The sequence below is a fragment of the Nicotiana sylvestris genome, chromosome 4 (genome assembly GCF_000393655.2).
Source record: "Nicotiana sylvestris chromosome 4, ASM39365v2, whole genome shotgun sequence".
Lineage (NCBI taxonomy): Eukaryota > Viridiplantae > Streptophyta > Magnoliopsida > Solanales > Solanaceae > Nicotiana > Nicotiana sylvestris.
In genome coordinates, this window is record NC_091060.1 from 125606668 (window position 1) to 125678756 (window position 72089).

The 72089-nt window shown below is 35.9% G+C and overlaps 4 protein-coding genes across 4 annotated transcripts; all 4 read right to left on the bottom strand.

The window, feature by feature from the left end:
* Window positions 1–7370: 7370 nt before the first annotated feature.
* Window positions 7371–13828, bottom strand: LOC104231301 (probable beta-D-xylosidase 7). Its single transcript, XM_009784272.2, has 6 exons — window positions 13401–13828; window positions 12580–12882; window positions 10364–10533; window positions 10178–10275; window positions 8512–9276; window positions 7371–8415 (listed from the first exon to the last, which is right to left on the bottom strand). Exons 1-6 carry the CDS (start codon window positions 13788–13790, stop codon window positions 7823–7825), a joined length of 2319 nt encoding a protein of 772 aa, XP_009782574.1. The 5' UTR covers window positions 13791–13828; the 3' UTR covers window positions 7371–7822.
* Window positions 13829–17640: 3812 nt separating this feature from the next.
* On the bottom strand, window positions 17641–25188 carry LOC104231302 (probable beta-D-xylosidase 7). The gene is made up of 6 exons (XM_009784273.2): window positions 24721–25188; window positions 20763–21065; window positions 20122–20291; window positions 19919–20016; window positions 18403–19167; window positions 17641–18318 (listed from the first exon to the last, which is right to left on the bottom strand). The coding sequence occupies exons 1-6, from the start codon at window positions 25129–25131 to the stop codon at window positions 17732–17734; spliced, it is 2334 nt and encodes a 777-aa protein (XP_009782575.1). The 5' UTR covers window positions 25132–25188; the 3' UTR covers window positions 17641–17731.
* Window positions 21969–24184, bottom strand: LOC138889052 (uncharacterized). The gene is made up of 3 exons (XM_070171620.1): window positions 23736–24184; window positions 23560–23655; window positions 21969–23487 (listed from the first exon to the last, which is right to left on the bottom strand). The coding sequence occupies exons 1-3, from the start codon at window positions 24116–24118 to the stop codon at window positions 22782–22784; spliced, it is 1185 nt and encodes a 394-aa protein (XP_070027721.1). The 5' UTR covers window positions 24119–24184; the 3' UTR covers window positions 21969–22781.
* An 8279-nt stretch (window positions 25189–33467) lies between the features above and the next one.
* Window positions 33468–37469, bottom strand: LOC104231303 (probable beta-D-xylosidase 7). The gene is made up of 6 exons (XM_070173483.1): window positions 37077–37469; window positions 36168–36466; window positions 35575–35748; window positions 35354–35445; window positions 34166–34930; window positions 33468–34070 (listed from the first exon to the last, which is right to left on the bottom strand). The coding sequence occupies exons 1-6, from the start codon at window positions 37467–37469 to the stop codon at window positions 33484–33486; spliced, it is 2310 nt and encodes a 769-aa protein (XP_070029584.1). The 3' UTR covers window positions 33468–33483.
* Window positions 37470–72089: the final 34620 nt, after the last annotated feature.

The window sequence follows — 72089 nt, forward strand, 5'->3', positions numbered from 1 at the left end:
AAAAACTTTTCGAAACTCACCCGGGCCCTCGGGTGCTAATGGAAATTGAAGAAAATGAGTCTAAGATTGCATACCTATGAATTGGTGGTGAAATCCCCTTTTGAAAATCGCCCAATTTAGAGTTTGGAAGAAGAAGTTATGAAATTTTGGTTAAGTCCCGTTTTTTGCTTCTGTTTTAAAATCACTGGACAGGCCTTCATCGCGTTAGGTCTGTCGCGTTCACGATAGGCCTGTCGCGTTCGCGATAGGCCTGTCGCGTTCGTGATAGGCCTGTCGCGTTCGCGATAGGCGTTCGCGATAGGCCTGTCGCATTCGCAATAGGCCTGTCGCATTCGTGATGAGTTAGGCCTTAGTGACCTACGCATTCACGGAGATTTGTCCCTCGAGCCTTCGCGTTCGCGGGGCAGTGGCCGCATTCGCGTAGAACAAGTGAGAACCCCCTCCACCAAGCTAATTGCCTTACACGTTCGTGAGTACCTGGACGCGTTCGCGAAGGGTACTCCCCCCCAGCCTCGTGTTCGCGTCTCAGGCTTCGTGTTCACGAAAGAAACAGGCACCTTGGATATTTGCCTTACGCGTTCGCAAGTGGGACCACACGAACGCGAAGAACAAAATCCCTGTGCACTGAATAGCAAAAACCTGCAAATTTCTATAGTTCAAAACTTTTCGAAACTCACTCGAGCCCTCGGGGCTCCAAATCAAACATACATTCTAACTCAAAAACATCATATGAACTTATCCATGAGTCATGCACTGCCAACTTTTCCTGCATCTTACCATTTGTTCCAATGAGTTATTACAGCATACCCCTGATATATACCATGTTGCCAACCTGTTGTGGATGAGGTGGCTGATATGTCAACTGTTGCTGGTGCTGCTTGTCTCTGATATGGCATCATTTGGCCTTGGGGATGCATACCTTCAGGTTGTGGCATGTTCGGTCTGTACTGCTGGTTGGGTGCTGGTCTCCATTGTTGTCCTTCTTGCCTCTGACCCCCAAAATTATTGACATAATTCATATCTTCTCTTAATCCTTGGTTGTCACCTTCTCCACTCCATGAACACACATAAGACTGATTAATGCAAGGTGTACACAGTCCTCCATTTATTGTGTCCACGATATGCACTTACTTTGTACCCATCTCGTCAATCTTCTTCATCAGTATACTCATATGAGTCATGAGTGTGGCTATGTTCTATGCATGTGAATTATTTGGGTCAAGAGGAACTAAATGCACTATTGGTGTCAGGGTCGTATCTCTCGTCATCCACCCCGAATTCTGGGACATCTTGTCAAGAAGGATTTTACACTCTGTGAATGTCTTGCTCAGAAATGCACCCCTAGATGAAGCATCTACATTGGCTATTAAATTGTCTGCTAACCCCATGTAGAATTTCTGGCCTAGCATCTGTTCTAGAATCCATGGTGGGGACACTTCACTAGCATCCCTTTGAATCTTTCCCAAGTTTCCTGCAAGGTCTCAGTGGGTTGCTGCTTGTATTACAATATCTCATCAATCTGTCTTGCAGTCTTGTTGGGCAGGTAAAACGTGTTCAGGAACTACTTTACTAATTCCTCTCAAGTGGCAATGGAATTTATTGGGAGCGAATTCAGCCAAGTCTGAGCTTCCCCAGTCACAGAGAATGGGAACAGTAACAACTTGATGGCTTCTGGGGTCACATTTGGCTGCCTTTGGGTCACACAAATCGACAGAAAATTTTTCAGGTGTTGTTGAGGGTCTTCAATGTGTGACCCGGAGAACAATCCCTTATTCTGCAGAAGATGCAACATATTATTGGTGATCTGGAATGTCTCCGCTTGTATTTGGGGCACATCAATAGCGGTGGCCAGGTTGTCAGCTGTTGGTTGTGCCCAATCATAAAGTGCAGCTTCTGGCACAAAAGGTGCCACCACTCTGACGTTTGGGTCATCTTGATCATTCCTGATGTTCCTATTGATGTTATCTACGTCACCCATTTCGATTTCAATATGTTCGTTTTGTTGCAGCTGTTTGCTCTTCCTGTTAGCTCGGTTCAATGTCCGAAATGCTTTCTCGGGATCTGAGAGTCCTTCAAAAAGTTCACCAGTTCTCAAAGAGCTTTTAGGCATGCACCTGAGTTACTGAAGAGTTCAACCATGAGAATTTGAATGGAAATTTGATCTAAACTAATAATCCTAGCAATTCTTCAAAGTTACAATAAATAACATCGTTAGTTCCCCGGCAACGGCGCCAAAATTTTATCACGCCCAACTATGCCTTAAAAGAAAAAGCGGTCGTTGTAAATATAATCCGGTTTACAAGTACGGAGTTTAATTCTCAGGGAACTAACCTGTCTATCACAACTCTTAGCGATGCTAGTACAAGCTCAAACAATTTCCGGATGCAAGATTTTTATCAATAAATATTGGGATTTGCTTAGCTAAAGTAAAATAATATTAAAACTAACAATATTCTAAATTAAAGATAATTCAATGGTAAAAAGATCTAGGGTATTGATTTCCCCAGTTACTAGTTTAATTCTTAACTTTTTTGTTGTAATCTCGCCGTAATACTCTATGAGGATTATGAGCTATGGGTTACCGCAATTATCTCTCGATCAACTATGATAGTTTACTAGAGCATTCTCTCGAACTACTCTAGCTGATAATTTATGCAGCTCTGAATTATCTCACCAAAGTTTCGTTATCTCTAACCCCACTTTTAAATTCAAGTAATGAATCTCTTCAATTACTCAAAAGTGTTGTTGTTCAACAACAATCTGACCTAGTATTCTTTCTCAAGAAACACAAGGCAGCTAGACACGATTAATCAAGGGCATATTCAATTAATTACCATACAAAACATAGTTGAACAATCATATAATAAACTCGGCTCGATTATCACAAAACTGAGTCAAAACTTTATCTAACAATTGGTTCCTTCAACCCTAGATTAAATGTTAAGCTATTTATGGTAAAACAAGATAAAACCATAAAATCATTCATAATTCACAAAATAATGATAACAAGAAAAAGAATGAAAAACTCTAACGGTGTCTTGATCTTCTCACACTTGTTCTTTCCTCCAATTGATTCTAAAAACAAGCTTCCTCTTGACTTGGGAGAGTTTGTTGAGTTTATATAGGGATAGGATAAGTTTCCCTCGCGTTACACTTTAGCACTTAAACTTTTTGGCCTTTTCCAGATCAATGGCGGTCGCGGTGGACAACCGCAACACGACCGCGATCATTTTAAACCTTTCTATTTTTTGCCTTCTTTCACCGCGTTCCAGCCGCGGCCCTACCGCGGTCGTGGTGGATTGTTGCCCAGTTTTTCTTCACATTTTCTTGCTCGTTTTCATCAGGGCTCTTCTCGATTGACCTTGTATCTACATTTTTTACTCCAAAATACTCTATATCCTCCTCCAAACTCGGAGTAGTTCGTGCAAAGCATAAAAACCTCAATTAGAGCATTTTATTATTATTTAGCGCTTAAAACATCAATAACGTATGGTTAACTTATATCATCAATAGCATCTACATCGTATAATATAGGCTACTATCACAAGTGAATTCCAGTCCATTATCAGATCTTATAAATTGAATGGACTTCTAAAATTGAGTTTTAATTAGAGATACAAAGGCTTGGATGATTTGGAGTGCATTTCTCTTGCAACTTAGTAGGTGAGTCCATGTGGCTCTACTATAGTCATCCACCATAGTGAGTAAGTATTTCTGATTTCTATTGGTTGGAACATGATAAGGAACCCACAGATCCAGGTGTAAAAGCTCAAATGGATTGGTGGAAATGCTGGATCTTTGGGGAAAGGGCAATCTGGACTGCCTGGCCATGGGCTAAATGGGGTAAAGGAAAGATTGCTTAGAAGAAAGGATGACTGGTATAGTAGAAATTGTTCTCATTTTAACAAAAAAGATATGCCCAAGTTTGTTATGCCAACACATCTACATTATTATCATGAGGTATGGAGAGCATTGAGAAAAATTAAAAGAATGTAAAGTAGTGGATTGTCTCTTATTATTAGTGGAACTATTTACATGTGAAAGAGATTGACGCTGTGGAGTATTTACATCACAATGAGGAAGTAGATTAAAGGTAACGGAAACATTAGAAATTGAGCTACCATTATCCAAGCAATGAGAACATAAGAGATACAGACCACCTTTGATCTTACCAATCACCAGAGGCCTCTTTATTGAAGGGGTCTGCAGCAGACATGAGAAGCAGTAAAGGCAATCAGAGAGTTTAGATGTGCAGTCATAGAGGAGACATAAATGAGGTTGAATTTGAAAGCAAGGATAAAGAGAACTTTATGCAAGGTGATTTGAGATGTAAGTGCAACACTACCAACTTCTGTCACCTTGACCTTATAACTATCTGGAAGTGCAACTAACAGGGGATAACACAAAGGTTTAGTTTTAAGGAAAAGAGATTTATTGTATGTCATGTGGTGTGAGGCACCAGAACCCACTATTCATGTGTCAAACATAGTTCTGAAACATTTACAATGAGAATTGCCATTACTAACAGAAGAGGAGAAATCCATAATACCTGCGAAATTGACTGCTTCACTGCTCAGGTGAGTGTCAGCAAAGTCCTCTACATTGATACTTTGAAGTTGCTGAAGCAGGTTTACTAACTGACCATACTGCTCCTTTGTGATTCCAATAGTTACCACATTGTGTTGCTTGTCCTATGACCTTGAACCATCTTCCTAAACAAACAACTCCTCAGTAGGTGGGGCATGTGCATTAGCCATGATACGCTTCCCTTTGGTATTAATTTTAGGACTTGGAGTGTAGTTCTGGGGATATCCGTGTAGTTTGTAACATCTATCTCTAGTGTGTCCTACAGTTTTGCAATATTGTAAAAAGGAAGTGAAATTCTGGCTCTAATGGACTAATTATTTGCACGATAGTTTGTTCTGAAGTTAGCATTCCCTTGAGTATTAGAATTGGCATATCCCTGTGCATTCACGTGAAGAGAAGTTGACTCTAAAACTAGTTGATTAGAGGGTCGCATCTCCCTTTGTTTCTCATCTTGAATGAGTAAGAAAAAGGCTTGTGCTAATTAAGTAAGAGGATTCATCATTAAAATGCTTCCACGCACTACTATGTACATCTCGTTCAGTCCCATAAGGAATTGGATCAAGCGCCTATCCTGCTCTCCCTTGTATAATTTTTCCTTGGAACCACAATTACACTAGAAATTGCACTATGCTTTCATACTCAGGTTACTCAATTCTTCTCAAAGTTTCTTCATTTTGGTGTAATAGTTCGTGATATTGAGAGCTCCCTAAGTCAAATCATTTATCTCTTTCTGGATTTGATATAGTCTAGCACCATTAGTTTTCTCGTAACGATCTTCCAATTTTATCCATAATTCAACAGCGTTATTTGCATACTCAATACTATCTGCGATGTCCTTTAAAAGGGAATTAAAGATCCATGAAGTGACCATATTGTCACATCGCATCCACTGGCGATAATCGGCAGACTGAGAATTCGGTCGTTTGCACTCCCCACTAATAAAACCAAGCTTGTTCTTAACGGATAAGGCCCGCATAACACTACGCCGCCATGAGGCGATATATAATTCCATTAAAAGGTGCAGAAACCAGCATAGCCCCAGGGTTGTCAGAAGGATGAAGGTAAAGGGGGTTGTTAATGTCAACTCCAGCATTAGCAACTCCACCGTCCGCCGCAGCTGCACTTGCATGTGTGTTTACATCAGTTAGGTCACTTTGATCGAGAATTGCCATCTAAAAATACGGAGATGAAATTGAACGAGAGAAAGTAGAACAGAGGTGAAATCGAACGAGAGAATGTGAACAATTGAGGGCAAATCGCTGATTTGCGCGATTTTTGTTCGAAATTAGGGCAAATCAAAATTATCAAAGAAATTAGGGCAAAGACAAAAATGTAGATATACAAATCGGGAATTTCGGGGATTACGAGCTCCCGTGCTCTGATACCATATCAAGATGATGAGAGCTCAAGGTGAGTGACAATGGAGTTCTATGATGAGCTCCATGAAAACAAATGAGAGACAGAGAGAGCTACAAAAAATGTATTGTATATTCACATTATGCGTAGAAGGTTCCAGATATGTACATGTATATATAGACACATGTGTGTCTCACCTCATGCCACAACTACTTCTAACTAACCAATGTATTAGTTACAACTAATCACTACTAATACATAAATACATAAAGCTCAATAAAATAAAAGTATCGGAAAATCTTTCAATTACTTTTGTAGAAATTCTTAGAGTGAATAGAAAAGAAACTTTTGAAGATACAAGGACAAGATAAAGTTATGGAAATCAATATTTCAAGCGTTTATTTACTGCAATGGAAGAAGTATCTATAGAGTTGCCAAATAACTAACATTTCCTTTGATGGTTTTGCCATATAGAATTCAATACATGTGTGGAAGTGGAAGTGAAACGTTTAAGGCATGCATGCATGTGATTGTTAATGCCTTCAATAGATTTTAATGGTTCTTGTCTTGTTTCTTGTCCTCCTCTTTGTTCATGTTTGGACTATGCTTTCTGTCTTGTTTTTGAACTTTGTGTTAGTAGTAGTCTCATCATCTATGCTGTAACATGTAAAGCAAGAGGCAAAAACTTCAAACAAGGGAATAGGTCCAAATTTGCCTTTGTATTATCTGAAATTAAGCAACTTCCCCCTCAGCTAAACTTTTGGTTCATTCATATCATTGCCGTTAGGAAAAAGTATTGTATTTGCCCTTACTATTGACGAGCTTTAATGTGAAACGAGTGAACTCCCCGTGTCAAATTCATTAAGAAAAAAGGTTCACTTTTACCACTCAATTTTTTTTATTATGGTTTAAAATTATCCTCGGGCTGAAGCTCCATCAGGGGTCAAGGTAAAAAAGGAGACATTTTCATAATGACGGGAGTGAGACTAGAGCAAAAGTGTAATAAAGGTCAAAGTTGGTCAATTTTGGATTATAAGGGCGCAAATTTGGCCTTTTTCTCTTCAAACAATCTACTCTGAACTTGATCCTTTTTCTTAGAACACAAAACTACCTTAATTCTGATATATTATTACTTTAAAGGGAACAGTGACATGGATTTTGTCGATGCTCAATCCTTTTCATACATATAACACCTAAAATACATGCCACCAGTAATCATGGTTTTGTCATTGCTGCTTTCACATCCGACATGAGTGCTGTAACTGTAGTTCCTTTGAGGAAAATTTGTGTTTGATTGTTTTGTCATCTATTATTGCTTTCTACATTGTTGGCATATAATTTATTAAGGATACACCAAATTGTCATTTTCAACTCAACAAGAAACTGCTGTGTAAATGTGTAAAACTAAAATCAGGTAATCCTTGTGGTTGGTACTTGAACTTTTCTAAAACTTTCTGATTCTTCAAAAAGGTAGAGAATAAAATACATATCTTGCAATATATCAAAGAGGGAATAATAGCTCAAATTTATAAAGGGCAGCCTGGTGCACTAAGCTCCCGCTATGCGCGGAGTTCGGGGAAAGGCCGGACCACAAGAGTCTATTATATACAGCCATTTCTCCAGGAGACTATTTTCCAGCTCGAACCTATGACCTCCTGGTCACATGGCAGCAACTTTACCAGTTACGCCAAGGCTCCCCTTCTAATAGCTCAAATTTATCTTGATAATAATTGATATCTCTATTTTTAGCTGTTGCTGCAACATGTCCACTCCTCCAAGTCTATTAGAGAGGATTCTTGAATTCAACTTTTTATTTGTTCAGCTAAAGAAAAGACAGGTAAAGAAAAGAATTAACTCTTGCAACCAAGAAAATCTGGTTTCAGATCATGATGTTAATGGGGTGTTCTGCATCGCCAACGACAAGGTAACGAGACCCTTCTTCTATCATCATTAATCCATCCTCATTAGCACTGCTAAGATGTTCACAAGGACTGATCTCAAACACAATTTCAGAATTTTCTCCTGCCTTTAAGCTCACACTCTGGAATCCAACTAGCTGTTTTACAGGACTTCCATTTTGAACTTTGTCGTCCTGCTTCACAAAAAGTAGTACGGGGTGCTTACCATCCATTTCCCCTGAGTTTTTGACACTAACATGAGCTGAGAATTTTGCCTTCTCACAGTTGTCTATTCCCATTTCTTCCACAGACACGTAACGGATTGAATCCGAATCTTGAACTGTCTTTGTGGTTGATAATTGATTTAGCTGAACTGTTTTAGGAGTGGCAGAGTTGAACTCATAGGAATAGGTTGTGTAACTAAGACCATAGCCAAACTCGAAAACTTTGGGACCCTTGTAGAATCGATATGTTCTACCAGGGTAGCCTGTTGCTGGATTAGGTCTCATCCTCATGTCTGTCATTGGTATTTTGACAAAGTCTTGAGGATACCAAGTAATAGGTAATTTACCTCCTATACATTGACATATAAGAAAAGCCTTTGTTATTAACATCAAGCATGTTTTATAGAGAGAAAGAAAAGAAGAAGTGATCACTGATCAACTCTTACCAGGATTATGTTCACCGAATATAATTTCAGATAAAGCAAGTCCACCAGCTTCACCAGGATAGCCAGCCCACAAAATACTTCCTATTTTGGGGTTGATTTTCGCGAAAGAAACATCGACTGGACCTCCAGAGAGTAGTACCAATATAACAGGCTTCTTTGCAGCTTTAGCAACACTAGTAATGAGTTTTTCTTGCTGCCCCGGGAGCACCAAGTCATCGCGATCAAATTGTTCCCTCTCTTGACCTTGATCCAACCCCATGACCAAAACGACGTAATCCACATTCTTTGCAGCGTTGACAGCTTGATCAATGGCAACAGACGTGCAGTTAACTGCATAGCAGCCCGGGTGGTATTGCACTGTCTTCACATAACCCGACAATGCCTTAAGAATCTCGATAGATTTGCAAGGAGGACCGTCATAGTTTCCACGAAGAACATAAGCACTGTTGGCATTAGGACCAATGACAGCAAGGGAATTGGTTTTAGCCTTGGAAAGAGGAAGGAGTTTGCCAGTGTTCTTGAGCAAGACAATGCCACTTCTTGCAGCTTCAAGGGCTAGTTCTTGATGTTGTTGAGCACAAACCAGGTTAGGACTAATGTTTCCAAAGAGCTGTTTTGTTGGGTTGCCATTGAATAGTCCTAACCTCATTCTAATAGAGAAAAGATTGTGAAGAGCCCTGTCTACATGAGCTTCTGAAACCTTTTTCTGCATTATTGCTGATTTTGTGTATTTCCTTAAGTAATCCCCACAATTTACATCCATGCCTGTGAAATTTCAATTCCCATCACATTGTAAACAAGATGGTTAGTCCATTCCATTAGCTTGATATTAGTATTTTTTACTAGGTTAATTTATATTGCATAACAAATAAATATTGTCTTTTTAGCTGAAAAAATGACGCCATATAGCCGTTCTTTAAAATAATAGTCAAAAAATGTATTTTTTTTATTATATATACACATTTCGATATGCTATATACAAAAATACATATAAATTTTATAGACTTTTGCGGCTACCAGATGTAAATAGTTTCAGGCAGCGCTAAAAGTGATATCTGCCCTTTTTAGTTTTATATTATTTACAGAGAAATTTATCCTACTTATCCTTGGCTAAATTGATTGGGCCTGTTCTAATAAATACTTTGGGCCTAGTGCCTCTTCATGTCTTACTACATGATTCTCTATTATTTTTCTTTTTTTCTTTATCATATAAATACTTTTTTATATTATTCAAGAGAGAATTATTTTGTAGAAATGTATTACGATTTGGATATTGTCCCTTTCATTGATAAGGATAAGACAAAATCAGTAGGACTCACTATTGGATAGTCAAAGAAAAGAAGTCTCCTTCTGCTATAAATTTGGACTTTATTTTGCCTTCCTTTCAGCCCACAAGGCCATTACTCTGGGCCCAAATATATAGCTAGTCCACATCTCCAATAATTTCCAACGTAGGCCCAATACAGACCAGAGAGCACGTGGATTGTTTTCAAATTTTCTTTTGTAAAATATCGATTTGTCCCAAAGACTAATTTAATCAGTTTATTCAATAAATAATTAAAAGGTACATGAGACGATTGAGCTTCAATTTTAGTTTTTTTTATCTATCTTATGAAGAAAGTTGACAACATACGAAGCAAAACAGTTTTCCAGGGTACAACCATACCAGCTTTAAGTGCAAATGCAGCTGCATCTTCTGGTGTCTTGGCATACTTGTGATTGTCATGCATAACTTGCACTGCATCACAGTCGGATGTGATGTACCTATCATATTCAAACGAGTTAAAAAATGGACACGTAGGTAAAATTACAAAAGTAAGTAAACGTTTACTAATTTAATTTTCAGAATTACCCATGAAAACCCCATTGTTGACGAGCCGTTTTTGTCAAAAGATTGTAATTAGCACAACTTGGAATGCCATTAACACTGTTGTAAGAGCACATTATTCCACTAGCTTGTGCTTTTTGTATGCAATCTTGGAAAGGGGGCTGAAATGTATCTGCCATATCTTGAGGGGTCACCTAATTAATTATCAAAAATACCAGAGGTCAGGATGACAAAAAAAGAAAAAAGAAATCTAAACATTGCAGTACAAGATTACATATAAAAATTGCAGATTCCTTAAATCTTAAAGTGAATAGGTGACAAAAAGAATAAAGGTACAACGTGTAAAATGCCTCATTCTCATGCTTCATTCTTTTCCCAAAAGTTGGAGATTTACATACTTCATTTCTCAGGGACCAAATATCTGATTTAAGCAGCAAAAGTGTGAATCCTATCCTAAAAAGAAGCCAAAGAATAGTTAGCTTTTTGGGGACTCCCACTTTTTAGTCTATTTTCTAAATGGTCCTACAACGACCCTAATCCACCCCACTAAGTACGCAAGAATTAATGGAAAATGAAAAGAAGAAAAGCCAAAAAAGTGTCTCATAAAGTTTACTAAGAATTTTTTTTTAAACACTATTTATAACAGTCGGTAAGAAAAATTTGTAGTCCGCTCGACCGACAATACCAAAATATTAGAACACTCTTCTCTTTCAGACCAGTAATTTACGAGCAGAATAGCCCGGGAGGCATTTGTATTTGTTTCGATTTCTCGATCCCTATACTTCATAAAGTTTCATCCAGACACTTTAACTTAGTTAAAACAAGATTTTTAAACTCTTCTGACCGTTAACCGAGCTTAAGTGGTATTGATATGGCTGGGGTGGACAAAATGAGTGATTTACTCGCACATTAGCTACGTGAGCCGATGATTTTTCTTTATTAAAAAATAAAAATAAATAAATCAATAAATAATCCCCCTTCGTTCTGCCCCCTTCTACAACCCCTTCACCCTTCGTCGTTCTCTCCCCCCCCCCCCTTCTTCTTCTTCTTCAAAGAGTGACGAGAGGGAAATAGAAGCCAAAACGAGTCAAGCAACCTACTAATGATTTTGACGTAAGGAGCGAAGCTCTTAGAGGATCTGTAGATTCTTAAGACCATTTGATTATTCAAGAACAAGAACGTTACAGAAAAACAAAGGGCTGAGAACGAGCACAAACAGAGATAGACGGAAAAAGGTTGTAATTTGGCCGACTATTATTCTGGCAGTCCCTTTCTCGCTTTCCCTTCCCCTTTTCTTTATCTTTCTTCGTCCCTTCTTTCATTAAATTTTCTCCTTTGCATGTATTTCTTCTTCTATCATGTCTTTCCCTTTCTCTATGACTCCTTCATTTTTTCCGGTGGTTTTAGCTTTCAATTTTTTTTCACAGCCCTTCCAAATTGAGGTAGAAGAATAAGTCAAAATTCAAATTTCATGGATAGATAACTTTTTTTTAAAAAGGAGTGAAGGAAGTAGTAGTACTCATGGTGGAGGAGCCATGGCAGGTGGGTTATTCTTTTAAGAAGGTTGAGTGGGTGAGTTTGAAGAAGGGAGGAGGGGTTTTCTTTAATTTTAATTTTAATTTTTGGCTTTTTTTATTTTATTTTTTGCTTTTTTTATTTTATTTTTTGTTTATGAAATTAAAATTTTGTTAAATAATATTATTTTGGCATAGAATCTGATGTGGATGCTGATTTGTCATCCACGTCAAGCAAGTGAGCATCACACGATTTCGAAAGAGTTTAAAAATCTTGTTTTGATTAAGTTAAATATTTGGATAAAAGTTTATGGAGAGTAGTGACAAACGGGATACAAGTGTCTCCCAGGTTCTTTTATAACAAAAAATCTGTCAGACAAGGCACCAAGATCAAAAACCCATCTCGGGGTTGTTAAATTAATTAAGAAAAGCCCGTGACTATTGCTTCTATCCTTGGAAAGGTACAAAATATACCAAGACAAGAAAGTGTTCCAAACTTGGAAAACAGTACCAATGGTTGGTTACTGATTACTAATTGGTCATAGAGGGTAAAAGCTAAACTATATATTCCTCTACAAAACTACATATTTTAAAGTTACATAAAAAAAATACTAGTAATACCATATTTTTTTATTTTGAATAAATAATGATAGATTGTTCAAACAGTAATAAAGCGAGAGATAGACAACAACAATAATAAATTCAGTAAGTGGAAAGAGTACTTACAATGGCATTGAAACTAAAGCGATCCAAGGTTTTCCATTGATCCAAGTCATAAGCAGTGAAATGTTTGCAGCAAGCAGAAGCTTGAAGGTGACCTTTCTTGAGTTTTCCACCTTCAAAACTGTCACCTTGTACTCCTCTCACGTACCGTATTGCATATTTACCAGTCATAGTTGGGTCCTCCCCTGCTGTTTCTTGCCCTCTTCCCCATCTTGGGTCCCTAAATATATTTATATTTGGTGCCCAAAATGTCATCCCTACTGCTTCTCCTGCATTGTACACTCCCCTTGCCTCTCTTCCTATCACCTGAGGATAAATTGGAATTCATTTCAATGACACCTTACTTTGTGTTATATATATGAAATCATTCATTCGAAACTTCACTATATACATATATATATCACCATGACTTTATCTAAACCAGACCTTAATTAAGAGATTTGAGAAAATATTATATACAAGTTAGAAAATTTTAAAGAGATATAGTAAATTGAAGATGGACTGCTTATAATTTCTTTTCCTGAATTTTAAAAGAATCGTTATACTTAAAAATAGAAACTTTAAGTAACTCATTTGGAAAAAGGATAACTTATCAATCAATAATTGAATTTCGATACACTATAAAGATCTCGAGATCTGCCGACACACACACACAAGCCTAGAAAAGTGAAGTAAATAATAGATTTAACTTGTATATAATAAGTTGTGCATTATTTTTCAGGTTATTAATCCTATTATATATAATATCATGGATAATTACCTAAAGTATTTTATTCACATTATGCAAGTTAAACTAAACAAACTGAGTTTGTATTGGTTCTTACCTGGCCAATGCGATACCAAAGGTTTTCATCAAAAGAAGCAGCAGTGAGAATAACTTGAGGAAAGCTGGTGGCTCCATTGATACTCCCATTGAAGAAAATACCTCTTCCGGCAGCTCCAACGCCGTGAAGAGACTCCGACCACCACTCGTAAGCCGGAATACCGAGTCTTGGAATCGCCGGAGCAGAGTTAACGAGTTGGGAAATCTTTTCATCTAGTGTTAGTCGAGAGACAAGGTCCTTTGCACGTACACTGATGGGAAGAGCTGATTGGCAGAACTTTAGGGATTTGGTTAGAGGAAGAGACGAGTCACAGGAGAAAGGTGGCTGAGTTGACTCAGTTGTTGAAATGAGTGTTAGCCATAGGAGTGTAGCTAAAGTGTCAAGTTTCATTGTAGAGAGAAAAGGTTGAAATGAAAGCAAGTGACAGAGTTTAGATAGGTAAGCATATTTATATTTATAACTAGTACTCCCTCTTCTCAATTTGACTCCACATAAAATTACTACTAAGACTTCAAATTTATACGTTTAAGCATATTATAATTTATTTTATATGATTAAAATTTTTAAATACGTCATAGCTTTTATTTACCTATAAAAGAAATTTATTTAAAAAATATAAACGTGTCATTCTTAAGATTATAAAAAATTTAATAGTGCCAAATAAAATAAAAGAAATTGAGTATTTTTCGCCGATGATTAAATGTTTCAAATTCTGAACATTGATAAGTGCCAATAGAGAACCTTCTTATGGAACCTTACTTCCGCCATAAACTTGATTAATCAAACAAGTCAATTTCGGATGCCTAAATCCGATAAACACATTTATAAGGGCAAGAAGAAACTAATTAGCACTTTAATGTTTGTTACTTTGTACTTATGTTTTAAGTTAGTCATATTACTAACTTCATTAATTATTTGGTACCTGTGAAGAAAAGAAGAATAAAAGTATCCTAATGAAATGACTTTTTGGCCCTTTACCAAAGACAGAATCCTCGACCACTTCCATTGTTTGTTAAAACGTCACGGTGAACATTCTCATTTTTTTAATTTTCAGAAATTGTATAAATTCATACTTCTTTTACAGTTCTCTCTAATTAATGTAGTAGATGGAAATGAATAATTAAGACACGACTCTTTAAATTTTTTGCCCGCGCAAAGCTGGGTGCTTCTGTTGGTTACGTTTTTACTTGTTAGGTGGATGCTACATTTTTTGTGCATTATATCTAGTGAGTTTAGTGTGGCTTGAATTTTTAAATAATTAGACTATAACTTATTCTACATTTTAAAAAAATTCAAATGTTACGAACATTTTGGATAATAATTTGAGCAAAAGCTACTACATCACTCATCTTATGTGTGTAATTCTAGATACGAAAAAAGCTAAAACTTGCATATGGTATTCAAATCACTAAACCAAATTTAAAACATTATAAATCAGAGCAAACCAAATAAGGGATTTGCCCAAAAATTGAAAATTCTTATAAAAAGACATCTCAGATTTTTGGGCGGAATATTGAATAACATGAGAGCTGGCATCCCTCTTTGAAGCAATATTATGGTGAGTAATTTCTGTCCTTAAACAAGTATTTTTGGGCAAAAAGTCTTGTTTTAATTTTATCCAAATTCACACTCCACATATAAGAAAAAAAGTCTCATATTGCTCTTGAAAAAGGGATCAAGAAAGGAAGTTGACAAGGGCGACCATTTATCTTTAATTTAATTGTTTGGTTTAGTTTATAGTCACAACTCACAACCAATATTATAGTTTGTTTGGCCAAGCTTTTTTTTTTGGTCAAACGTGTTTTTTCTGGCTTGGAAGGAAAAAAGTGTTTTTAAGGAGAAGCAGAAAAAAATAGCTTCTCTCCAAAAGCACTTTTCTGGGAAGCACTTTTGAGACAAATACACTTAGAAGCAGTTTTCAATAGTTTGGTCAAACACTAATTACTGCTCAAAAGTGCTTTTTAAATTAATTAGTCAAACATAAACTGTTTCTCATCAAAAGCATTTTTTTAAAAAGTACTTTTGAGAAAATCACTTCTCAAAATAAGCTGATTTTATAAGCTTGGCCAAACAGGCTATTAGTTTAACTGCTTGTTGTTTGGCACTAACAAGAATACATATCTTTATTTCTTAATCCAAAAAAATGCCTTATGTTTAGTTTGCTCTTGGCCGATTGGTAGCAGGTCGGGAGCATTGCGTCCCCACCCTCCCCACCCCCCCCCCCCCTCTTCCCCCACTAGCTTTTGAGTTGATTTTTTAATTTTTTTTTTTTTTTTTTGTAGGTTGCATAGAAAGGTGCAATCTACCCTCCTCTGTTTTTTTTTGTTTTTTTTTTAAAATTTAAAATAAATAAGTACCGCCTCCTGTATCCTTTTTTTTTTTTTTTTACGTTTTTCCGTCTCTCTTTCTTTTACTGAAATCCCAAATAACTACTGTAGTAAATTTGTCGAATTAAAAAATTAAATAGCTTCTCAAATTTTCTGAACAAAGATAAAGGAAAATAAGACCAAACGAGATTTAATTGTTTCCAACCTAAATTTGGAAATGGAATCAGATGATCAACTGTTAACAACCTTGTAAAAGACACCGTGAACAATTTAACGATTGAAAGTTTATTTTACGGCATTATATAGTAAGTTTAAAAATGAAAAAATTAGGAAAAAAGTTGCCGTGTCTTTACCTTCTCATGAAAAAATAAGTTTCACTAAAAAGGTAACGTGAAGAGGATTTATTTATTTTTAGACCTTAATTTAATCATTGAAGTTTTGGTTGTGAATGCTTCTCTAAAAATTGATGCACGAAGAAGCTTCTCCTAAAGCACCTCATTTCACACTTTAGTACGGTAATTTGACTATGTAGGTAGTTTAAGAAAAAAAAAATTAAAATCTACTATCGTAATATTTGAACAGCTTTAAATTATTTACAGAAAATTAAAGTTAAATTATTTTCTAATATAACAATATGTTATTCTTTTTGAAACAAATCAATAATAGTAAAAAGATAATATCTGAACAAAGAAAATATTAGATAAGGTTACACAGGACATTTTCTTTTTCTTTCACAGAAAGTTATATCAAACTTTATGGTTTAATATGATTTTAACATCGCACCTAAACTATGTAAACAAAGTATCACATCTTTAACTTTCTATGTGTATGATATGATATTTTTCCTTTTATCTCTCCCTTAAAACTGTCATGCGATTCTCATAAATAACTGAAAGATGTTGCGTTTGGACACATTTTAAAATGTCTAGCGAGCAGGTCCAGTAGAATTATACAAAAATCGCAAACTATATTTTAGCTTTGGAAGTACTATTCTATTACCCCATAGAGAGAGATCCAACAGTCCGAAACCTAAAGCTTGAAAAAATAATTAAGAGTAAGTTCAAAGACTATTTTCATGTAGTTGGCGGAGGAAGCTACACGAGTAAGTATAAGATAATGACAATCCATAGGCACCCCACCAATTAATTTTGGTCCATCATCTTTTTAGCTTAAAATTAAATTAATTTGATGTTACAGTTGAAAGGATAGGGACTGACAATGCTTTAACCTGATTATTCTCGGACGAAAATTGAAGTGCAACTTACACTATCTTCATAAGGAGAGGAGAGGGTAAAGAAAATTCTCGGATATGAAGATTCAACGTTAATACATTAGGAGGGATCACTCTTCTAAAGTAGAGTAGAATTTAAAATAAGGATGAAAACTTTATACCGGATTTTTATTCATTAATTGATCTCGACATACTAAAGAGAACAAGTGATTTAGAGATATATATCTATAATTTAGAACTGATTAATATTATGTCTGTTTTGAGAGGGTATAGGAGAGGAAATACGGTAGGTAGGTTTATTTATTTGTTACATGATTGGAAGGTAAGTGAAAGTGATACCTCTACTCCTCCAACCTTTGCTCCAACCAAATGTAATGTTAACCTGAAAGATATTTAAGGAAAAAGGGCAGTCTGATGCACAAGGTATTCGGTCTGATGTAAACAGCTGCACCCCAAGGGGTGTGGTATTTAACGAACAACTACTAAACAAAATCTTGAACTGGATTATAAATTAGAACTTTTGTTATCATACATGTTGACAGATTTAGTATATTAGCTAGGGAGATCAACTTTCAAGCATCATCCTTAATATCATCTTTTCCCTAAGATTGTTCGCGCTATTATGGAGATTTGTTTGGGAAACTTGGAACCTCAAATAACAAATTCTGAACAGGAAAAGATGAAAGAGAGAACAGGTAAATAACGCTGCCATGATATTTTAATTTCACTTGATACGTTAACTTAATTCTAACTGACAATTTAGATCTGGGAGATCATACAAACACAGTAACAGGATACTCCTCATCTCCCACAAGAAGGAAATATTTCCCTTCATCAATAACCAATGAACCATATCTATTAGCCCTAGTAAAGTGCTCACAAGGTTTTACATCAAATGCAATATGAGTACTTTCCCCTGCTTCCAAATTCACACTCTTGAATCCTATCAAAGTCTTTCTTGGAACCTCATCCATTGAGCTGGAGTGCCTCAGAAACAACAATACAGGGTGCCTACCAGCCCTTTCTCCCTGGTTTTTCACCGCAACTTTAACTGTGATCATCGCGTTGTTGCATACTTCTGATGCAACTTCTGAAACAGCAATGTTCAGAACAGAACCATTTTCAGTTGCCTTATTGACCTTCGGGTTCTTGAAATGCAGCTTGTCTTGGTTTACAGAGGCGAACGCGTAAGAATAAGCAGTGTAGCTGAGACCATAGCCAAATTCAAAAACTTTTGGCCCATTGTAGAATCTGTAAGTGCGCCCTGGATATCCAGTGGATGATAGAGGCCGCATTCTCATATCTGTCATTGATATTTTGTTGAATTCCTTAGGGTACCAAGTGACTGGTAATCTACCCCCTGAAATGTAATTTAATCTTGCATGTTTAGCAAGTATTCCAGCAATATATAACAATTAAGAGGAGTATTGAAGTTGAACTTCACCTGGATTGTGTTCGCCAAAAAGTATCTCGGCCAATGCAGTAGCTCCACCCTCACCGGGGTAACCAACCCACAAAATGGCTCCTATATTTTGGTTGTCTTTTGCAAAGGACACATCCACTGGACCTCCACACATCAAAACCAGTATAACAGATTTTGAGGCAGCTTGCGTGATTTCTGTAATGAGACTCTCTTGCATACCTGGTAGCCCCAATTCTGTGCGATCAAGCTTCTCTCTTTCAAGAGTTTGGTCCAATCCCATTATTAGTACAACACAGTCTGCTTTTTTCGCTATATCAACCGCTTCATCTATTGCAGCAGAAGTACAGTTGACGAAATTGCAGCCCGGATGGTACATTGTGTTTTTAACATACTCCTGAAGTCCTTGGAGTAATGTAACATTCTTGCAAGGATAGCCTTCGTAGTTACCTAGAAGTACTTCAGAATCATTTGCTTTGGGACCTATTACAGCAAGGGATGTTGTTTTGATCTTTGAAAGTGGAAGGAGTTTGGCAGAATTCTTTAGAAGGACAATGCCATTTCTTGCTGCTTCGAGGGCTAGTGCCCGGTGCTGTTGACTACAAACCTCTACTGAAGAAATGTCTCCATATTCCAGTTTTCTTGGGTCGCCATTGAACAGTCCTAGCCTCATTCTAATGGAGAAGAGATTGTGAAGAGCTCTGTCTATGTCAGATTCTTTTACTTTCTGCTTTTCTACAGCTGATTTTGTGTATGACTTCAAATAGGAACCACAATTCACATCCATGCCTGAAATTTCATTGACAAGAACGAAACCGCATTTAGTTTCCGTCAATGATGTTCACGTAAATTTGAAAGAAATTTCATATCTTTTTCAAGATATTGTTGCATTATGCACCATTTAATCTACATTCTCCTTTTTTATTATTATTTTGTCTTACAAGTAAAATTTGACTACATCCACTAGAACAAGTTTAATCACTAACAAGAAGAGCCATGCATGTTAGTTTTCATCTTTGCTACATTCAGAGTAGACTACAGAAAGTATTGTATTTTAACTCATAAATCACAATCATAGATGGTTTAGCATGTAAATGCTACGCCAGAACAATCTCAAAATCGACTAATAGTACCAAAAAGCTGAAAGAGAGAAGATCTTTTGGAATAAAGAACTAGCAGATATACACCTATTTTATAAATAGGGGAAAGAAAGCTGGCCAATTATAGTAATGCACAGATCATCAGCAAAAAGATTATTCTGTTTCAGGACAGAATGGACCAAATTATGAGCATGCCAATGGTCCTGTATTTTCAAAACATAAGCAATGGAGAACGTTTTTTATAGTAATAAACTTTCTCTAATGGCAGGCATAGTGTGTCACACTTAATACTTGGGGACAAAGCATGCAAAGACATAATTGATGTGAGGCTTCAGTCTTCGATTTCACAAACAAGCTAAGCAATTTTTTTATATTTTAATTTTTTAAAATAAATTGTTGTCTTAACAGCAAGTAATAGAAGCAGAAAATAGATCAGTTACCAGCTCTAAGGGTAGCAGCTACTGCATCTTCTGGTTCTTTAGCATAACCTTGGTGAGTATGCATAATAGCAACTGCATCACAATCTGATACGATGTACCTTTAAATAACAATAACCAGTTAGATTTAGAGATATGCAGTTAGATTTCAATCAGGGATGAAATAACACATAATTCAAGACTCTCTTCTCTTTTTGGTAAATTACCCTTGGAAACCCCATTGTTCACGGGCAATCTTGGTCAGAAGATCAAAGTTAGCACAATTTGGGATCCCGTTAACAAGATTGTAAGCACACATTAGACTGCTGGCTTTCCCTTGTTCGACACAACTCTTGAAGGGTGGTTCATATGAATCTGCCAAATCCTGCTTCATGACCTGAATAGCTCCATGTATTAGCATAGAAATAAAAGCTTCAAGGGGAGAAAATGGATAACACAATCTGCAGATGCATGTGCTAATTAATTGTGTATTAACATCCACAAGAGAATGTCATTAACCAATTCCCTGTGCATCAATTTTTACATGAAATTTAAAGGGGAAAAAAGGAAGAGCTTTTAGCTGACACTATGCTTGTAAACATTCTTGTTGAATTAGTTTGCGAACACCAGCTCATCTAAAAAGTTAATTGCATTGTGTGAATTGTCTCATCTAAAGCTACTTTCAGTTACTCTATGTCTGCAACATGTCCTCTCACATGCAAGCCGTGTGACATATTCATCGTCCATATGTCAAACCATGTCAAAAATGGAAATTTCTTCCATAAACAAACTTGAACATATGAAAGATATCAACAATATAATCCTAACAAATCAATAGACTACAGCATCACAGTTAGTTAAGACTTACGCGAGCATCGAAGGTGTAACGACTGAAGTTATACCAATTATCCAAATCCTGAGCAATGAAGTGCTTACAACAAGCTGAGGCTTGAAGATGCCCATCCTGAAGCTTCCCACCCTCAAAACTATCCCCCTGAAGTCCTCTTACATAAGCAACTCCATATTTTCCCACCATCATGGGATCTTCACCTGGTGTTTCTTGCCCTCTTCCCCACCTTGGATCCCTAAATATGTTTATATTTGGTGCCCATAATGTCATCCCCTTTAGCTGACCTGCATTGTACACTGCTCTTGCCTCTTTTCCAATTGCCTACATATAAAGAAACAAGCTCAACAAACTATGTTTTCCTTTTTTATCAAGCAAAACATACTACTTCTGTCCTATAATTTTTAATTTGTCCAACTTTTTAAAACCAATACTTTCAAGTAAATATAATTTTAATGTATGTCATACAATTGTAAGATCATTAAGTCATCTGTAACTACTCTTTAAGCGACGTTAATTATAGTGTAAAAATATTTTACAAACTCAGAGTGTACAATTGTGGTTATCCCACCCTCTCATAGGGATAAAAATAATAATACAATTGCGGGATAACTAATTCCAGGATAAGTTATACCCTGATTTTATCCTAACCAAACGTGAATAAACTCATCTCAAATTTAATCCCGCAATTAACTATCCCTTATCCCTCGTACCAAAAGAGTAGAAAAGATGGTAACTAACATGTTATAACCGGTTAAAAGCACTAGCAGTATCAAATTTAAAGAGTTCAAATTATATACAATGAAAGTGTAAAGTATTTTGTTACTAGCAGTGCAATTTAATCGGTTATTTTCTAGATTACCATATCAGGCAATTAATATAATGGTTACTTTTTGTTGTCGCCTTGCAGGCCTGTACACTGTCATGCAAGAACCTGAATTCTCTAACAAATTGAAGAAATCTTTCTTGGAGCTTTCAACAGATATATATATATATGGTGACAGCCCACAAATTAAGAAGAGTCTGGAACCAAAATGTGGTTCTTTTGGACAAATGGCACCTTAATAGGTGTAAAAAAAAAAAGATGGCATTTTTATATATAGCGCCCAAATACTGGGCGCTATGCATTAACGTTAATTGTGCCGTTAATGTATAGCGCCCAGTATATTTGGGCGCTATACATAGAAAGCTGACATTAACAGGTATAGCGTCCAAATACCCGGCGCTATATCCCTTTTTTTTAAAAACGAGCCGTCTTCTTCAAGACGACCATTCTGCTTCTTCTTCCTCAATATTTTATATCTTCTTCTTCTTGGTCCCCCACTCCCATACCCGCTGCCCCACTATTGATGTCGCATTAACCAACAATAGGCTGCCTCGTCTTCTTTGCTTGATAGAATCCATATGCCTCCGAAATTTATGCTGTTGGTGGTTTGTTGCTGCCATCCACATCAAATCATGTAGATCCTTGTTGGGATGTGCCTTCTGGAAATTGGCCTTAAAGTGCCTCACACAGTAACGGTGGTATGCATAAGGTTCTTGCCATGCAGGCAAGTTCTCCACAGAACTTAATATACCACCGTGCCGATCAGATATTAGACAAATACCTGAACGCTGTTTGACAACGTGCTCTTTCAGGTGGTTCAAAAACAGCGTCCACGTCTCTGTGCTTTCATTGGCACAAACAGCAAAAGCTAGAGGAAATATTTGTCCATTAGCATCCACTGCCACAGCTATCAATAGCTTGATATCGTACTTTCCATAGACATGAGTTCCGTCTATGGATATTACGGGCCGACAATGCGAAAAACCATCAATTACTGGCTTAAACGCCCAGAACACGTAATTGAATATGTATTCTGGTGTTCCCGGACTCCGCTCAAGCTTCCATTCAACAACTGTCTCGGGGTTAAAGTGCTGCAGTGCGGCCATGTACTTTGGCAGAGATGCAAATGACTTATCCCAATTACCGTAGACAATTTCAAACGCTCATTTGCGCCCGAGAAATGCCTTTCTTTTTGTAATGGTATGGCCATATTCCTAGTGGACTGATGTAATGCACTCTTTGATTTTATACCTTATGGACGCTTCGAGGTGCGGAATAAGTACAAGAGAAATCAAGTCAATATCCAAGTTGAAGTGATTCCCGTTGAATGTGTCCATTTCGCATGTGTGAGTGGGAATGTATTTACCCACTTTCCACATACCTGTCTTCTTCTTGGTCGCACGCAATATCCAATTACATGGCCAAAACCACCTGCGCCAAACAGCCTTGTATACCATCGGACTTGACTCCCATACCTGCATCTCACAACACTCTTTTACGTTGTGCATTTTACAAGCCCTGCTTACGCGCGCTTTATCAGGAAAAAGCATCCCCTTTGCAAGCACCGTTGATCTAGACTCATCGCACATTGCTGTCCGGATTTCATCAAAATCCCTTGTGAGAGCTTCCACATCCGGCACGGTTGGCAAGCTATCAATGTAAGGAATCTCCCTTGAATGAAATGGCACTTCGTACTCGTACACTCTTCGTCTAGGGGGGTCTCTCTTCAAATCAGGTCCTTCCTCCTCATCATACGCATCACCATCCTCACGAGGAAAGGGTGTCTCGTCTCCGAATTCATCGGTATTGTTATCGTAATCACTGTTCTGTTTCTCACTCTGTGCATCTGCCAGATCCCGATGTAATACGTCGTTTTCGGGCATTTGAGTGAGTACGGGTGGTTCAACTTGCTCGTTTTCACTGCACAACCAACAAAAATATAAGCTACTGAATTAATAAATGCTTTCCATATGGCTATATCACTTCACTTACAAGTCGTAATGTGATGAAATTCCATGATGGACGTTTTCAATTAGGTGATGACTACCGGATAGGCCACTTGTAAAATTCATATCCGGCCGGTACCCCCTATTAAATATATGAGCATTAATACAAATTCAATACACCAAAAATATACATAATTAACACAAATAAAAATTGAAGTTTACCACTCGTCTTGTGAATTATGGAAAGCAGGGTATAAATTATTTTCTCGCTGCTCATTCGTCGGCGATGATAAGTTTAAATCAAGGAAAACTCTTTCATCCGGAACCTGTCTGGCAAAAACTGCTCTAGAATAACCACCCGATGACTGGGGGTTATCTTTACTACGCACAACCTCGTTTTTTGGAACGTTTTCGACCTTCACGTACATCTCCAACATTGTGATTACAAGAAATTCCCGGCATTCATCCGGAGTCCTCAGAAAATCACTCAAAGTTTCATCATCGTCGATGTTAAACTCCGAGTAAAAAGCAACCTCTTGTGAAGTGACGGAATACAGATATCTTCCGGTTACTTTAAGTATAACTAAACGTTTCCTCACACTCATTTTTTTGCATAACAACGATATCAATTTATCGTACTCAATTGTAAGTGGCAATTTAACATGACACTGAACAGGTAAACTGTAACCCACGGAGTTATTCTCCATCACAACTTCACCCCCCCCCCAATATAATAAAACTCTTATTCTACGCTCTTCAGACATAACGAAAAAATGCTGGAGAATTTAACAACAATAAATGTTTCAACAAGAGTATGGAAATGGCTAGCCCGGAAATTTCTACGCTATACACCTTTTGAATGAATTTCTATACAATCCTAACTTCTTTATATAGGAAATGGCTAGCCGGGAATTTTTTTTATATATATATAGCGCCCAAAAAGTGGGCACTATATTATTGGTGGGGCCAGGAAAAAGGTGTATAGTGCCCAAATACTGGACGCTACGCTAGTATTTGGGCGTTATACCTGTTAGTGTCAGCTTTCTATGTATAGCGCCCAAATACTGGGCGCTATACATTAACGGCACAGTTAACGTTAATGTATAGCGCCCAGTATTTGGGCGCTATATATAAAAATGTCAATCTTTTTTTTTACACCTAACCACATTTTGGTTCCGGACTCAATTAAGAACATATAATAAAGTACCTGAGCAATACGATACCAGAGATTTTCATCAAAGGTAGAAGCCGTTAAAATGATCTGAGGAAACATGGTGGCAGCTTTAATAGTGCCATTGAAAAGCGTGCCTTTTCCATGCCTAGAAACGCCGTGTAAACCCTCCGACCACCATTCATAGGCGGAGATACCGAGTCGAGGTATCTCCGGTGCCGCATTAACCAGCTGTAATATTTTCTCCTCCAACTTAAGGCGTGACACGAGGTCATTTACCCTTTGGGGAATGGGTAAGGTGGCGTTACAGAAGGGAAATGAAATGGTAACTGGGTTTGACGAGTCACATGAAAATGGTGGCTGAGTTGACTCAGTGCTGATAAAGAGCATACAAATGAAGATGAAGAAGATAAAGGTGACAACTTGATCAGTTATTGGGTGTCCCATTTGTATGTTTAATGGTGTTTCTTCTCGCTCATATATTTGTGGATAAAATTAAAAATAAATAAAGATACCACTTTACTTAATTTAGCCAATGATGAATTTGATCCGTGGTGCTTTTATTCTACTCCTTGTTCACAACAGACTTTAATGCGGTTCTATAATTAGAATATACAAGATTTGTTAGGCACATGTTTGCATTATCTGAATTTGGTAGTGGGTGCGGGCAGGGGCGGATGCTCAACAAGATAATTTTAATATGAGATATTTTAGAAAAAAAATGTTTATTTATATTTTTATTTGAAGTTTACTTTTTTTAATTTTTTGAGATATAAATTTGTTAATAATATTTTTTATAAATAATTTAATCTCTCCTAAGATAATAGAATTAGATTCAAGAAATTGATACTAGATATATAAATAATTTTTTGATATTCCAATATACTTGTTGATACAATTGAAACTTGAGAAAAAGCAAAAATAATGCGCAATATAGTTTTATTTAATAGTACTCTATACCTCTTGTTTTTTATAAATAAAAAAAAATCTTTTCTTTTTATCGAAAACTTAAGCTTTTTATAGAAATCAAGAAAGAGAATATAAGAATGTAATACTTGTTTTCTGAAAAAATGGACTCTAAAAGTTTATAGCACGTTTTTAGTTAGAAATGTAAAAAGGAGAGGAATAATATAGGCATATCAATAATGATGTCATTGAAAAATTTAAGTAACTAAAAAATTTACACGGTAAGGGTTAGGGGGAATGATTCTCTTTATCCAATTTTCGCTCTAACAGTTTCGTTAATACTAAACTAAGAGTTACTTTTACTTTTTATAAAATATTACACTTTTTTTTATTTTGAAATACTCAATATAATTAGTCCCTACATCTAAAGATTGTGGTGAGGTGGATATGATCTAACTTACATTAACTAGATGTATCAGGTTCGAGCCTTGTGATGAAAAAAATCCTGTTAAAATGTGTTCTCCGTTTTACTAGGCCTTACGCAATATGAATCTAGATTAATCAGTATCTCAATACAAATACCGAGCACAGATAGAAAACAAAAAGAAAAATTTGGGGGCCTAAAGCCCTTGCTTTAGTTGCTTGGCCGCCCTTGGGCGAATGCATACTATTATGGATACGCGTTCAACTGAACCTATAACTTTTGACACGGAGTATAAATTTATTTGTAAAAATTTACTAAATTGTAGACATGAACCTATAACTTTAAATACATAATTATTTAATACGAAATTTTTTAAAGAATTAACCTGTAGAATTTAAATTTTGGATTCGCTTCTAGGCGTGAGACTAAGAGAGCTTCACGACTACAATTGACTTCAAACTTGGACAGGGGCGGATCCACCCCTTAAGAAGGGTGGCATGGCACCCGGTAAGATGATAATTTTTTTATATATCTATGTTGAGATTTTCTTAAATTAGGTTAATTATCTGATCGTGTCACCCGCAATCGTAAACTAGACAAAAGTGCCATGGCTGGTAGACTTTTTTGAAAGCTTTTCTCGTGTGTAAGATTCAAGTTGAATCTATCTTGAACCTTGTATGACTTTCTCTTTTCTTTGTTCTTTTATTTCCTTTTATCCCAGTCATTTCCCTTTTCGGTTACCATCAAATTTTCTATTTGTCGTTTTATTATTATTTATTCTCTATTCTATTATTTTGTATGTGATCTCTAGCAAGAACACTCAAAAAAGAAACTCCTAAACTTTAAAATTATAGTATAAAATAAGCAGTCCTCTTAATTAAATTTATGAGTTTTCTCCTTTCAAATCCAAAAAACTTGGGTCTTAATGAGAATTTTGGATTGAGATCAGATTTTTTTTCATCTTTTTATCATATCATAAAAATTTGTGTTATGCGATGTTTGCTAGATATAATTTAAATCACTTTACTATAATTTCGTAAGCATTTCTTAAAGAATATGTGATTTATAATTTTAATTTATGATAAATTGTAATTTATCTAATTTATGTTTATGGGGTATAATTTATCTATGGAAAATATTTTTAAAAATTTTCTTATTCTGATCAATGTAATTCTCTTTTTGAAGATGTTATCTTACTTGTGTAAATTAATTTTTAATATACAGAAAAGATGTAATTTTCCAGTGAAAATATTGATTTTACTTATGTTATTATAATAAAGGTATGATCCTATTTTAAAATTCTAATCATGTTTGTTTTTTTAAATCTGAGATGTAAATTTCAAATAAAAAATACCTATTAGGTTGACCCCAATCAACTCAAAAAAATCAATTTAACGTTCCTAACAAATTTCGTATTAGTCATTACAAAATATATATTAAAGTAAATTATGACACCCGACAACTTTAAATCCTAGTTGGATAATGAAAAAGAGTTAAAACGATGAATTAATGTAGTACTTTAGCTTTTAAAATTAGTCAACATCACTCTATTAATTGAAAAGTGTTTAAACAAAAGTAGTACAGTACTACCTATTTTGGTTTCTGGCTATCACCTTTACGGATTTTTATTTTTTTTCCTGTTAATGTAGACGAATGTTCCCTTCTTAAGCAATTTAATCCTAGTACTAGTATATATAGGAGACGCTCCTTTTATCTAAACTTGGCTATTTTTGCGAATAACTAAAGTTGCAATCCTTAAATGGTGTGAAGGCTTAAAGTTGAAAACATTAGGTGGCCTGATAATTATTTACATTTCTATGTTGTGACTGTGACCGGCGGCTTTTGTCATATCACTGGAGACGTGCTCTTGTGGTGGCAACAGAACAAATGTGTCGACTTCTTTTTCGCCTAACCAAACGTGATATACCGTTTGGATCAAAATCAATGAAATCCAAAAACAGTTGCTAAACTACAGATGAGTGATATTAATAGTTTAAACCACTTAACATGTTTTAATATTAGTACATCTATTTATGATTGAAATGTTGTGTAGAACAAAGGCGAGTTGTACATCATATTTTTATTTTGCAAAAAAAATACAATTGCGAATATGATATTCCTTTTATCTTTCCAAAGGGATATGTTGAAGCTACTTCAAGCCAGAAACCAAGAACCTGATCCTTCCCGGCCTTGAAATCTTCCTAGCTTAGTTAGACAAATCAGTGACCCGGATAGAATTTTTTTGTTCTTTTTTTGCTCATGATCCAATATCTTTATTTTGCTTTATGCTTTGTGGATGACTAGTATCAATGATATTCAATTGTTTTTGTGCTCTAACTGTTTGTTGATGCTTCTTAGATGGCTAATATCATTAGATTGAAAAATGATGTTTGACTCCACGATTACATTTGAAGTAGCCCCAGTGGCCATGGATGATATCTATTAAAATCTGGTTATCTAACATAATTATGCAACTTTTCGATCATGCCAAAAGGGGAAAGATAGATTGTGCTTTTTACTTTGGACTGTGATGTTTATAACCTAATGAACCTGGTCCTTGATGATTTGTAACTTTAAACTGGAAAGTGTTCTAACAGTGTGTTGATGTTGAGCTGAGTTGAAACGGGTCTTATGCTTATGAAAAGCACAAAGTTTGTCATCATAAAAAAGGGAGAATTTATTGGAGTGAAGTTTGTTTTGATGATTGACAAAGGAACTCAAGCATGAACCAGGTCCATACACAGCGTACACAGACACGAGCATATTCGAGCACAAGGCATGTACATGAAGGAGATAAGCTTAAGTGGTTATATCTGATATTTCCTGAACGCAAAGGTTGCATAAGTGATAAGGAGAATGACTCCTCACTCGAAGAGAACTCTATTCTAGATAAGGGAGGAGTTAGAAGTTGAAGATAACTAGAACTCTTCCACCAAGGAAGAATATAACATTAAAATTCTATTTATTTCCTATTCTACTAAGTCTATATATTTCAGGATGTTCTCATTTTACAGGTACGCACAAACGCTGAAGTTAAACGAGAGTTGAGAGCAAAATAGCAAGGCATTTTGCAAGTAATTCTTGTGTGATTCAAGTGTGCGAACCTGAAGCTACATGAACCAGATAGAAGAACCAGTTCCAAGTGACTATCTTTTATTCTAGTTTCATTGTAGTAGAGCTTTGAGTTGTACCTTTCAGCTTTATCTAGAAGCAATTGTATTAGGTACACTGAGTATTATATTCAAGTTAGGGTTAACTTGAAGTTGTCGCAACAACTAGAGGCTGGTTGCCACAAAGGGTTAGAGGTAATCCTTAGGTTTACAAAAAGTTTTGTAAATGCTATTTTTGGCTCAATAATTTAGTGAAGTGTTGGGAAAAATTCTACTGGGTAGTAGGTCGTAATTTTTTCACCTAGCATGGTGTTTTTTCCCACGTAAAAATACTTGTGTTCTTTACTTTCCGCATTTATTATTCCGCAACAGTAGTATAAGGAACACATAAAAGAACCAGGTCCTTTTATACTCTGTGCATGTGAAAATTGGACATCATACAAATCATCCCCCCTCCCCTTCTTGTGTGGTATTGAAGTATAAAGATCAATAATCATTTAGCTTGTTCATACAACAATATATATATATATATATATATATTCAGTTGGTTCAATCTCCATATAAGTATATAAAACATTGATTAATTGATGACAATTAGATATCTTAATAGAAGGATTTAAAACAACACCAATGAAGTAGATATGAGGAATTGGAAAGAAATAATTTTTGAATTTTTCTTGCATTTTTTCAACAGCATCCTTATATTTTTCTTTCTTCTTGAAATCAGAGAGTGAAGAGAAATTCAGCTATATGTACTAAAACCATAGTAATAGTATGGTAATAAGCTCCAGAAAACTCAACAATAGCTTTATAAAATTTTATATAAAAATTTAACAACATCATTAATGGCCTCCCAAGTATTAGTTGTTAACAAACGATTTGGATCAGTACAATGCACATTAACAGCTTCAGTTATAGGCAATCTATATTTGTAGCAACATCTTAAAAATAAGTATGTATAATTCCATCTAGTAACAATTTCATCTGGTATGAATCTGGGGTTAAGGTTATGTTTGGTTTACTTAGTCTTAAATTTTCTAATTCTAGATTGTCTATTATTTTCTTAAATAACACCAATTGCTCTTCTAACATGAGTAATCTTAGTCAAAAATAAATCAATACCACTTTTAACAATTAATTTATAAACATGACATGCACACCTAACATGAAAGATATCATCGAGTGGTGGTTGCAAATGCAGTTTTAGTATTGAAATAGCGGCATTATTGTTAGAAGCATTATCAGAAGACATACACAATACTTTTTATTAAGATTGTAAAATACAACAGTTTCGCAAATAGTAGTACTTATAAAACCAATTGTATGACTCTGATCTTCATCATATTAAAAAGCGATAATACGTTTTTGCATACAAAAATTATCATCTGTCTTATGACATGTAATTGTCAAATAATCATTTCCATTAACATCATGGCCAATATCAGAAGTTAAAGAAACTCTACAAGGAAGGTGATCAAACAAATAATGTATATATGTCTAATATTGTCCATGAAGCCTAAAGATATCAGATCTACAAGTACTTCTAGGATACTTTTAAATAAAGGATTATAAATCCTTTGAATATACATAATAAGATATGATGAAGAAGCAAAAGAAAAAGGTAGACAACTCAAAGCAATCATTTTTTCTAACTCCTCATGGTCATTCATTTTATCATATTTCAAAAGTCCTCCACTACTAGGGTTTAGAGTTCCTTGATTTACATCTAAATCAGACCCCCATTCTATAGTATGAGTAATTTTTGTATGTCTACTAAGGATCCCAGTCCCCCTAAATTTCCTCCAGTCTTATGTTTAAAATCATCTTTATAAATTTTGTATCTAACTCTATTAGAATCCTCTATTTCCTCAAAATATTTTCAAATTTTACTTCTCCTTTTCCGATGACTAGTAGTCAGAGCCACAGATGGTCTACTACTAGTGCCACGACCACCACCCATGCTACCAACCCCAACACTGCTAGGTGTAGGTTGTGTCTCGCTTTCAATTTCTAATTCATTATCTTATATGTCGTAATCTTCTTGTAATTGTTCATAATCTATATTATTATCAGGTGATGTTTCAGAAATATGTGTAAAATCATTTAAATCACTACCAGAAGTAGTAGCACCTCTTTTTCTATTTTTTCGATTACCCCGATTAACAACCTTATTACAAACTCGTTTTGCAGCATTAAACATATTGTGAAAATTTAACTACTAATAAAAATTAAATGTGCAATAAAATATTAAATAAGAGAAAGAGTTGGAATGAGTGCACCGAATTTCACAATAAATTGAACACTAGATGATTTTTGAAGTCTTGAAATTAAATTTCGCAACTCTTACGTTACCACAAATAAACTTCAATTGTTCAAAGTTCAAACTTCAAATAATACCATAAATAAAATTCCAAAAATTTAGAGTCAAATAGTTGATAGCAATTTAGTTGAAGCATGAGAGAATGACAATTGAGAATTTAGGTATGAGAATTGAGAGATGAGTGAAGAAATGAAGAAGAAAGGGGAGAAGGTCTATTTATAGTTTTTCAAAGTGCTAAATTAGTAAATAATAAAAGTGTTATTTTAAATTTTAAAATAAACCCAAAAAATGCTATTCTTGCAATTAAAAGTCATTGGACAACGGTTAAAACGGTAGTTGACCGTTGCTAACGATCAAATGTATTAAAAAAAAAAATCAAAACTAGTCGTTGAATCGATCTGGATCGGTCCGGGCTGATCCGATTAACCGGTTCAAGCTTGACAAGACATTACTGGTTTGGACCGGTCCGGTTAATCGGTATCCAAATCGTCACCGGCACAGGCCGGTTCACCTCCAAACCCAGCCCTGCCCCGCCCCTTTACCATCGGTCCGGTTCGATCCTGTCTGGTTCGGTCCGGTCTGGAACCGGGCCAACTCAGCCCGTTTGACAGATTTAGTATGGTACGATGGTTGGTATCTATTCATTCTTAACCAGATGTCTGCGTTCGAGTCCTATAAATGTGGATTTCGAAATCAAATGATTTAAAGAAAATCCTACGTATGTTAATGTGTCCACCCCACGTCCTAGTTAAAGCTCGTTATCCCTTCTGAAGAGATCCATTTCCTTGAAGTCCAATAAGATTTGTAAATAGTAGCCTGTTTGGCCAAGCTGGAAAAATCAGCTTATTTTGAGAAGTGCTTTTTTCAAAAGTGCTTTTGAAAAAAGTACTTTTGTAGAGAAGCAGTTTATGTTTGGCTAATCAGTCTGAAAAGTACTTTTGAGAAATAATTTGTGTTTGGCCAAGCTTTTAGAAAGTGTTTTTAAGTGTCAAATTACGAATAAGGACATGAATAGATTTACTTAATAATTAATATTATAAGTAAATAAATAATCTCAAAATTTTGTTATTACATGCAATAATTAATAAAAAATTCATTTTATTCAAGTAAAATATGAAAATAAAATTAAAAAGTACTTAATTCTTTTAATATAAGTTAAATATATTAAAATTCCTTCAACAAATATAAAAGCATTCATCCCTAAAGTCACTATATATTAAAAAGTTTTCCTAAAAATAAGAAGAAATATTTATTAAATTAATATCCTAAGTATTAGGTTTAAGGGTTATTTTGGTATATACTATATTTTGTTAAGGGTATTTTAGGTAAGAAGAAAAGCCAAAACTGCTTCTACTTCTGATTTTGGAAAGAAGCTATTTTTTTCTGCTTCTTCACAAAAGCACTTTTTTTCCCCCAAATAAGCTTGGCCAAACACCTCAAGTTAGGAAAAAAAAGTGCTTTTGGGAAAAAAAAACACTTTTGGCCTCTTGAGAAGCTTGGCCAAAATTGCTATAGATTGAATAGTTTAACCTAAAATATTGGATTGTGATCATCTAAATGATAAGTAGACAAGATCACCATACCTCATTTTTATTTTTATTTTCTTTTTTCCTCTTGTCCCACGTTAGTGTTTCTTCTATAAAGTCTATTATGAAATTATCAACTTCTAAAAAAAAAAATTTAAGTTATATTTTTTTGTATTCCAAAACATTACCAAGATGCTTACTCAGTCAAAGACAGATTTCCGACTCCAAACAAATGAAATGAAAAGTCACATAGAAACTGTCTTATCAGGCCAACTATATCTTTATCCACCTTACTCAAATAATCTTTTAGGAAGACTGAATAGCAGCTAATCAGAGACAATTAAAATGAAGAAATTAACATTTATTCTGCTTAAGAGACTAAAATCAACTGAAGCCAATATAAAATTTCAGATAAAAAATACAAGTAGGTGAGGTGGACTAAGAAAGGAGATGAACACTACAATTCCACATTAACTAACTAGTTATTAGGACTCGTATATGTGATCTAAAGGGTCATATGAATACAGTAACAGGATATTTCTTATCTTCCACAACAAGATAATATTTGCCTTCATCAATTACTGATATACCATATTCATTAGCCCTAGTGAAGTGTTCACAAGGGTTCACCACAAATTTGATTTTGGTCTTTTCCCCTGCATCTATATGTACACTCTTGAATCCAATCAACTGCTTTGTTGGAACCTCATCTCTCACCTTGGAATGCCTAAGAAACAACAATACAGGGTGTTTACCAGCTATCTTTCCCTTGTTTTCCACCACAACCTTAACTGAAATATTAGCCTTTTTGCAAGCCTCTGATCCAATATCCGAAACTGCTACATTAAGTAGTGAACCATGTTTTCTTGCCTTGTCTGTCTTTAGGTTATTGAAGTAGAGCTTGTCATGATTGACAGAGTCAATCTTGTATGAATAACTTGTGTAACTAAGGCCATATCCAAATTCATAAACTTTTGGCCCTTTGTAAAATCTGTATGTTCGCCCTGGATATCCAGTCGTTGAGTTAGGCCTCATGTTCATGTCTGTCATTGGTACTTTTGTGAATTCCTTGGGATACCAAGTCACTGGTAACCTGCCCCCTGAAAACTACATGTGATCTTGCATGTTAAACAAGTTTTCCAACAAAATATTACTTATAGTAGTAAATACTAAGATTGTTGATGCTCAAGTTGACCTGCATTATGTTCTCCAAAAATGATCTGTGTTAGTGCAGCTGCTCCAGCCTCTCCAGGATAACCAATCCACAAGATGCCTCCGATTTTCGGGTTCTTCTTGGCAAAAGAAATGTCAATAGGACCTCCACCTACCAACACAAGTATAACAGGTTCAGCAGCAGCCTTGGCTACTGCTGTAATAAGAGTCTCTTGCTGGCCAGGCAGCCCCAGTTCTGTGCGATCCCAGCTCTCCCTCTCCATACGCTGGTCTAATCCCATTATTAAAACAACATACTGTGCCTTTTTAGCAACATCAACTGCTTCATGTGTTGCAGCAGAAGTACAGTTGACAAAGTTGCAGCCCGGATGGTAGTGTATGCTTTTCACGATGTGCTGAAATCCTTGGAGTAATGAAACATTCTTGCATGGAATGCCCGCGTAGTTACCTAAAAGTAATTCAGCATCATTTGCTTTTGGACCTATTACAGCAAGTGATGTGGTTTTGATCTTAGAAAGTGGAAGGAGTTTGGGAGAGTTCTTCAAAAGGACAATGCCATTTCTTGCTGCTTCAAGGGATAGATCCTGGTGCTTTTTACTACAAACCTCTGCTGTTGCAATGTTTCCATATTCCAATTTTCTTGGCTCACCATTGAATAGTCCTAACCTCATTCTAATAGAGAAGATATTGAGAAGAGCTCTGTCTATATCGGATTCTTGTAATTTCTTCTTCTCCAAAGCTAATCTTGCGTTGGTTCTCACGCAGGAACCACAGTTTACATCCATACCTGAATTTCAGTTGACAAGGAAAAAGTCAAACAGTTGTGATCAATTAAGTTGGCCTAGCATTGAGAGAACTTATAAATCACACCTTTTATCCACATATTGTGAAGAAATATGTCATTTGATACAAGTTGTTGCTTGTTTCTATAATAGTAAAATTAAAGTATCTTAGCAATGCAAGCGTTATCACCAGTATATAAGTTCAATATAAGTATATAAGAAACAACTACTGGAGATTATCTCTTTAGACTATAGGAATGTTGAGATCACTGAACATTCCAATTGAAGTTGCTAATTAACAATAAGGAGTGAAATAAGTTCTAATTAGATATGGTATGCATTTGAAACGCGTTTTACTCCAATTTCAGTAACAGACAAGAAATTCATTCTTTTTACAGCAAAATTAAAGCAGAGAAAGGATCAGTTACCAGCTTTGAGAGAAGCTGCAACTGCATCTTCCACTGTGTATCCCTGGTGATCATGCATAACCTTAACTGCATCGCAATCTGATACAATGGAACTTTTCAGCAATAGAGAGCAGTTAGTTTTGTGGTGCTGGAATCATATTTCATCTTAGATTATTCAGTGAAACCCTGAATGTAGTAGAAACAAATATCCATTTGCTTATCTAACTAAGTAAACTTTTTACCCGTTGAAACCCCATTGTCCACGGACAGTCTTAGTCAGGAGATCATAGTTAGCGCAGTTAGAGACACCATTGAGACGACTATAAGCACACATTAGACTGGTGGCTTTTCCTTCTTCCACGCAACTCTTGAATGGTGGTTGAAATGAATCTGCCATATCCTGCGCTGTAACTTGAATGACACATTGTTTTAGATAACAATATGAAACTTCTCATCTGTTTGCATTTTTTTTTCTTTTGGTTCCAGAAGTGATTAATACTATATACTATGAAGCAGCATCAGTACATGAAATAACCAATGATAAAACATAGTAGGTGATATAGGATCGTTACATCTAAGACAAACAAATAGGATATACTATATTAGTAGTTTATTGCATCTTGCTTCTGTATTTAGCTAGTTGATCTGCCACATTGTTATGTTCCAAATCGTTCAGCATACAAATAAAATTAGCCTGAAATACAGGATTTTTGGCATCTACATTGAGGACCAATTCCCAGACCTAGGAAATTTGAAAGTTATGTACAATATAATCCTTAAACAGAACAAACATTGAATATCAGGTAAGAAAGGTCCAGGTTAGTTAGTGACCTGAGCATCGAAAGTGAAACGATAGTGGCCATTCCAGTGATCCAAATCCTGAGCTGTAAAGTGCTTACAGCAAGCTGAGGCTTGAAGATGCCCATCTTTTAGCTTCCCACCTCGAAAACTATCTCCTTGAAGTCCTCTTACATAAGCCACTCCGTATTTTCCTACCATCATCGGGTCCTCTCCAGCCGTCTCTTGAGCTCTACCCCATCTTGGGTCCCTTAGAATGTTTATATTCGGTGCAAAGAATGTCATTCCTTTTAGTTCACCAGCATTGTATACTGCTCTTGCTTCTCTTGAAATTGCCTAGGCAAATGTACAGCATATCAGTACTAGGTGTTAAGTTTACTCTAACATTCTACTGTAAAGAACTTGTTAATATCAGGCGCTACGTTTTTATTATTTCTTGAATTTCTTTACAAAACTTGATATCTGTTTCCAATAATCTAATACTCAATAATTCTTCTTATAGACCTATCTGACACGCTCTAAAATGCTCTTCTCCAAACTCGTGTTATGGAGAAGGTGTTTCCTACATAGTTTCTGTTGTTTGATTAGAAATAAATTTTGAGGCAATAAAAGTATCAAACACCAGTAAATAATTTCATCAAGATAATCATTCTGCAGAAACAATTTGTTTCCTAATCAAATAGGGAGTAAATGGTATACAAATATTCGCTCGTTTCAATTTATATACTATATGACATCTCTTTTAAAACGTCATTTTAGACAACGAACATTCAACTAATAGTAAGATCCTATATTCATTTTCTCACTAGTCACTACATATATTCATTTAAATATTTAGGGGTCGTTTGGTTCAAAAGCCTGGCTATTTCAGGATTATAATCCCTGAGATTATCACCAACATTATAACCTGGATAATCTATCGTATAGCTGACCAATAATTAAATACCTGAGCAATTCGATACCAGAGATGTTCGTCAAAAGTAGAAGCAGTAAGAATGATCTGAGGGAACTGAGTTGCAGTTGTAATGCTTTCATTGAAGGACATCCCTTCTCCTGCATATGTTAGGCCGTGTAACGATTCCGACCACCACTCGTAAGCAGAGATATTTAGCCGAGGAATGGCGGGTGCAGTGTTACCCAGTTGTGATATTTTCTCGTCCAAATTCAGCCGTGAAATTAGATCCTCTACCCTTTGGTGTATGGGTAATGATATGTTACAGAATGTAAATGTTCTGGTAACTGGGTTGGACGCGTCACATGAAAATGGAGGACGAGTTGATTCAGTACAGCTGAGAAATGAGATGATCATGGTGATCACTGCAATTTTATCAAGTCCCATGTTTTGGATTAATTTTCTAACACAAGAAGGAATGGTTAGGTTCGGCTCTTACTAGTGAAATACATTGGTTTGAAATGTAACTGTTGGAGTAATATTTAATTAGCTGTGTTAATAATGTCTTGATAATAAATTCAGGAATGAGATTAAGAGAATTTAGATTTAATTCACATCAAACTGTGAATTCATGTATTATATGCATCCTAGCATGTGTTTGATATACTACTTTTAAGTTTTGTCAATAGTTATAACATTAATACTTTAGCTTTATAATTCTACAACTATGTAGGTAATATAATATAGAGAGAAATTCATTTATAGCCCATCGGGCCAAACATATAGCCACAAATTGAGGGGGAAGTGCACGGTTAACCACTAATAACATATGTATTTACTTTTAAGCCACTGTTTAAAATGTCTTTAGTTTTTAGCCACTGCTTTAATAAATTTTAACTGCCCGGACGAAAATACCCTTCTGCTCATGTTCTTAACTTTTGAACTTAAGTTCAGGACTTCAGGACTACATGTCCTTAACTTTTAAACTTGGAACTCTAAGTTCAGAACTTTAGGACTACATGTCCTTAACTTTTGAACATGTCCTTAACTTTTGAACTTGGAACTCTAAGTTCAGGACTTCAGGACTACATGTCCTTAACTTTTGAACTTGGAACTCGAAGTTCAGGACCACCTGTCCTTAAGTTCTTGCTTGTAACTCTAAGTTAAGGACTACTTGTCCTTAACTTTTGAACTTGTAAGTCTAAGTTTATGACTTATTGCACTTAACTTTTGAGCTTATTAGTCTAAGTTCAGGACCAAGTGTCCTTAACTTTTAAACTTGTAATTGTAAGTTCAGGACCAAGTGTCCTTAACTTTTGAGCTTGTTAGTCTAAGTTCAGGACCTATTGTCCTTAACTTTTGAGCTTGTCTTCTTAGCGTAAGTTCAGGACCTATTGTCCTTAACGTTTGAGCTTGTTAGTCTAAGTTCAGGACTTCAGAACCTATTGTCCTTAACTTTTGAACTTGTAACTGTAAGTTCAGGACCAAGTGTCCTTAACTTTTGAGCTTGTTAATCTAAGTTCAGGACCTATTGTCCTTAACTTTTGAGCTTGTTAGTCTAAGTTCAGGACCAAGTGTCATTAACTTTTGAACTTGTAATTCTAAGTTCAAGACCAAGTGTCCTTAACTTTTGAACTTGGAACTCGAAGTTCAGGACCAAGTGTCCTTAACTTTTGAACTTGGAACTGTAAGTTCAGGATCCATAATATTTCTAGTTTATTTCTTTCTTTAAATATTTCTTTTGTAACCACACTTTAATACTGTCAAATATTCATTGGCAAAACACAACTACAATTACCGGATAGCTCTAAACAAAAAGAAGCAGAAGTTGAACAGTGAGAAGAGCGAAGGTGATCAAAGCGGAAGAGGAATTTGAAAAGCTTTGAAACTTTTTGCGCACAAAAAGAGACGTTGGTGTTTATTAAAATGAAAGTCATACTAACTAGAGCTGTCAATATGGGCCGGGCCGGGCTAGCCCAGCTCGGCCCACGTGGGTTTTAGCAATTGATGGGCTGGGCTGGGCTAGCCCACCATTTTGATGGGCCTTATAATGGTCAGCCCACCCCAACCCTATGTGGGTCGCGGTCCCCCACGGGCCGGCTCATCATTTTTAAAAATATAATTTTATATTTTTTCTTTAAATCTGACCTAAAAAAAGATAATTATTTAAAAGTTAAAAAATATCTTATTGGGAAAAATTCGCAAAACTTAATAACTTTTTATATTGTTCCAATATATCACAATAAATACTAAAAAAAGTAAAAGACAGGACTATATTTCATTCACTAAAAGTCAAAACTTAAAACAAACTATTCAAGAGAACGTTCATGATGCTTATGAGATATCCAACACATCATCTTCATCAAATACATTTGAATCCGTTTGTGACAAGGTTGTCTTAACATCTTCACTTTCATCAACAATTCATATGCAATATTAATTAGTTAAATATTAAAAATAATTAAATTTTAAAAATTAATAATATTTAAATTCACATAAAAAAAATATTACCAGTTTGAGTTCGGAAAAACGTGTGCAACCAATTTCGAGTAGTAACAAGTGTTTGGACATTTTCATAATAAATGCAACTTCTGTACTTTGTAAGAATACGTCACCAATGCTAAATGGTTATTCTGATGGTACAATGGTAATAAGAATGCTAAGTACATCACGCACCATCATTGAAAGATCGGGATATTTTCTAGAATGGTCCATCTAATACATGACAACATCATCTCTTGAAACTTCTCAAGATCAAGTTTTGGTTCCTCTTAGTAAAGATCCAATTCTGACTTTCCACCTCTAAAGGCAGTATACTTTTTATTTTTTATATATTTTAAATAAATATTTTATTAGGCCCATGGGCCGGCCCAGCCCAACCTCAGTCAAGCCTCACGGGCCACGGGCTTACTCGGGCCGGGCTTAAAAACCTTGTTTTTAAACGGGCTCCAAAAATTCTAGCCCAGCCCTGCTAAATCACGGGCTGGCCCAACGGGCCAAGCCCATATTGACGGCTCTAATACTAACTTAAGACGACAAGATCAGATAAGAAAATAAAATTCACGAATAATCATGAAAGGAACCAAAAAAAAATGAGCACTGCTATAAAAAAAATGCACCAAGGATAAAAAATGCTATTTCCGCAGGGGCCAAAATCAGAATAAGACAATAACATAAGGATAAAAAAAAATGCTATTTTCCCATTTCTAAAGCACTGCGATAGCAATTGTCTAGGCATAAAGGTTCTGAACCTTGCGTCAGTCGCCGTTTGTGAGATGGCGGCACAATTCTTCTCCCTAACATGAAAGAGATAGAAGAAAGGGTAGCACAACCTTTTCATATTAATTTTAATAGACTAGTGGCTACTATTGCTAAGCATTAAAAATGTTGGATAAAAAGTAAATACCACTTTAAAAAGTGGCTACCCCACACAATTTTTACACAAATTGACCCATACAATTCATAGCCTAAAAACAATAACAACTAGTAGCAGTCGCCTCCCATCCATATCTTCCTTACAATCTTTCTTCTTCTCTCTCACGCCAGCAACCCATGGCTGTGAGGCCATGAGCGCTTTTCTCTTTCTCTCCCTCTCTCTCTCTCTAAAAAGTCTCTTTCGTTTCTCTCGTCTCCCTTTTCTTGTATTTCGGGGTTTGGATCCTTTATTCGGTTATGAAAAATCTGAAAGCTCATTGTAATTTTCATCTTATATTTTAATTCTTGTTTGCAATTCATGATTTTGGGCTATATCTGGGTTTTGAATGCAAATATGCTATGATCCCAATTTATTGTCATCGCAAACTTATGAACTCAGATCTATTATGGATAAGAAAGCATGCATCGTGTTGTGGACCACACATTTAAAATGCTGATGAGCTATGAGAATGTTGTGTTTTGCAGAATACTATGTTGGATCTGATGATCTGTGCTTTTTTTCAATTTCAATGTTGTGCTGGTTTTTCTAAATCTCCATTAGTTTGTGTTTTGTGACATAATTAATTGATTGATTCACAATTTTTACTGTTTTTATAATATTGTGGTTACCATTTTAGGCGACTGTGAGGCCATGGATGTCGGTGTCCTCGTCGTCGAAGAAGCAACTCCATCAACCACGACTCTCATGGCCTTGTCTTCTTTCTCTAATTTTCTCTTATAGCTTCTGTGAATATGAAGTTAATATTTTGAAGATCATTGTCTGAAACTTTAAAACTCCGGCGATCTTGTTACCATTTTCGGTGACTGTGAGGCCATGGACGCCGGTGGCTGGTCTCTTAATGAGAGGAAGATGAGAGGAGATAACTATGCATAAAGTTGAAATATATACAAAATAGACTGTCACTATACAAAAATTATACAAAATAGACTATCATTATACCATTTATATACAATAGAGTGTCACTATAGAAAATATATACAAAAATAGAATATCATTATACAAAAAATATACAAAACAGTCTGTCACTATACAATGAATATACACTAACGATACATTAGGGATACATTAAAATATATAGGATACACTTTATATACAAAATTTATACAATGTAATAGTATATATACAATTTTTATACATTTTATAATTGTCACTATACAAAATATATACAAAATAGACTGTCACTATATGATGAATATACACTAATGATACATTAAGGATACACTTTATATACAAAATATATACAATGTAATAGTATATATATATATATAATTTTTATACATTTTATATATATATAATTTTTGTAATATACACTAAAAATACAAGATACACTTATATACAAAATTTATACAATGTGAATATAAAATATTTAATACATTGTATATATATATAAAAAAAGTTATATATAAGTATCATCTAACTACCCCATTAAATCCAGACCCACCATCGATAATCACTGTAAAAGTTCTTCACTCACAAAATACTATTATGACCGAAGAAGAAGAAGAAGAAGAAGAAGAAGAAGAAGAAGAAGAAGAAGAAGAAGAAGAAGAAGAAGAAGAAGAAGAAGAAGAAGCAACAACTTGACTAAAAAGCCCCACGACTTTTGCTGCCACTTTTGTATCATGCATCGTAATTGAGTAAATCTTTTTAATAATTAAATTAAAAAAATTGTGATTTTTCTGGGTACTCAAACAAATCTTTCCAATGAGAAGTGAAAAAAATAAAGAGAAAAAATATAGATAATAAGGAACTAACTAGTTCAGTAAGTGAACAACCATTTGCAGTTGAAGTTTTGTCTTGTAAGGGGACAAGGAAGTACACGTGGTTGTTGGAGGTGTTGGCTAAAATACGTGGCTGAAATAACAAGATGTTGCAGTTGTGTGTTTATTTTTGGGAGGGAGGGTGGGTAGGAGTACCATTAGTTTATCTTTGGAATGTCACGTTGGTCATTTGTTTCATATAGAGAAGGAAAGGAAAATGAAAAACAAATAACCAAAAAAAAGATAAAAGGAAGACGAAGAAGACACAGAGAAAGAAAGAGGATAGAAATGAAAATGGTAATGGGGAAAAAATCTATGCATTGGATAAAATGAAAGAAAGATAAAAAGGTGTGCATTGGATAAAATGAAAGAAAGATAAAAAGACTAGGATTAAATGTTGTCTTGGAAAGATAAATGCATTGGAAATAGATAATGGCTACAAGTTGCAAATAAATTGAGCCGAAAAGCCATTTTGTGTAAGTGGGTAAAAGCATAGGCTATTAAAATTTTAAGGGGCTATAGAGTGTAGTTTTCTCTATAATATACTTTCAACAAAAAACCCAGACTAATATAAGTATTGAAACCAAGAAAGGGAAAATACAAAAGAATTGGAAGTAAAATATTGATTACCAGTATTGGGCCTAGCCGTGTCCCAGACTCCCAATATGGGTTTTTCCAGGTTTGATTGGATAGCTCTATTCGCTTTAGCCCATGGACCAAAATTAGGGTAAAAATGATACCAGGTAGCCACTATGAAGGGCTGCTATTTAAGAATTAGCCAATGCATCCTGAATTTTAATTTTCCAATTTAATTTTTCAGGACAAAAATTATCCTGAATTGTCTTGAAGGTAAGATTTTTATTTTTAAATTATAGGATAAAATAAGTGTTGGTTAATCTCTAAATAGCATTTCTGGAAATGATTATATGTGCACTTACCCCATATTAGGCCTCCAGGCCCATATTGATACCAAACTATTAGTATCGAGGTGTAGAGAGAATGAGAGAAAAGAGAAGAGGGAGAGGAGATCATAGGAGAATAGGAATTCAGGGGAATAGAGGGACAGAGAAAAGAGACTGAGAGAGAAAGAGAATATATATATATATATATATATATATATATATATATATATAGAGAGAGAGAGAGAGAGAGAAATATTCATTCATTTATCATTTTTGCACACCATAAAGTGTATACAAGGGGATATATATAGGTCCCTGTATATTGAGCTAAGTAGATATTGCTAATACTAATCTACTATTGCTAATGTTAATCTACTGTTGTTAGCTAACTAATACTCTTACTAGATATTTTTGTCAACTCATGCATCCATATAGCTTGACTAATTTCCTATCCTTGCTTACTAACTATTTTCTTGTATCAATACCCTCCCGTAGAGATCACCCTTGTCCTCAAGGGTGAGAATATCCACCCGGATCAAAAGGCACCAAGAATATGTAGCATTGAGTAGTACAATCCAACAAGGTTGCTTGAGAGAAGATTCCAACTGGATACAAGCACGGGTAAAACCAACATCCAGAATTTGGTAACACAATTTGCTGATCTCAAGCATAATGCAATGAGCCAAATTACTTAAACAAGCAGGCCTTGCAGCAACATACAAACCAAAGAAACCAGTATCTATATAGTTGGTATTAAGCCCCCACGACCTTCTGTGCAAGCTCGGAACCTGTGTGCTTTCTTATTTCAAACTTGTTAAAGTTTATAGCAACTCTAGTAATTTTGGCAGTACCACATAGCCTTGCTCCCTCTGTGATTGTAGATTCAGGTATGGCCATAACCTGCATTTTCAACAAATCTCCAATACAAAAGCCACTATAATACCAGGTAAAAGTCTAAAACTAGCTTCTTGAAGTTTAGGAACCATATGCCATTTGTAGCAGAATGCCAGTAGAACCATATCAAACTTAAGTGCAATAATTTCTATCTTGCTTACAAGAACATGTTTCGCTCTATCTTCCCACGAGGCAGTGAATTTAGTGACTTTTACCCTAAAAACATTATCAAACCACCTCTTTTTTCCCATCTGTAGTATACTAGCTTCCATCAAATCCATAGGCAGCCTGTAGCAAAGTGCCATTAGAGCTTCTTCCCAGCAGTCAATATTTCTTAGTTCAATATCCACAACCTTGAGATGCATAAACCACTGTCATCCAGTATCTCACACTCTCCTCATATTATCAGAAGATCTAGGCAAGCAATATCTGATAGAAAAATCCGTCAATTTTTCTCTAACACCATTTGTCTGACCAACTAACTTCAAAGTAGTCAAACCTATTCCTGGATCCCATACAGGAACAACCATCCCATTTCCACCTAAAACAAGAGAGAACTTACTCTTATTTCTTATAAATATATGCACTACCTTGATATGATCTCTTCCTGTCATTTCATGGGAAACCTTGTGAGCAAAAGTTATTCCCCTAGCTTCAATAAAAAAGTGCAGGTGTCGTCTAAAGCATCTAAATTACTCTCAACATCACCATAAACATGTTTTGACATTTTATCAAGCACCTTGTGAGCAATATTCCAACTCTCGTTTTCCATGATAAGTTCAGCCATAAATATGTCTTCCAAAGAGTCTATACCATTATAAATTTCATTTTCCATAAAAAGCACATTTAAACACATATTCTCCAAAACTTCAGCACTCTCTATGAGGAAAGAATCTCAAGGAGAAGTTTCAAGGTTAAACTTACCATTTTTGAAGCACTTCCAACACAAGGAGAGATCTTCATATTTTAGGCGATAGCACCTCCAACTAGAACAAAAAACAGAGCACGACTTGCAGTAGTATTCATATGACTCTTCAGATTTTACCCATTTTTTGCTCAATTTGACTTCCAATTTCTGAATATACCTATGATTCTCAGCCACTTCCTTCGACTGTAGGTGTAAATGCATTTTATCAATTGAATGTTTGAGTGAACTAAGTATTTGGAGAAGCTCTGCTTGCTTCCGATCCATATCCTTGAGCAATTCTTGTTGCGTTTGCTCCATCACAACTCGAAGCCCTAATTGTCGAGCTCTCAGATTCTAGTACTATTTTTGTAAATCCATAGCTGGATTGCCAGTTATCACATTCACTGCTTTTCGATGGCCCATAATTTACCGAGCTCTGATACCAAACTATTTTTATTGAGGTGTAGAGAAAATCAGAGAAGAGAGAAGAGGGGGAGGAGATTAGAGGAGAATAGGAATTCAGGGGAATAGAGGGACAGAGAAAAGAGATCAAGAGAGAAAGAGAATATAGAGAGAGAAATATTCATTCATTTATTATTTTTGCATACCATAAAGTGTAATACAAGGGGATATATATATAGGTCCCAATATATTGAGCTAAGTAGCTATTGCTAATACTAATCTACTATTGCTAATGCTAATCTACTGTTGTTAGCTAACTAATACTCTTACTAGATATTTTGCCAGCTCATGCATCCATGTAGCTTGACTAATTCCCCATCCTTGCTTTACTAACTATTTTCTTGTATCACTTACTGTTGCGGTTTTCTTTGCTGTAGTCTTATTTGTATTAGCAATTACAGTCCCATACTACCTATGTTTGCAATTTCAACGTTAGACTATATTAGTTTCTTCACTAATTTGCAAAAAATTGATTTTTTTGTGTTGAAAAAAGCAGCTTATGGTCAAAATAAAGGAAAATAAAAGGTAAAACTTACCCTTATTGTTATACTAAAGGAGCCCCTCAAATTATTGCGCATTGAGCAATGTTTCCCTTAAACTATTTTTTTAGCATTCTTAAGCTTTTAAAGCATAAAATAATCATTTCAATTAGTTTTCATTAAATTACATTATGATGAGGGTATTATAAGAAAAGTATATTCTTTTTCTTCAATGCTAATAAATTTTCCTCCTCGTAGACTTTGAAAGGTGGCTTGGTACGAACCCTTTTTTGTGCCATATTCAACTACATAGAAACATTCTTCCCAGCTATAGTATGCTTTTGAGCGAATTTACAATTTACTAGTGCAAATATGAAGTATATATAACTTATCTACTTTAACTCAATTTGGCTTAAGAGTTTTAAATTTAACACATCAAATTTCCCTTTTTGACGAGGAAGTCCGGGTTTCGACATTCATGGAGGAAATAACTCGTATCCTTTTGGGAATCAGGTATTTAAAGAGTCGCCACCTAACGGATTATGGTGCGTTAGGGCACCCAGAGCAATTAACTCACGTAACTAGTTTGCATTACTAGAGATTAGGGTAAGGGCTCGAAATAACCTTGAGGGGAAGGTGTTAGGCACCCCTCGCGGTTCACAATGGTGGGTCCCAACCGAACTTAAACTATGTGAATTAGTCATTTTAACAAATAAATAATTTTAACACATATTTGCAAATAAAGGCATGTTTTTGACATTCTAAGTACATGTATGATTCAAGTAATGAAAATAAGGGAAAAGGGTTTGAACAATTTGCACATATGTAAAGAAAGGTAAATTCATTTAAACAAAGGGAGTTGGGAAAGCGGGGTCCTAGGTTGGTTAGTCTACAAGATCATACCCACGCAATGCCCAATAATCACTCCTCAATGAGGGGCTACACGTGATATTAGCACGTAGTTATCATATCCTTACTACCCAATTCCCTCCCCTTGGTCATAGCCTAAAGCGTTCTAGAAACCTTTAAAGATACCCTCTGTGTTCACTACCCGCCCCTTCCTTGTGGCCCTGGAGGTATTTAGGATCTCTAATTTAGGGAGTCCTAGACCATCCTAAGGTACTTAAAGGAGAAAAATCTAGGCGTCAATCAAAACAGTTAGGACTGCATTAAGGAGAACAATTAAAGGCTCACATTTACCTCCACAAACAATTTCAGGCATTTAAGAGAAGGCCTTAGAACATGATATTGAGGTGAGCAGAGAGTATGCAGTACTGAATTTGGACCAAAGCATCAAAGAACTATTCAGCTTGCCTACTGATTTTAGACCATGTTTATTATGAGCAATCACAGATAACAAAACATAGTTTTGCAGTTGCAGGATTTTTAATCGTCCTACAGGCTTGTTTAGGCATATAATAGTGATGTCCTATGAGCATGGTATCTATTATTGATTAGGAATGTAGTAAACAGTAAACGATTTTAAACGGGAAATTTGAACCCTATAGGCATGCTTTCTAGTGATATTGATTAACACGAAAAGAGTAAGTTATTTAATTAAACCAATTCAAAACTTATCAGTATGAGTTTAGAGTTAAACTGATTTTTGGTCTAACTAAACTGGTTTTAGATCCTATAAGCATGATTTCTAGTTAAACATAAGGTGAAGCAAGCAGAATTTATTTGACCAAAGTGAAATCCCTATAGGCATGATTTTTATTAAAACTGATTTTTAATTTTATAGGCATGGTTTCTAAGGAGACGAATTTGAATACATGCTGTAATGAAAACTGAACTTTAATTACCTTATACCCTATAGGCATAATATCTAATTATATGAAATGGAATAGGTAGAATTCATTGAAACCAAAGCAGATCCTATAGGCATGTCATCTAAGAAACACATTTGAATTGAAATGGACCCTATAGCCATGTTATCTACCCAATTTACCCACAATATACAACTACCCTCCCTTTTTTACTAATCACTCCGCTGTTTGTTTACAATAATTATTACAGACCAAGAATTGAATATAAATTACATTAATAGAATAAAAGTTAAGCTATAGGGAGCCTGAAGCAGGCCCAAAATCATCCTGGTGTACCAAGCCTTCACTAGTCTCAAATGCCCAAAGTTCCATAGCCAAATTCATGTCTAGGTATGTTAGAGTTCCCTAAGGACCTCAAGGATCCCAGAAAGTGCTCACACCTAGATCTTTCTCAAATAAGAACTGATTTATGTGTAGTGTGGAAGCGCTAGCCTTGATATGTCAGAGTTCAGAGAGACCCTTATACACATACCAGAGGGGCAGGATTTAGTAATTTAGGAATAAGTGAGAGTGCATGATGATTTGAAAAATGTTTGATAAACAGTAGCAAAAGGGCCTTTGGAATGAAAATATTTTCTAAAACTAGTACATAGTTAGGGTGGAAAACAATTTGAGAAAAACATGAAGAACATTTTGAGATCAGGGAGCAAGTCACAGAACATACAGTTTCAGAAAGTATTTTGGGCAAACAGACTCTACATAGAGGGAGAGAGGGATTGGGGGATCCATAGAATACAACCTAGTGTATCAGCAAGCAGATATGCAATTGAGGTTGGGTAGTTGACAAATTAGTTACAAAGATCACAATAAAGACAGGTTGATAACACATAAATCCTAGGTACTACCAATACACATGACTAGAATACCTTTGAAAGGGCTAGATGTCTTAGCAAGATCTCATTAGTGAGGTAGAGTAAGTAAGACTTAGATGAACACACTAGACAAACACTTCATGAAGCATTCAAAGTTTTAGAAATACTAATCACATATAGAACAAGTAGAATTCAGGCATGCTGGGTGAGACAGTAAACAAACAATGCAGTTAGGACATACTAGTGAACAAATAGGATTCATGCGATTATCTAAAGCAGGATTAGGCATGCTAGACAGTATACTAGTTATAGCTTTTAACAGAACAAACTTAAACATGTTGTGTGATACAGTAATCTAGGCATGCTGATTGCATATTGAATATAATAACAAATAGAACTGAAAATCACAATTAATGAACTGCAGTAACAAAGAAAACACATAGTTTAGGAATGTGAATTGAATCAGGACATACCAGTTAAGGAGAGAATACAGAGTATAGAGCAAAGATGGTGCAAGTAGCCAGCCTTGGCTTGCAGCCGGCTGGATTAGTAAAAATTACAAGTAACAGAAGAGAATAAAGAGCTTTTGAGAGTGTGAAAGTGTAGATGAACTATTGTTCGTGTTTAAGAACCAGAATGAGGGTGTATATATAGCCCTTAGGGAGATGAAACAAATAAGATAAACAATGATCTAGGGTTTACAAATAAAGTAGGTAAATATAATCAACCAGTTAATTGGGGCTAATCCCCATTAATTTGCACAAACAAATCCGGGAAGGTCACATTAGGACAGAGAGAATCCATTACCAGCCCTGATTGGGGCTTAAATAAGGTAACAAAATCATAAATTGACCATAAATTATTCAATCAGTCGGAATAAGGTAAATAACACTAATTACAAGCCACAAATAAGGAAAGTGAGTAAAAACCCCCTAAAGAATACTGACTTTAACGAGAAAAATTGGTTCAAACCCCCAAAGAATACTGACTTTAACGGGAAAAATTGGTTCAAATCCCTAATAGAAATCAACTAAGCAAAGATCCCAAAGAATACTGGTTTTAACAGGAAAACCGGTTCAAATCCTTAGTAGAAATCAATCAGTGCATTGGGTTGACAAATATAAACAAGTAACGGAGAAAAAATTGGAGAAAATCCATGCAACAAACAGAACATCTAGGCTTTAAGTATGTACACGAGAATCAGTCAAGATGGTAAAGAAACAATTAGTTTAAACACTGACAAGTTAGAAAAAACCCTTTTGAAAAACACTTAGGGCGAACCCTAATCTCAGAAGAAAGCAAATGGAATCGAAATAGTTAACCAAAATAGGAGATCTTCAAGGGAAAATGATAGATAATACTCGAACCCTTTCAGATCTACAAAGATCTGAACGGATTCGAATGGTTATAGAGCTAGGGTTTTCAGAAACAGCTGAGATGAAAGAAACTTGATTAAAAGCAATAGATTCCAACCTAAAACGGAAGGAAATCAGCACTCACAAACAAGGATGGCCTTATACAGGCCTGCAAAAAAACTTCAGACGAAGGAACAGATTGAATCTCCTTGAGATTCCTTTGGGGATCCATGTAATCAACAACCAGAGGGTATAAAAGGCCGGCAGTGGTCGGAGAACACTCAAAATCTCCATAAATGAGAGTTCTCGCCGGTGATAGCGATTAGGGTTAGGATTAGGACTTGAAAGCATTTGAGAGAAGAGAGATCAGATGTCGGCGTGAGAGAGGAGAGGAATGAAGGGTTTAGGGAGAGGTCATTAGGTTTAATTTAGGAAAGGGTGAATCTGGATCGTTGATCAAAATGATTAATAGCTAGGATTTGGCCTCGTATTGGGTTGGGGCAGATGGGTATTGGGCCTGGAGTTTCTGGGCTGGTTTAAGGGGTTAAAATTGGGCTAGTTAATAGGCTAAGTTTTAAATGAAAAGGGGCTATTTGTTAAATATGAAATTAATTGCTAAAACAATTTTAAAGAATGGTTAATAAATTATAAAAAATGATTTTAATGCATGGAAATATTTTAAAGTAATTACTTAATATTTTAAAAATATAAAAGGCTATTTTCTGGTAAAATAATGTAATAATGCATGCATAAGCTATAATTGCAAAGTAATTGCAATTGTATCCTAAAATACAGATGTGACTATTTGTGAAATAATTGAAACTTAATACGAATGCAAATGATAAAATTAAGCCACAAAAATTATTAAAAAACTATTTTGTGATGCAATTTAATGATTGTTTTATAAAATAAATGCTCGGAGAAATTAGTTAAAAATATTTTTTTTAAAATGCAGAAATTGTACGGAAAATACTAATTGATGCACAGGCATAGTTTGAAATATTATGGAAAAAATCGGGTATCAACAATGGTCATACCCACTAAATGTAATAACAACGAATACCTCGGCCACCGCCGAGATCGAGCCATCAAGAAGCCCGTATGGCGAAGAAAATGTCATGGTAGGTAAGGGAGACAAGGTGATCTGGTTAAGGACCGATGAACAAAAGGGAATACTGACAATATATATATATATATATATATATATATATATATATATATATATATATATATATATATATATATATATATATATATATATATGAGGTGAGAAGACAAGAGAGGGGGGCTTTTTTTTCCTCTCCTAGAAGGAGAAGAAGAGAAGAAAACCACGAAAGGGTTTAGATAGGGAAAAACAAATCTCTGTAATCATGTTTGTTGAATCAACAAAGTTAGATCTCGTCCTCATCTTTGGCATTCTATCTATTCTGTCAAGAATGTAAGCATATCATTTACATTGAATATCTTATGAAGTTTATAAGCTTGATCATATCTTACTCTCTTGTTCAATGCACTTAGATCTAGAGTTAATTATCCTTGGATAAGATTTATCTTTATTTCATCATTAATTAGTTTAAAAAAAGATTTAATACTTTTTGGTCAAACAATTTGGCACCGACTGTGGGGATTTCCTAGCCAAATTTTTAGTTTCCTTAAGATCTAAAACCAGCCAAGTATCACTTCCATATTGTTATAGCCTTGCCATCTCGGTGTAAACACCAACTCGAAAAAGTGATAAATAAGCCTTTGAGATAACCGAACCAATCTAGTTCAGATCCCTGCACGAAATAGATATTATGTCCGATATCTGTGCAAAACCCACGCCTCATCTGTAGCGATAGGTTTGGCACGTCACATTCATGTTTAAAGTAGGATCACAATCACTATGCACTTAACACAACTGCAATCCCATTTAACGTATTCACCTTATATATATCGTCCTGCACTTCCACCCCTTAGGAAGGGATGATAGCCTACTATGTGATTCTTTGAAATAACGTGCATATCCTTCCTTATTTTCATACCCACGCACACTGTGTGATTTATGAGCAAGGTATGACGTCTCCCTTATTGTTTGCACATATCGGACGGGATCAGATTGGGACTCGGTCTCGATATCCCAATGGTCATGGTAAGTCCAACCCACGAGAGGCCTAGACGCGACTGACGACGAAGCCGAACACGGCTGCCAAATCTGAAACCGTCACTCGAGCATGAGTCAAAGCGAGTGACCTCACAGCGCCGCTACCCCTCTCACCGATTTACCAGGCCAAGGTAACAAGTAATTTCATTTGGGTTTAACTTACCACGCTCTCTTTGGTTCAGAACAGGAACACGTGCATTCTCACAGGTACGGAAACAAGGGACGAATGCCACCAAAACACACCAGGAAAAGGTTCTGTACCATATCATCTCGCAAGCGATGACTGAGCAAAGCTCTCTAAGCCGTACCATACTATGAATAACAGAAACGACTCACCATTGGTCAACTATTAAGAAATAATCTCCACAATAGAGGACTGAGCGATAGATCGATGAAACACACAATATTCTCCAATGAAAAGCAAAATTAAGCGGATTAGGACTCACCCCTGAAATGCACATTATTCTCCAATGAAAGAAAAATTAAGCAAACTAGGACTCACCCATGAAATGCACAGTATTCTCCAATGAAAGCAAAGTTAAGCGGACTGGGACTCACCCATGAAATGCACGGTACTCTCCAATGAAAGCAAAATTAAGCAAACCGGGACTCACCCCGACGCATGCATAAATAATACATTGACGAATAATGTTCAATAAAAGTAATACAACGGGTTACAAGTCCGACCTTGCTCGAATTTAACACCCTACGGCAATCGGCTATTGCCGAACAAAAGAAAAATTCGACCTCGCTCGAATCTACAACGGGTTACAATTCCGTCCTCGCTCGAATTAACACCCCACGACCATAGGTCATCGCTGAACGAAAGGAAAATTCGACCTCGCACGAATCTACCACGGTTACAATTCCGACCTCGCTCGATTTAACACCCTATGGCTATCGGCCATCACCGAATGAAAGGAAAATTCTACCTCGCTCAAATCTTCCACGGGTTACAATTTCGACCTCGCTTGAATTAACACCCTTCGACCATCTGCCATCGCCGAACGAAAGGAAAATTCAACCTCGCTCGAATATACAATGGGTTACAATTTCGACTTCGCTCGAATTAACACCCTACGGCCATCGGCCATCACAGAAGGAAAGGAAAATTCGACCTCTCTCGAATTAACATCCTATGGCCATCTGCTATCGCCAAAGAAAAGGAAAGTTTGACCTCGCTCGAATATATAAGTCAAAACTAGCTTCGCCGAAGTTGACAACTCTAAGTTCGACCTCGCTCGAATATATAAGTCATGACCAATTTTGCCTAAATTGGCAGGTCCAAGTTCGACCCTGTTCGAATACATAAATCAAGGTTGATTCAGCCCAAGTCGGAAAATCAGAAGTCGACCTCATCCGAACTTGCAGATCAGAGGTGACTACATTCGAACCCACACCATGAAATCTAACTCAAACTTGATCCAGGCAAATTCAGATTCCCAATTAAAAGTTCAGGGTCTCGCCACGGAGAAATCCAAAGATCTTCCCCCAATAAAGAAAGCAAAGAAACGGGGAAGAAAGAAAAATAAAGTCAAAAGGTACACAAACAAAGGCGAAACAACTATTTTATTCAAATGTATGTGCGCAACAGCCACACCTTACAATAGGCCAAAACAAGCCTTCAAGAAATAGTTGGAACTAAACAACATAAGAACAAAAAAAACTAAGTACAAATGATGCGACAAAGTTTCATTTGGCGTCATCTCCACCACTGTTCTCCATAGCATCATCATCATCAGAGGGAAGCCCATCCTCAGTACCAACGACCTCACCAGCCTCTGGTGTCGCAGGGTCATAACTGCAGGCATTACGAACCTCGCGTGCCTTCACCCGAGCAGCTTCAAATGGGGCCTCTAGAACACTCCCCGCCTCCCACAAACCCTTGTATATTCCACGTTGGGCCTTAGCATGGACCCATAGGTCATACAGACGGTGAGGATCAGTAGCCGACGCAGACTCTTGAGAGGGGTTTGAGCTAGTAACTACAACTTCTCAACTTCAAGAGCCGTGACTCGGTCTCCCAAGCTCTAAGCATCCCGATCAAGCTCACTGATTCTCTCCTTGAGTCGTGCCTCCCTCAGCATGGTCATCGCCCTATCAGATTCTTGCTTAGACTTGAGGACACGGATGGTGTCCTCTAGGGCCACCTCCCTCGCCAAAGCCAACACTCGAGCATCCTCGGCTCTCTCCATCTTGGCCACTTTCTTTTCTAGCTCAGCCACCTTCTCTGTCCATTCGGCACTCAGAGCGTTGACCCTAGTGGCATTCTGCTCAAGCTCAAGTCGTAGAGACGACACCTTCGCCTGAAGGTCCTCGCACTCCGCGGCAACCCCTTTGCCCACCTCAAGCTCTTCGTCCTTGGCATGAAACAGCTCTTCAAGCTCACTGCATATGCGGATAGACCGCATCAGTTCCTCATCTCTTTTTCCAACTTTTCCCTGATGGACTAGGTATTGGCACCCGCTCTGAGCTGCTCGTGCATCTCCCGACATCTGTTGCGATATCACCGATATTTCTTGGCCATTTTCAAAAAGATCTCAGCCCGCAGCTAAACCCTACGAGCACTCTCGACCTCCAGCATGTAAGTCTCAAAAAGATAAAGAAGAAATAGTCAGTGTAAAATCAAAGGTCACAAAACGAAGAAAGCAAAAGGGAACTCACCCTTAAGGCCATCGCGGCCACACTACGTGACAATCTAGAATCATTGACCTCCTGAAGAGCTTCACTATCAGCGGCGGAGCATAGGAGATCAAACTACGGCACCAAATCGACCATGTCTTGTAACTAGTTGAGGTCCGACGGAATTTCAAGTAGGGTCTTCCACTCTTACCACAGTTCGGGTAAAGCCCTCCTTAAACATCCTCATGTCCTCGGGGTCAATGTCGGATTCAGATTCATAATCCTCAACCACGATTCTGTCCCCCTCTTATTAGCCGAAGAAGGGGTGCGGTTTGGTCAAGATGACGATGGCCTGCTCAGAACAACAACAGCAGCCTCAGAACTCCGTCTCTCTGCCACAATAGCCCCTTGAACACTAGCAACGGGCATCGCCTCCATATTAAAGCTGGCACCACCATCGGTCTCGGGTGTCGTCGAAAAAAGGTCGCCCCTCGAGGGTGTTTCGACTAAAGAAGCCCCTTCCAAAACTAACCTTCACATCTTCTACGAGCCTCTCCACTACCGATGCGGGAAGATTCACCCGTTGAACGGGTTGCGGGAACCGGAGTCTCCGGTTGAGGAGTAGCCTCCTTGTGTACGGTTTTAGCCGCGGGCACAGGACGGACAGTAGCTCTTGGTGCAGGCCGAGCAGAGGGCACCGGTTGACGGAAGGCGAGCGGAGGAGCCCTCGTCTTTCTCACTCCTCATTGACCTATCAATAATAAGGAATTCGATCATATAATGACAAGGTCGAAGAAACTATAAAACAATGAACAAAGCAAAACCACGACGAGTCAACACACCAGTGAGAGGCTTGCGCCCAAACTTCTTATGGAAAGGCGCCCACCCACCAACCCCACCGTGTGGGGGAGAACTACGCTCACCCACTCACGGATATCGGCAACAAACGGGGGAGGTAGTCTGCCGGCTACAAAAACAAAAGCAAATCCTCAATGAAGTCATTAAAAGGAGACAGACGGTGTCCATCTTAAGAAAAATTGCACAAATTAAATAGTAAGGAGAACATACGAGCAAAATTCCATGTCTCAGGGAACCCCGTCGGGTTCGATACAACATGCTCCGTTCGGATGTAAAAGTAGTTTTTCCAAAAGCGACGATTGGTCTTGTCGTCCATATTCACTACCAAGCTCTTGGTTCCTCGATGATACATGTGAATCATTGTACCTCGAAGAAAATGGGGGCGAAAAGGTAGATCATATGCTCTAGAGAAATTCCTCGGTCGACCAACTTTGCGTACTTGATAAGCATGAGGAAGAGCTTATACGTATACGGGGAGAGTTGAGCCGGACACACCTCATAAAAACAGTAGAAATCAACCACCAAAGAAGGAAGGGGAAGCTTGTACCCGATTACAAAGGGGTAAGTGTAAAACGCACAGTAGCCCAGGTGATGTAAATGCACTATTTCCTTATCCGCCAGTACCATTTCAATATGATTGGGGATCCCCCATTTAGCTTTGAACGTCGTGATCGCTGCAGCGTCCATCATAGAAGGAGCGGGCTTTGGTTCATCCCCGGCAGGGCTGTTAAAATCGGTCCTCGCCTTCCCAGGGCGGGGAACCACCTCATCCATCGTTGGAAATCCCTCATCTTCCACCATCTCCGCTACCTCTTCAAGAAGGGATGCGTCATTCTCCAGCACCTGAGCACCTAAAGCGTTATCAAAGTAGGAAGAAGTACCAGCCATTTATTTTCTTTGATCGAAAGAAGCAAAGATGATGAATGAGAAAGACAATTGTCACTGCAAATTTTAGCGGAAGTAGAGATATGAGAGACTAAGTAAAGAGGAGAAGACTTGTGAAATTCTCTCTTAAGCAATTGAAAAACGTAGCATTCAAATGAGGGGCTCCCCTTATTTATATGGATATAAATGTCCTAAGTGGGAAAACCAAGAGCTGCCAGTTAGAAAACAAAAAGGGCAACGGGAAACGACACAATAAATGGAAAAGTGCACCATAATGACACATGAGGAATATTGACGATACCCTGAACTGACGTGATTGTCCAATCTTGAACTGACGTAACGATCTGACGTGATTCTTGAAGCATTATGTCGCTACCTCGCCATGAGGTTTTCACCCCTCACATAGAGCATTCAAATTTTTCCATTTTGGAATCAAACAGGGTCCGCCCATCGAGCTCGCCAATAGGTGACCCCAACAGGCGGAAGGACTAACTGTATGGGTCAAAATCTGACCATACGTGGATGTTACATCTCGCATTTTCATACGTTAAAATTTTGTCATCAGTTAGTCGATGTAGACTCGGGGATGAGATTATCTTGAGGTTAACGTATTTATGCTACTTATAGCAAGCGATAAGTAAGTGCTATGGAGGGTAAAAGATACACGAATTAAAGAAAATGAGTTTCGCTGAAGGTGGTCAATTTGGGATAAAATACTATTTGAACTATAATACCCGATATTTATGGACCAGTACCATACAAGGTAGCATATGACCATGATAGTATGATGTATAAAGTATATTAAAAATGAGTAGTATTTTAAGTAATTTGAGATAATTCTTAATTATGTGGGTAATTGGTTAAGACATATGACTCTTAGTGGCAGCAAGACACTACTAAGACATATGACTCTTAGGCATATTGTCTTAGGTGGCCACCAAAAGTAAGGCATAATGACACTTACGTATAAGACTTATACAAGTTTGGTTTCCTTTATACAAAGTTTGGTTTCACTTGGTCTCATTTGATTTTATTTATACAACCTTTCTTCCTAATTCATAATCTCTTAGAAACATACGCTAAAACTTAAATCTAACGAGCTTCCAACAAAAATTCTTACGACCAAATCAATTCCGATGAGAAATTATTAGCACCTTAGCAACGTAAAATTTTGCGGTTCTAAAGGAATACGGTGCAACCTTTTCCAAGAATATCATACGAATTTTTTCCTACTCCAGGTATGTTAAGGCTATCCCTTATTTTCTTTTGGCATGATCCATACGATACAAACAAAACGAGCAAATGCACAACTTCCATAAATGACTCTATTCATAGAAGTATTAGAGATGCCTATGTTCTTGAATTCCCATATGTCTTATTGTTCTATCATCTATTCATGGGTCTAAGAAAATACATAAGTTGATAAAGTTTACTTCATGATATTAATCAGATGCATAATAGTCTTATGATGTTCCGAGAGGTTTTATTGATGTACTTCTCATGCATTGCATTCATTTATACATGTACATTGACCCATGACCAGATGGAATTTATATACGCATATTTATATATATATATATATATATATATATATATATATATATATATATATATATATATATATATATATATATATATATATATATGTATGTATATGTATATGGGATATGAGAAAAAGTTAGGGCGTTATATACGCACCACCACTTGATCAGTTGGTATATGTTGATGATGTTCCCCACAGTGGCCGAAACGATATGATGGGATGCCCTCAGAGGCTTGATGATGCTATGTACACCTATACCTATGCAAGACACGACATTTATATGCACGTGCATGACATTATAAATGTTTCAGAATTTACAAAGTTATTCAGACTTACAGATGGATTTCTTTATTCTATATTTCATCTATGTCTTTTATGTACTGATTTCCATGTCTTACATACTTAGTACATTATTCGTACTGACGCCCTATTTACTAGGGCCTGCATTTCATGCCCGCAGGTACAGGTAGGCAAGCCGACGATCCCCCTTCTTAGGATCCTTGGTCAGCGAAAATTGGCGTGCTTACTTGATCCGGAGCTGCTTTTAATTTTGGACGATATGCTTATATATATATATGGGTATGGGTATGACGTGGCTCAGTCCCGTCTTTGTACAGTTGTATTTCTATTAGAGATATGTAGACAGTTATGTATAGTTGGATAGTATGTGGCCTTGTCGGCTTTCAGTTTTGGGTATATAGTTGTTTATAGCAGCCTTGTTGGCTTGCCCACTGTATTCCGCATATATGTACATATGTCTTTTGGATAGATTTTCCTCACGTATGTTATTCACGTTTATATCTTAAACGCATGATTAAGGATGTTCGACATGTAGGATTCAGGCACGCATCGCGGCCCATCGGTTTGGGTCGTGACAAAAGTGGTATCAGAGCAATTCTGTCCTAGGATTGTCTATAGACCATATAGAGTAAAGTCTTGTTTATGAGTGTGTTGTGCACCACACTTATAGACAGGAGGCTATAGGACATATAGGATGTTATCATCTTTTTTTATCTTAGATCGTGCATATAAGAATTCATGTTCCTAACAATATGTTATGTTTTCAGCGATACCTTCGAAGACTACAGCCGTCCAGAAGGGAAAGTCCATGGCTAGTGAGACTACTAGTCGAGCGCCACAAGTTACCAGGGCTCGGGGAGAGTCTCATAGTAAGATTCCATCTCAGACTTCATATACCCCGCCCTCTCCAGAAGAGCCCCAAAGGGCACCAGCTCCAGCGCCCACCCCTATACGTTCAGCCCCTCAGCCAGATACACCGGGTCAGGATATAAGAGATGCTATTCAGTTATTAACTCGATTAGTAGCTGCACAGGCTCGACGTCAGGAAGTAGGTATTGGTCATGCAGATAGGTCCGTCAGTGCGAGGGTTCATGATTTCATTAATTTGGACCCTCCGGTATTCACTGGGGTAGATCCAAATGAAGACCCTCAGGTATTTTTCGATAGAATGCAAAGGACTTTGAGGGTAATAAAGGCCACTATGACTGAATCAGTTGTGCTAGCTTCCTATAGACTTCAGGATGTTGCAGTTAATCGGTACGAGTCTTGGGAGTTGTCCAGAGGTGAGAATGCCCCTCCAGCAGTATGGCAGGAGTTTACGGAAGCTTTTCTTTGTCATTATCTGCCACCAGAGCTTAGGCATGCCAGAGTTGATAGGTTCTTGACCCTTCGACAGGGTAACATGAGTGTTCGGGAGTACAGTCTTCAGTTTGATTTATTGGTTAGGTATGCTCCCACTATTGTATCTAAGATGGAGGATAGGGTTCATCGGTTTGGGTCGTGACAGTGGATTAACACTAACAGGAATGGTAAGAGGTTAACTAAGTCGTGGTCGTACCCACTAGATGTAATAACAACGAATACACCGCCGAGATCGAGCCATCAAGAAGCCCGTATAGCGAAGAAAATGTCATGGTAGCTAAGGGAGACAACGTGAAGTACAATCAAAGGATGAAGGCACTCTGGTTAAGGACCGATGCACAAAAGAGAATACTGGCAATATATATAGGAGGTGAGAAGACAAGAGAGAGGGGTTTTTTTTTCCTCTCCCAGAAGGAGAGGAAAAGAAGAAAACCATGAAAGGGTTTAGATAGGGAAAAACAAATCTCTATAATCATGTTTGTTGAATTAATAAAGTTAGATCTCGTCCTCATCTTTGGCATTCTATCTTTTCTGTCTTAATCGCTGCGTTAGAGGATTATATGTCAAGAATGTAAGCCTATCATGTTATATCTTATGAAGTTTATAAGCTTGATCATATCTTACTCTCTTGTTCAATGCAATTAGATCTAGAGTTAATTATCCTTCGCTAAGATTTATCCTTTATTTCATCATTAATAAGTTTAACAAAAGGTTTAATACTTTTTTGTCAAATAATTACAACATTGAAAAATGAAATTAGTTGACTTCTTTTACGTGTTAACAAAGTGCCACTTTATTAACCTAGTTGAAATCCAATTTTAAAGGAGGTTAGATTTCTAATGCATTTTGAATTTATGTATTTTTATATCAATTATGTTGGGGCTTTAAGTATATTCAATGCTTAAAAGATGATGAATGGGAAATGGAGGAAAATGAAAATTTTAAGTGAAATTTTAAGTTTCCCCCTTGATGAAGGAACATTGTCCCATATTGGAAGAGAAGGAGGTTTTTATGGGTATATAAGAAATTGCTCTTCTTCTAGATCTTAAAGAGTTGAGAAGAAGGCAAGCCTCGCGCCATCGTCGTCATCGCTCGCTCAAATCGGCTTCGCTTCGGCTTCAGATTTGGATTTGGTCAAATGATCGATTGATTGATTAACTTTTTAGACCAAATTTATTTGTTAATAGTAAATATTAACATAAATGTTATTAAATATTAGTTTTAATAACAAAATATTAATATTAAATCGAAGAATATTAATATTAAAATCCAATCCCTTTTTCTGTTTTCTGTTTTGGTAACAGAACATTAACTATCCCTTCAATTTTCCCTCTTTATTGTTGAGTAAATAGCCATTTATGTTATGACATTTATGCTGTGGCCATTTTGTATAAATAGCCATTTTGAAGAATTGCACCTCTTCAGATTTCAGCCCAACATTGGCTATAAATACAAGTCCATTCTCTCAGAATTTCCATACGATTTTCTGTGTTTCTCCTCCTTCTTCTGCATTGTTTTAACTTCAAAGAAAGCAACAGTAAGTGTGATTTGCTACCGAACTTTGTGTTCGCTGAAACACTGGGGTTTGAAGTATCACTATACCAGTGTGTAATTCGTTCTATCCTGGGAGGAAATAATCCATAACCTTGGGTACTAGAAGGGGATTAAATTCCTTAAGGAAACATTGTGAATTCAGTGGGCTCGGATTAATTTTTGTTTCGTTGATATTTCTGTTTATGTTATTTTATATTTTCTAGAATTATTTTACAAATGCTGTTTAGGAACTTGCACTTTTGCCAAACACCCCCACACTTTAAAATAATTCAAGTTGGGCTTCATTCCTTTCCATTTTTCATATGGAATGGATGGTATTTTTCTATGGGGTACTCGATTTAATATTCGGTTAGCTGTAAGAACGGCTTCCCCCCACAAGTTCTGTGGCAAACCAGAACTTATCAATAATGCGTTCATCATCTCCTTTAATGAACGATTCTTTCTTTCCGCAATCCCATTGGATTGGGGCGTGTAAGAGGTCGTTGTTTGATGAATAATTCTATATTCTAAGCATATTTGTTCAAAAGGAGATTCATATTCACCACCCCTATCACTTCTTATCATTCTGATTTTCTGTGCAAGAATTATGTTCTTAGCGGATTGGAGGACGATTTGCATAATGTCTACAGTGACATGGAGACGTCAAAAGAATTATGGACTGCGCTTGAAAAGAAATACAAAACTGAAGATGTCGGGTTGAAGAAATTCGTTACCGCCAAGTTTTTGGACTACAAAATGGTAGATAGTAAGTCTGTTATTACCCAAGTCCAGGAATTGCAAGTGATTATTCATAATCTCCTTGTTGAAGGTATAAATCAAATTAATACTGATGTTGAAAGTAGTAATCTTAGTATTTTTCCTAACAGAATTTTCATTGAAGATCTTGTCATCAATGAAGCATTCCAAGTATTAGCGATGATTGACAAGTTGCATCCTTTGTGGAAGGACTTCAAAAACTACTTGAAACACAAACGCAAGGAGATGTCCCTTGAAGATCTCATTGTTCGGTTGAGAATCGAAGAGGACAACAAAGCTGCTGAAAAGAGAGGCTGTGAAAACTCAACAATAATGGGAGAAAACATTGTTGAGGATACTTCTCAAAATAAGAGAAAGAGGAAGCAGACTTCTGGACCAAAAAGCAACCCAAGCAAGAAGCGGTTCAATGGAATTTGCTACAACTGTGGGAAAACTGGGCACAAATCTACAGAGTGTCGTGCTCCGAAGAAAGACAAGTAGAAGGGTCAAGCAAACATGGTTGAAAAGCATGAAGATGTTGATGACTTGTTTGTCATGCTTTCTGAATGCAACCTGGTGGGAAATCCTAAGGAGTGGTGGATTGATTCTGGAGCCACTAGCTATGTTTGTGTTGTTAAGGAAGCCTTTGCAACATATGCTCATGTTGGGCTCGAAGAGACGCTTTCTATGGGAAATGCTGCAACCGCCAATATTGAAGGATGTGGGAAGATCTTTCTGAAGATGACTTCTGGCAAGGTGGTGACTTTGAACAACGTCCTTCATGTTCCCGGGATTAGGAAGAATTTAGTCTCTGCTGGACTTCTTGTTAAGAACGATTTTAAGTGTGTTTTTGTTTCCCATAAGGTTGTAATAAGTAAGAACAAAATGTTTGTAGGAAAAAGGTTACCTCACTGAGGGGCTTTTCAAGCTGAATGTAATGGTTGTTGAAAATAATAATAAAATTTCAACTTCGTCTTACTTACTTGAGTCAAATGAATTATGGCATATACGTTTGGGTCATGTCAATTATAAAACCTTGCGAAAAATGATTAACTTGGAAGTATTGCCTAAATTTGAATGCGATAAATCAAAAAGTCAAATATGTGTGGAATCTAAGTATGTTAAACATCCTTATAAGTCAGTTGAAAGGAATTCAGATCCTTTAGACTTAATTCACACAGATATTTGTGATATGAAGTCAATACCATCACGTAGTGGAAAGAAGTATTTCATAACTTTTATTGATGATAGCACTCGATATTGCTATGTTTACTTACTTAATAGTAAAGATGAAGCAATAGACGCATTCAAGCAATACAAAGATGAAGTTGAAACGCAACTTAACAAGAAAATTAAAATGATAAGAAGTGATCGGGGTGGTGAATATGAATCTCCTTTTGAACAAATATATTTAGATATGAAATTATTCATCAAACAACGGCCCTTTACACGCCCTAATCCAATAGGATTGCAGAAAGAAAGAATTATTTATTAAAGAAGATGATAAACGCATTATTGATAAGTTCTAGTTTGCCACAGAACTTGTGGGGGGAAGCCATTCTTACGGCTAACCGAATATTAAATCGAGTACCCCATAGCAAAACATAATCCATTCCATATGAAAAATGGAAAGGAAGGAAGCCCAACTTGAATTATTTTAAAGTGTGGGGGTGTTTGGCAAAAGTGCAAGTTCCTAAACCCAAAAGAGTAAAATTAGGATCGAAAACCGTTGATTATGTTTTCATAGGATATGCGACCAATAGCGAAGCATATCGATTTCTGGTTCATAAATCAAAAAATCCCAACATTCATAATAATACGATTATAGAATCAGATAATGCTGAGTCTTTGAAAATATATATCCGTATAAAAAGGAATGTGAGTCGATTGGTGAAGGATCTAAACGACCTCGGGAAAAAACAAAAGAAAGTACATTTAATCAAGACGATCCAAAACGTAGTAAACGCCAAAGAACGTCTACTTCCTTTGGACCAGATTTTGTGACTTTCTTATTGGAGAATGAGCCTCAAATATTTAAAGAGGCTATGTCTTCTTCGGAATCATTATTTTGGAAAGAGGCAGTCAATAGTGTAAGGGTGTGCATTTGAATCGGTTTATCGATAAATCGAATTGATTATTTGTTATCGGTTTATCGATTTCGATTTCGATTTTGAAATTTTTCGTATCGAGTTATCGATTAGATTTTGTCCTCTTCGATTATCGGTTTATCAATAAACCGATAATATAATAAATCTGCTTTATACTATTGAAGGCTGAGACAAAAAACCAAACTTTCACGTGCGTTTGTCTATTGTCTACAAAGGGGTAGGTCCTATCCCTTCCCAATCTGATAATTTGATAGTGTCTTTTTGTCACTAGTCTTTGCAAATTCATCGACAACTCACTTTGATTCACCCACTGTACCTTTTTATTTACCACATCGTCTTTTTGCTTCTCTGAACTTTTGTACTACTATGTCGTTTAAATGCTTTTTTTAAAGAAAATATTTTTCGTCAAAAATTTAACTTTCTTACAGGAAAAATATTTTTATATAAAAGATATGTTTTCTAGATACAAAAATCATGCGCAGGAAAATCTTTACAAGTCTTCTACAAGCTTAATTCGGCATATCCTTATCAAAAAGAGATTCACATATAAAATATACTTTTTTGTCTCAATTTATATAATAATAATATTTGTACAGAAATGGTCCAAAGATATCCATAAACTTTACGACTACAAACCCAGTAGAGAAAATGAACTCCGACGTACTTTTAGTTTCGTTGCATGTGCTTGTTGACACAATTTTTATGTTATAAACGGTGTTCGTCTTATTTTAGCTTCTTTTTGTCCATATTAGTTAGGTGTGTTTATAACAATATACTTTCCGTGGAATCCCGCAAATTTTCTTATTGGTGTAATCGATAAGCCCCAAAAATCGATAAATCGAAATCGAAAAAATCGAAACCTTATTAAAACGATAACGATAAGCATATCTACAAATCGATAATCGATAAGTAATTATTGATACGGGTCAAAATCGAATCGATAAATCGAATGCACACCCCTACAATAGTGAAATAGAATCCATATTGAACAACCATACATGAGAATTGGTTGATCTTCCTCCTGGAAATAAACCTTTGGGTTCTAAATGGATCTTTAAGAGGAAAATGAAAGATGATGGCACTATTGATAAATTCAAGGCAAGACTTGTAGTCAAAGGGTATAGACAATGAGAAGGTCTTGAATACTTTGATGCATACTCTCCAGTTACAAAAATTACGTCCATACGGATGTTAGTAGCATTAGTTGTAGTGTATGGTCTTGAAATTCATCAAATGGACGTTAAGACGGCCTTCTTGAATGGAGATTTGGAGGAAGAAATCTACATGGAACAACCTGAAGGGTTTGTGGTTCTAGGTAAAGAAAAGATGGTCTGTAGACTTGTTAAGTCCCTGTACGAACTAAAATAAGCACTCAAACAATGGCATGCGAAATTTGACCAAACAATGTTGTCAAATGGTTTTAAGATAAATGTATGTACATTAAAAATGTTCCAAATCACATAGTCATTGTTTTCTTATATGTGGACGATATGTTGATAATGAGTAATGACATTGCCAACATAAATGCTACTAAGCGTATGCTAACTAGCAAGTTTGATATGAAGGACTTGGGAGTTGCTGATTTAATTCTGGGGATTAAAATCCATAAGACTCCAAGGTCTAGCATTGTCACAATCTCATTATATTAAGACAGTACTTGAAAAATTCAAGCATTTGAGCTTTAAAGTTGCAAAGACTCCAATTGACGTAAATCTTGCATTAGTAAATAACAAAGGCCAAAGCATATCACAATTGGATTATGCTCGTGTGTTGGGATGCTTCATGTACATTATGAATTGTACACGACCAGATATAGCTTGTGCTATAAGTAAATTGAGTCGATACACGAGCAATCCAGGTCAATCTCATTGGATGGCAATGAAACGAGTTTTGGGATATTTAGAACATATCTGGGACATTGCTTTGCACTACAGTAAATATCCTCCGGTCATTGAGGGATACTGTGATGCAAATTGGATCACCGGATCAACTGATTCCAAGTCCTTAAGTGGATATGTATTCACTATTGGTGGATGAGTGATATCTTGGAAGTCGTCCAAACAAACTTGTATTGCCCGCTCTACAATGGAGGCTGAGTTCATAGCCTTAGATAAAGCCGGTGAAGAAGCTGAATGGCTCCGGAATTTCTTGGATGACATTTCATTTTTGCCCAAACCGTTGGCACCAATGTGCATACATTGTGATAGTCAAGCGACAATTGGAAGGGCTTGGAGTGTTATGTATAACGGTAAATCTTGTCATATACGACGAAGACATAAAACCGTTAGGTAATTACTCTCTAGAGGAATTATCACGATTGACTATGTAAAGTCAAGTGATAATGTGTCGGATCCACTTACAAAAGGCCTAACTAGAGAGGTAGTTGAGAAATCATCAAGGGAAATGGTACTATGGCCGAGAACAAGTCATAGTGGCGGTAACTCTACCTAGAAGACTGGAGATCCCAAGATCTAGGTTCAAGGAGATCAAACAATGTCATTAATGACGGTTCAACATTGTTAACTAAACTTTTGGTCCATTTTCGTGATGAGACAATGTTCAGTACTAAGGATAAAGCATTAAGGCTTTTTAATGATTTCTAAATTTGATACGGGGTATATCAAATAGTGTAACTACAGGATGACATGTTTAGGAATCACCTATGTAAGTGTGAAGTGTTAGCCGCTTCAAGGAGAACTTTGTAAGGCCAGTTCTCTACGTACTTATGAAATCAGGCGGTGTTCATGGCTGAAACGAACACAACAATGAGAACCAAAGACGGTTAAGGGTTGGTTGTGTGACTTATGGTTGTCTAGGTATACACCAAAGTTCGACGGCTCAAAGATATCAAATCTACCGATTGACCGAGTATATTCGACATCAGTTCACTACGGAAAGTTCAAAGGGAAACCTACTTATCCAGATGCAATTAATCCTTGCTTGCGAGTTGCGAATCACACAGTTTTTCATGCATATTTCTGTGATATAGCCATTCCCCATTCATGTGGGAGATTGTTGGGGTTTTAAGTATATTAAATGCTTAAACGAGGGTGAATGGGAAATTGAGGAAAATAAAAACTTTAAGTGAAATTTTAAGTAAAAAAGCAACATTATCCCATATTGAAAGAGGAAGAGGTTTTTATGGGTATATAAGCAATTGCTCTTCTTCTAGCTATTAAAGAGATGAGAAGAAGGTTAACATGCTTGTCTGACATTCACAAGGCTATCATTGCCTTTTTAGCGTTTCGGCTACAATTTTATAGTACGAAATATGGGCCCATCAAACTTCCCATTCCACAACTATTGTGTAGTTCTCAAAGGTATAATAAAGCGTGGGTCCTACCTAAACTTTTAACACATATCTCTTTTATTGCAGCTGTGGCCTATTACATGAATTATAGTTCTTTTTAATATTTTTCTTCCTTGGTTTTCTCGGGGTTGGATCATAGGACTTGCAAAGTTGTAAGAATTCTATAAAATACAAAAATTAAATAAAATAAGTAGTAGTATGCTATAGCTAGCACGTAAGTAGACGGTGAATAAAACATATAAAGCTAAAATAGATAATATCCCAAAGAACCAGTTTTACATAATAATTTAACCAACAAAAATGTAATAGTGAGTTAATGAATCTAATGTAAAACAAAAAAAAGGTAATATACTACAGCCAAAAAAAATGTAAAAGAGAAGTTTATAAATCTAATGTAAAACAAAAGGTAAGATACAACAGTTAAACCAACTCTACGTAATGATCCTCCTAAATTGGGAGGGGATTTAATATATATAAAAGAAAAGTAAGCAAATAAAAAAATATTAAAATGAGTTAATGGATGTAATATAGAATAAAAAGTGAAATAAAATCTGTATGATATAGAATAAATACGTCAGGTCCAATAATTTAAAGATACAAAGATCGATAAGGTATGAATAACATATAATGTAGTGATCATTTTAAGAAGAAAAAAGAAAAGTGAAACAAAACTATTTAAAAATATGTTTTTCTTCTCTAAATATCTCATTTTTCCAACTTTAAGCTTTAGGGTTTATGGTTAGAATTTACGAGGATCAAAACTAAAAAAAAAAATGAAAGCTCCTTTTTGGAGAATATTTTTCTTATTATTTTAAAGTTTATTTATTTGAGCTTAAAGTGGTTAAAACTTTAAAAATCTATACTATATCAAAAGCACGAAAGTCCTTAGTTCGCCCTTTTTATCCTTTAAAATTTTAATTTTACATTAGACAAATTAGTCATTTTATTATTTTCCTAAATTTTAGGACTTTGAAATCAATTAGAATTTTGCATATTAAATATTTCTTTTTTTAAACTTTTACATAATTAATTAGTCCTAATATTTAGTAGCTACGACTCATCTATACTATAAACATTTAAGAATCAAAACAAACCATTTCCTTTTCTAAGGCAAAGACAACTTAAGGTTTAGCATAGGTTAAAATTTGCTTCGTTAACCAAAGAACGGAAACATACTTAACTTTAGACAAACGCCATTGTAAACGAACTACCGTTATTCTTTTTTCAGTTATTCGAATAAATAATAATTTCATATATATCATTTATATATTTTATTTTATTATAAAATATTAAGGTTGGTCATTTTATAGTAATTTCTAGATTTTGTATTATCGCTTAACAAATTTTTAAGAGCTATAAGGCGAACTTTTTCATTCCCATAAGTTTAAATATTCAAATTATTAATTTGTTTTGTTTGAAAAATCTTGATAAAATTTTTATGTTATTTTTTATGTATTAATTCAAAAAATAACAATAATTTTTATAACATATTCCGATATAAGTCACAATAAAGTCTGAGGATTTATGTAGCCAGATTTTTTCTAAAATTAAGTTAGCTAAATGAGATCAGCGTTTGTTATTTTCATGATTCTTATACTTTTTTCTTTAGTTTTTACTTTATAAGTCAAACACATTATTTAATAATATTTTACATAATTTTTAAAAATATATATTTATTGATATGAGGTAGTCATTAGCGAAGAATTGTTCATTTTTTTTACCCTTTAAAAATAGAGTTGGCACTAGATAAAATAGTCATTAATTATTTTTCTAATATTTATGAATAATTATTTAATTATTTTCCTAATATTTGGTATTTCAAAATACAAAAGAGGCATCAGAGGATTTCTGTGTGGTAAAATTTATTCTTCTATTGATCTAGCTAAATAGGATCAATATTCATCATTCTCAACAACTTATATTTTTTCTTTAATTAGTATTCTATAACTCAAATATATTATTTAATAATACTTATGTAATTTTTTAAAATTTGTGTATCCATTGAGATGAGGTTCACGCGCAAAGCGCGTACCCTACGACTAATAACAATAAAAAGGGTGAGAGAGAGGTACTCATGTCCCCTTTTGTAATATCTCATTTTGTTTGAAATTTAGAGCATAAAAAAATCAAAGTAGAGACATAGATCAAACAACTCATTGTGAAATAATTTAATACCTACTCTTAGTTAGTTGGTTTGCATATTCATTTATAAAAGATCAATAAATTTATTTGTTTTACATGTTGAAATTATCACATTTGCTGCTCATATATTTTTGCTGAGATAGTAAAAAAATTAATAATTTCTCTTCAATTATCCAATATTTTGTGGTTCTTGAATATCAAATAGGTTTGTAAATACGATTTATTAATATTCGAGACAAGTTTAAAAATTAAGCAAATAGAATATATTTATGTTGTAGCCATTTATTTGAATGAAACACATGGAATGAGATTTTCTTATTAAAAAAATTGAAGCATTTCCTCCATAGCTCTAACTTAAGAAAGTAATTTAGAAATAGAAAATAAATTTCGGATAATTGATTAGTTTGTGAGCACAACCGCATTGATAAACCTTTGCATTCTTTATGTAATGTACAATAAAAGTTTTTAGATGATAATATTTTTTAAAGCCTCAATTCAAGCATCAATATGTAATGTTTACAATTAAAATGATATTATTGTTTATATTATGGTGATTGATATTATTGGTATGTTAGATTGCTGCCATTAAATATTTGTCTAATTCAAAATAAAACAAGAAGGAAAGCTGACACGATCGACACTAAAAATTATTGTGGCAAAAACAATCTAAAAGAAGATCTTAAATTGCTAAAAATAATACAATCTTCATAACTTATAATAAATGAGAGAAATGAAGCCATTGGGGAAAACAAGTTAGTCAAAATACCCTAGAAATGAGAATATAATAAGAATGTACAGTTCATATTTTCAAGTTTTCTACAAAATTTTAGTATCAAACGAATAACAAATTGAAATTATAAGAGTATTTATAATATCCAAATTAGATTAGCAATTTAAAACAAAGACAACTAAAAACAAACACAAGCTAAACAATATCAAAGACTAACACATAGTCGACATTCATGTTAAAAGTTTACAATATACAACCCAAGGGGCCAACTTTTACTAGTTACTATTATAGAGACCTGGCTAGCTACTTCATATCAACAATACTAATTTTTGTAACTTCTCAATAATTCTGTTATAGTAAAATTAAAAGAAATAAAGAATTGAGAACATAACCGGGTAATTCAATTTCAAAGGCCATGCTTTTCAACTAGGAAGCACACATGCGAACCATGAGACAATAGGCTGGTCCACAACTCAAGACCCAACAGGCAACAGAGTTTGATGAAGCCACACACGGAAAATGACCCACCTGCGTGGAGCCCACTGGGACCCTTTCGTGCCGACCAACGACGAAGATAAACTATAGTAAGAAATAACCCACCACGGTCAAAGCCACCAATCAGGGTTAGCTTTAACGTCCTTGATTAACGCCGTTTTACAACAAAGTTACCAAACAGTCACCCACCTGGCCATTTATGATTTATATTTATATTTATTTGACGGGAAAGCGAAGCAAGTTAAGAGAACTGTCAGCTACATAGGAGCCACGTGGTGGTATCCGCATCTGCCAATGTTTTAGAACAAAATCTCCTGAACCAGACACGTGTAGAATGAAAACCGTAGCTGGAAGGCGACTGATTGTGGATGTGGGGTCTAGTCTAATTTAAATGTTATTGGTCCTTTATTTAAATTTCCTTTGAATTTTATATCCACCACAATCCTTATAGTTAAGTGAAATTACATACAAAAGAGACCAAGGTGAATTTAACAAGCTTGAGAGTCTTGAGTAGATAGTCCATAAATTATCTAGGCATTTTTTGAACTGCCAGCTGTGCGTCAAATGAACTCCTTTGTCCGTTTCAATTTGGGACCAGTGACATACGGACACAGTGGTGTGAACCATCAGGGGCACAGCAATATGAACGAGAAATTATAAATATATTATATTATGGATGTTCATTTAGTACTCCGTTGTAAATAAGCTTTCTGAAGAAACTTATCTATATGGGACTCCACCGTAAATATGTTTATCTATTTAGTACTATATTGGAAATAAGCTTCCTGAAGAAGCTTATCACTTCGGTACCCGGTTATGGATAAACATTACCCCCAGTAGAAGTTTATCCATACCGGGTATAATAAGCTTATCTTTTCAGTACCCAGTTATGGATAAATATTGCTCTCAGTAGAAGATTATCCATATCTGGTATAGCAGCAGCTTACACAACAGCTTGTAGCAGCTTACACAGCAACTTGTAGTAGCAGCTTACACATCAGCTTATAGTAGCTTACACTGCAGCTTGTAGTAGCAGCTTACACAGCAGTTTGTAGTAGCTGCTTATAGAGCAGCTTCCTTTCTTCTATAAATAGAAGAGATTTCAGTTCATTATGTACATCAGTTTGAATTCGAATAATATATTAGTTTCTCTCTATACTTGTCTTTACTTTATAGTCTTTGTTTCATAACACGTTATCAGCACGAAGCTCTACCATCTCGAGCAAATATTTTGAAAGTATCTGAGGTAAGAACTTTCTTTTCCTAAATAATGTCAAATCTTTCTAAACTTGAATTTGTAGCCCTGGATATATCGGGCAAAAGCTACATGTCTTGGGTGCTTGATGCTGAAATTCATCTTGATGCGATGGGTCTGGCAGACACCATCAAGGATAAAAATCAGGCATCAAACCAAGACCGTGCCAAAGCAATGATATTCCTACGC

Bases quoted from the DNA above. Each gene is read 5' to 3' on its own strand.
- LOC104231301 (XM_009784272.2), bottom strand. From the start codon at position 13,790: ATGAAACTTGACACTTTAGCTACACTCCTATGGCTAACACTCATTTCA. The intron at 10,534-12,579 runs GTAAGTACTCTT...ATAATTAATTAG, and splicing joins GCTTTAGTTTCAATGCCATT to GTGACCCCTCAAGATATGGC. The intron at 10,276-10,363 runs GTAATTCTGAAA...TGAATATGATAG, and splicing joins CAACAATGGGGTTTTCATGG to GTACATCACATCCGACTGTG.
- LOC138889052 (XM_070171620.1), bottom strand. From the start codon at position 24,118: ATGAGTGTGAGGAAACGTTTAGTTATACTTAAAGTAACCGGAAGATAT. The intron at 23,656-23,735 runs GTAAACTTCAAT...TATATTTAATAG, and splicing joins CATAATTCACAAGACGAGTG to GGGGTACCGGCCGGATATGA. The intron at 23,488-23,559 runs GTAAGTGAAGTG...TTGGTTGTGCAG, and splicing joins ATTTCATCACATTACGACTT to TGAAAACGAGCAAGTTGAAC.
- LOC104231302 (XM_009784273.2), bottom strand. From the start codon at position 25,131: ATGGGACACCCAATAACTGATCAAGTTGTCACCTTTATCTTCTTCATC. The intron at 20,017-20,121 runs GTAATTTACCAA...TGTTATTTAAAG, and splicing joins GAACAATGGGGTTTCCAAGG to GTACATCGTATCAGATTGTG. The intron at 19,168-19,918 runs GTAACTGATCTA...ATGAAATTTCAG, and splicing joins AGCTGCTACCCTTAGAGCTG to GCATGGATGTGAATTGTGGT.
- LOC104231303 (XM_070173483.1), bottom strand. From the start codon at position 37,469: ATGGGACTTGATAAAATTGCAGTGATCACCATGATCATCTCATTTCTC. The intron at 36,467-37,076 runs GTATTTAATTAT...ACATTTGCCTAG, and splicing joins TCTGGTATCGAATTGCTCAG to GCAATTTCAAGAGAAGCAAG. The intron at 34,931-35,353 runs GTAACTGATCCT...ACTGAAATTCAG, and splicing joins TGCAGCTTCTCTCAAAGCTG to GTATGGATGTAAACTGTGGT.